The sequence below is a fragment of the Musa acuminata genome, chromosome BXJ3-1, assembly GCF_036884655.1.
Source record: "Musa acuminata AAA Group cultivar baxijiao chromosome BXJ3-1, Cavendish_Baxijiao_AAA, whole genome shotgun sequence".
Classification (NCBI taxonomy): domain Eukaryota; kingdom Viridiplantae; phylum Streptophyta; class Magnoliopsida; order Zingiberales; family Musaceae; genus Musa; species Musa acuminata.
This window is the reverse complement of record NC_088349.1, coordinates 22,217,566-22,289,654: the sequence shown is the minus strand read 5'-3', so window position 1 is coordinate 22,289,654 and position 72,089 is coordinate 22,217,566. Positions and strand designations below refer to the sequence as shown.

General features: G+C 36.8%; 1 protein-coding gene and 1 long non-coding RNA gene across 3 annotated transcripts; both read right to left on the bottom strand.

Annotated features, from left to right (window-relative positions):
• Positions 1–21,189: 21,189 nt before the first annotated feature.
• Positions 21,190–30,159, bottom strand: LOC135628455 (uncharacterized). 2 transcript variants are annotated; one of them, XR_010492867.1, is made up of 3 exons: positions 29,895–30,153; positions 29,467–29,557; positions 21,190–22,340 (listed from the first exon to the last, which is right to left on the bottom strand). It is a non-coding gene; the product is annotated as an uncharacterized LOC135628455 (long non-coding RNA). The 2 variants fall into 2 exon arrangements; XR_010492866.1 differs by lacking the exon at positions 21,190–22,340 and having other exon boundaries at positions 29,282–29,557; positions 29,895–30,159.
• Positions 30,160–58,858: 28,699 nt separating this feature from the next.
• On the bottom strand, positions 58,859–63,124 carry LOC135628303 (sulfate transporter 3.1-like). Its single transcript, XM_065134910.1, has 12 exons — positions 62,675–63,124; positions 62,390–62,597; positions 61,625–61,796; positions 61,318–61,383; positions 60,651–60,764; positions 60,448–60,564; positions 60,227–60,353; positions 59,860–60,146; positions 59,590–59,780; positions 59,427–59,506; positions 59,282–59,358; positions 58,859–59,196 (listed from the first exon to the last, which is right to left on the bottom strand). Exons 1-12 carry the CDS (start codon positions 63,003–63,005, stop codon positions 59,008–59,010), a joined length of 1,959 nt encoding a protein of 652 aa, XP_064990982.1. The 5' UTR covers positions 63,006–63,124; the 3' UTR covers positions 58,859–59,007.
• Positions 63,125–72,089: the final 8,965 nt, after the last annotated feature.

Below are 72,089 nucleotides of genomic sequence, written 5' to 3'. Positions count from 1 at the left end.
AGATTTGGTCACCTTTGGGATTGTACCGTCTTCTCCATCAACCTTGCCGCCTACTCCACTGAGTAGCAAAGGTATAGAACCGTGTACTGCCTACTTCGTTCCTTGGTCGTACACTCTTGCATGACCCGAAGTCCTTCACTTACGGCTATCTTGATGAGAAGCTCGTTGACACCGGTCTTACGAAGTTCCTTGGACTCTGCCCTTCAACCTTGTCTCGATACTTGGAGTTTGCTTCTGCATACTCTACCTCCTCGGCCCCTTTCACAACCAAGCGCTCTCCCTCTATGAGAGCAAGGGATCAATGACTTTCACAGAAGTCCCGCCTCTGCGGTACCATAGCGCTGCCATGCCCATGGCCCTACTATCTGTCATCTCGCATTTGTATCCATTTTATTCACGATCAGTAGATATGTCTCTGTAGCACTCCTTCGAGTCCACCTCCATTCTAATTGATGCTTGATTTTGGGTAGCTAAGTCCCTCTGGACTCCTTATTGCTTCATTGCCCTTTTCGACCCCTTGCTTCAACACCTCTATGTTCTCAAAGTAGCTCCCTTTGGTCGATAGAAAGACAAACTGCAACTCTCATGCATGACCTCTGCCATCACGTTGTAGGATTTGCACCGATTTTGTTTTCCTTAGCTTCTATGGTAGTAACATTCGCTTACTCGACCTTGTCCTCTGACTTGCCGGGCTCCCTTAAGCGAATATGGGCTCTAGAGCAGTCCAACTCTCCAACTGCTTCGATCATACCTTTGCATGATCAAGTCCCTCCCATGGGACTCACTAGTACTTACATTCAAACTTTTTTCTTGGTGGAACATAGCCCCCATATGCTGATGACCAAGGCTTTCATCCGCTGCAAAATTCGATGCACGCACGGAAGACTCGCCTCTACGGTACCATGGCCTTCACTCCTTGAATCTATAGCCCTTCTTGTCGTCGTGTTGTTCATCGAAGTGGAGCTTCCAATAGCTACCGATCATACCTCCGTATGATCTAGTCCCTCACGGGATGATGCCGTGTGTATCACATTGCTACAAATTATTCTACCATGACCCGCTGCACCATGTCGCCTCTTGGTGACATCTTTATTGCATTCTAATCCTTATGGGATGAACTCGAATTGTGATCCCTCTATGTGTGACCTTTGCCAATACATCGCAGGGTCTCTCTTCCACCTTCTATTTTGTTCGCTCCTTTGATAATCGACCTACATCCACCCACTCTTGGGTCACACCTAGATGAAGCACCGCTCTAGGATAGTCCGTCGCCTAGTAGCTCCGAAGTCCACCGACTTCGCTAAAAATGGGGCACCATTGTCTGGATCCTAGGCCTCTGCCCCTACTAGCATAATCTCCGCCACGCACCGCTTCCTACCTAGCAACTTGACTAGCAACACTGTGGCATATTCTTTAAGAGTACCTGCCTCCGCATCCTCTTGCCCCGTGCCAAGACCTTCTGAACCCAACTTCGCCTCCACATATTGAGTCGCCTTAGTTCCTCTATTAAATGCTTCTTTGAGATAAGATGCATGTTCCTAGAAGCTCCCTTCGTTTTTGGCATCATACAAGATGAGGCCGCTCCATCAGAATGAAGGACCCATGGAACAACATGATCCTACTCTTGCCTCTGCAAGAGTTCATGTCCTTGACCTCTGTCCAAGAAAAGCATTGTGCCTCAGCTCCATGTTCCATCTTCTATGCTGGCTCCCTTCATGCGGCTTGGGTACTTCGCAAAGTTACACGCATGTTGCTTCGCTCCTCGTTTTTACATTGAGTTGATGGTGGCCCTCTCGCCCACCATTTCATGGGCCAACCCTCTCTTGAGTCCGATCTCCATATCGACTCCAAGTGTGCCTTCATTTGTGTTACTTTGGGTCTCTCCCCCACTTGATCTCGCAATGCATTCTTTCAAGCGAGATCATGCGATGACTCCTCATCGCTTGCTCGATCCATTGAGCTTCGTCAAGTTATTGTTTGTTGAGATATTCCTTCTCAACATGTGCGGTCCGTCCCACATGATTCTCCCTTTGGAGAGCCAGGACTTATCCCTCCTGGATAACTATCCCATTGGAGCAACATCTCTCTTCGTTTCAGAGACCTCCATCCCCTTGGACTACTTCAATTTGTTGAACAAACTATGTATTGTTCTGCCTCCTATAAATGCACTTACTAGATTGTGACTCCACGTCAATACAGCCCCCGCTGCACCACTCAAGGCATAGCAACATGCTGAACTCGTTACACACTTCAGCCTCATACAAACGTATCCTTCACATGCCAAAGAGAAAGTTTCAATGCTCTACGGCGCCGAGTTTCGGTCGCCTTGGGATGGCCGCGAACATTCCATCGTCCACATACAAGCTCATGCATGAGTACCGAATTCTTCGAGTTAGTAATTCCCCTCACCTCTGTGAGCTTTGCACAACTCTTTTGGTCGCTGAGCAACTCATTCCACCTTGCATGGTCTCATCCTTTAACAAACGCCTCGCTTGCCCTGAGCACCATCAAGTATAGTTGTCAATGTTGAGCCGTAGCTCAAATTCAGCCATCCCAACCTTTGTGCGCTCTGCATTCTTCCAAGCTTGCCTATTCTCGTGGTGCCTCTTGCGTGAAGGATTGGCCATTCCTCTGAATACTAATCTTAGATACCCACTCCTCCGAGCGACTCCTTTTCCCTACATCTCCATGCCCGTTTTCCCCCAAATGGTCGCGCGTGTGCTGACTGCCCTTAATGTAGCCCTGCTAGGTCCCCTAAGTTGGCATGCTAAGTGTTTCTATGAGTGCTTGTCCTGGTCTGATACCATCTATCACAGACTTAGCTGGTTTTGCCTAAGTCGTGCGGCACCCTTACGTTTCCGTCCGCAAAGGTCAGTCTCCCCGAAGCCTCCCATGGTCTCTTAGGACCCACAAAAGATAAAATAGGTTAGAGAAAATGCCTCACTCGGGATCCACAAGCAAACATTTTCGAAAACACTTCATAGACAATGCAAATTACAAACAGACATTACAAGCTCTGAACAATTACACAACAAAGGGTTAAAATGATCTATTATAGACCGAAAATCTCTCACAAGTGTCCATATGACATAACCTTTATTTATAAGCCTAAAGCGACTACCAACCCAACTAAAATAGGACTATTAAGCCTTCGACCATCCCTTTACATGTTGTGCAAAGCATGAACATATCAAAAGACATGGACATACATAAGCATTATATCAAACATCATATTTAGAAGTTTGTCCGTGACAGTCTGGGGGCCAGTGCTAGGTGGTACCATCGCCCAGACTAGTGGTACCATTGCTTGGCACCCTACTAGGGGCGTTACAACTGCCCAGACTAGTGGTACCACTGCCTGACATAGTCTCGAAGACTGTGCCACGACGGTGAGACCTCTTAGGGCATTGTTTGGGCTTCTTATTAGGCCCAACATAGTTCTTACATGGGCTTAGCTGGCCCCTAATTGGGTTGGCCCAAATCCAAGTCCAATTACATGCTAACTACGAAATCCTAAGACATTTGCTAAGCAAAACAAGTCCCTATGTCTATTCTTCTAGTGAGCTTCCGACGAACTTCTGGTGAACTTCTGACGATCTCTCGGCAATGTTCTGACGGACTCCCGGCAAGCTCCTGGACTTCACGATGATCTTCTTGGTGAGTTCCGATGAGCTTCTCTGGCAAGCTCCAAGACTTCTCGGATGGTTCCCGAAGAACTTCCGACAAACGTCCGGACTTCCGACGAACTCTCGAACTACCAACGAAGTCGCGTCCTTGACTTCGGAACTTCATTTTGCTTCATGCCTTTCTATCATAGTTAATCCTGCACATGTAAAACATACTTCGATCTAGATAATTAATACTAAGCATTAATCAAGTTGTCCGACATATTATTGGTCCCTCGATGCTTTATCTGATTCTTCGACGCATCGTCCTCTCTTGCGGCCTATTGCCCAATCGGCTAGTTGACTCTGCAACTCCGATATCCTTGGCACAATATTTGCTCTTCTTTGCCCGATGCCTGAATCCACGGCTCGAAGCCTTTTGTCGATATGTCGATTGATCCTCCTACCCGACGTCTAATCGTTTGACATGTTTTCCTCTAGCACAACATGATTTTTCCTGCTTTAATTGTCTCATCCTGATCGAAGCATCCTGCGTCACTCAAAACACAGATTAAAACATAAACACATATCGATTGGTTTTATCATCAAAATATGAGATTCAACAATCTCCCCCTTTTTTATGATGACAACTAATTGATGATGGAGTTAACTTTAACTCCCGGAGTTTAAACAAACTCCCCCTATCAATATGCCTTATTGATAGAAACTCTTGGATTTAAAAATCCAAGCAAATATGTCATGATCAAATCATGATGACATCAACATACTTCTCCCCCTTTGTCATCAACAAAAAGGAGAAGTTTCACTTTCTAGGTGTTTGACATAATAGTTTCAAATCGTTGCATAATAAATCTTCAAGTTCTACCATTATATAATTTTGCTATCATCATAGATATGCAAGGTAGTAAGATAGCAATTTCTACAACAAACAAGCTAGCAAAGTTTACAATATTTTAAAACATGCGAGCTAGCAGTTTTGAGATGTTCAAGAAAGCAACACTTACTTATTGAAATATGCAAGTTGCAAGCTAGCAATTTTTTGCTTCATTTGCAATGTTTGAGCTAGCAATTTTGCTTCCATTATAAAATGCAGGTTAGTATGTTTTACATCTTGAGATAGGCAAGATAGCACTTTTGGTATGCAAATTTATAGTATGCAAGCTATCAAATTTTGCTCCCCCTATGTCATTGTCAAATAGAAGGGAATAATAATATAATAGTGTAATTCATTTCCCTTTACTATAATCTTCAAATCATGATAAGGGTAAAGTATCAACCTTATGTTAATATGTTTGTGCATCATTATAGTTTCAATTTATAATATGCATAATTTTAAAACTTTATATTTCATTTTTCACGATACCGAAATATAAATCAATTGTCATTATGAGCATATCATACGTGATATTAAAACAATAAAATTTTTAACCATTTATCAATATTTTGATCATAATACCAAACATTCGTCATTTAGAGCATTCATGATACATATTATATCATCATAATAAAAAGCATAAGTATTGCATGCATCATACCAAATCATCATATATATTTTTAAAATATATAAACTCATCATTATATGCATGATTCCAAATCATCATTCATATTATTTCAATCATCACTATAACTCATCATGCACAAAATGTAAAATCATCTAACATGATATAAACATTTATTTTCAAAATAATCATCATTATTTTCATATATGATAATAAAGTATTCATGATACCAAACATTATATCAATATTTTTAATTATTTATCACTTCATGATTGTTGGTACCAAACATTCATCATTAAATCAACATTTTGATCATTTATTTTCTCTTTAGCAATTGGCAAAAGGAAACATACGAGGAAGAATGATATAATATCTTGATTAATGCATAAGAAATCTCTAGTTATAAATCTCAAAAAATCAAGATAAAGCTCATTAAAATTTAAATCATCAAATCAAAATTATTTTCAAGAGATTCATAAAAGGGACATAAATAGATTCATTAATCTTTCCTTAGAAAAATGGCAAGAAGAAACATAGGAGTTCAAAAACAAGATCTTGATTCATAGAGAAATCTCATGTATCAAATATCGAGAAATCAAGATGGTGATTCATATAAAAAATATCATAAGTTATGATTAAGAGAAAAATCAACATTTATCTTCAAATCATTCAACTTATCAAATCACCATAGTCACTTTTAAGAGATTCATAAAAATGATACAAATATATTCATGAATCTACATTTTTGAAAAATCGATAAAGTAGGAAAAAATAAATTCTTCAAGGAGAAACCTTTCCTCTTTTTAGTTATTTCAATTTATTTGATTCAATTCATAGAAGCATGCCTTTTTCATTTATGACAAATGAAAACAAGCATCATTATTTAGAAACAAAACTTTCAATACACTATAAATCATCAAGCATAATTTCGAAATGTTAACTTTCAAATCATTACTTCAAATCCTCATGCATAATATAAAATCATCAAGCATGGTATCAAAACATCATTATGCATCATATTATTAAGCATAATTTCATTTAATCAAAATCGAGAAATAACAATGGAAATCAACATGATACACATTATTACTTCTTCAAAAAATATTCATAAGATCATCATTAGATTTAAATATAACATTTTATTCCATTAACATAAAACATATAATTTTTATTATCATTTTTAAAATTACTAGCATGATCATAATTTTTGTATTTTTATTTTTAAACATGTAATTTTTAAGAAAAATTAATTCTAAACTAAATTTAAAAAATACATCATAAAAAGCATCATGTGATTTCGAAATAAATTAATGGAGTTTCGATTATCTCATCGTCGAAAGTCATTAAAGCGTAGTTTGCCACCTCGTCTTTATTGATTTTCTCCTCATCTTCGGAGGAGCTCGATTCATCCTAATTTTTGTTTTTCTTCTTGCATTCAAAGCAACTAGTTGTATTCTTTTTGTTTTTTAATTTTTGTTTCATTAACTTTTTAAATTTCTTTGTGAGTTCAAGTTCATGTTCACCATCATTTGAGCTTATACTCGAGTGGTCTTCAAATGTTGTCAGTTTGAAATCCTTCTTGTTCTTTGGAAGGTGGTTCTCGAGTTCTTCATGTGCATTTCACGTTATTTCATAGGTCATCAAAGACCCTATTAGTTCTTTGATCAAAAAAGTATTTAAATTTTTTGATTCTTGAATAGCGATTACTTTTGAATCCCAAGTTTTAGAAAGTGAGCGCAAAATCTTGTTAATGAGTTCAAAATTCAAAAAGCTTTTACCAAGTGCTTTTAGACTATTGATGACATCCGTAAAACGGGTGTACATATCTCCAATAGTTTCTCTTGGTTCCATACAAAATATCTCAAAATCGTGCATCAAAAAATTTACTTTAGAATCTTTTACACTACTTATGCCTTCATGTGTGATTTCAAGAATATGCCAAATATCGAAGGCCATTTCACACAAAGAAACCCAATTAAACTTTGTTTTATCTAAGGCGCAAATTAGAGCATTCATAGCTCTAGCATTTAAAGAAAAGTCTTCTTTTCCAAATCATTCTAATGGTTCATTGGAAGAGAAAACCTTTGAAAACCAGATTTGACTATGTGCCATAAATCGAGATTCAATGAAAACAAGAAAACTCTCATTCGAGTTTTCCAATAAGTGTAGTCCGTCCCATTGAAAAAGGGAGGACGAATGAGAGAGTAACCCTCTTGAAAGCCGAAATGAGCCATTTCTCTTGGGTGTTAAACCAAATGAGAAATCACAAGGGTCTGATACCAATTGTTAGGATCAAGAGTTGGCACTAAGAGGGGGGATGAATTAGTGCAGCGATAAAATATCGTTGGTTTAAAAACTTTCATATGATAAAAACTAATTTTGACGTAAACCGATTTCGAAAGCTTAATAATTTAGAAGCGTAGTGACTAAGTAAAGTAGTTTATAGTATGTAAATGGTAAGAATAAAATACAAACAAAAGAACATTGCAGTTTTAGAGTGGGTTCGGTCAATGTGACCTACATCCACTTTCGGCGAACTCCTCCGACGAGATCATCGACGTCCACTAGATGCCTTCCTTTAATAGGCGAAGGCCAATCACCTTATACATCCCTCTTCTCCCTTTCATGGGTTTAGGAGACTGTTAGGATCGGAGCGGCACTAAGAGGGGGGCGGTGAATTAGTGCAGCGGTGAAGTGCGATAAACTTTTCACGATTTAAACACTTTTCGGAAACTTCGTACGATAAAAGCAACGTTTTTGTTTAAAATCGTTTCGATTGCGTTTTAACTTGAAGAGATAAGTAAGACAGAGACAAAGCAGTATAGCATTAAAGTGCAAATGGTTTGCAGTAATATAAATGACAATAAGTAAATGCAAACCAGAGATCACGCCGATTTTACAGTGGTTCGGTCAAATGACCTACATCCACTTGCGAGGCCCCTCTTCGATGAGGCTCCCACCTTCCACTAGCAAATCTCTTAAAAGGGAAGGGTAAATACCCCTCTTACAACTTTTACAAGCGGTTCACTCTCTTACAGATTTTCAGCAAGAAAGAAGGAGGTGAACACTAGCAAATTGAAAACAAGACTAGCAAAGACTCTTCTAAGACTTTTCTCTCAATCACTTGCTACTCAAAAAGTTGTAATCTCAGCTGAGATTTGAGAGGTATTTATAAGCCTCAAGAGGATTCAAATTTGGGCTCCAAATTTGAATTCTCGTTGGGTTCCCGATGCTGGCGGTGCCACCGCCTGTCAGTGACGGTGTCACCGCCTGTCAGTGTCAGACACTGACAGTGGACGAGCGGTGCCACCGCCCAGCCAAGCGGTGCCACTGCCCAGCTCTCGGGCATTGGGCGGTGCCACCGCCTGGCTCTCGGGTGCTGGGCGGTGCCACCGCCAGACCCTTCGGTTCACTGGTTGGGCTTCAAATTTAGCCCAAACCAACTCTAATTTTGGGCCCAGTTGGCCCCTAACCAGGATATAGGATTATCTCTTAATCCTAATCCTAATTACAAGTGAACTACATAACAAAATACATCCTAAGCAAGTTTTCAACCGCGAACGTCGAGTCTTGTTCCAGCGAGCTTTCCGACGAACTTCTTCCGACGGACTCCCAGCAAGCTCCCGAACTTGTGATGACTTTAACAAGTAGCCGAGCCTTCTCGGTGATCTCCATGAACCTCCGACGATCTCTTCGGCGAACTTCTAAAAATTTCGACAGGTTACCGATTTCTTCTCGGTTGGTTCCGGCAGCATCTCCGACGATTCTTCGGACTCTTAAACGTCCATCGAACTTGACTCCAGTATTCTTGCTTTGTGTTTTCTGGTTATCGTAGTTACTCCTGCACACTTAACTCAATAATATGGATTAGATCAATTAACCCATCAATTGATTTTATCATCAAAATCCGAGATTCAACAATCTCCCCCTTTTTGATGATGACAATCAATTGATGATGGAGTTAAACATAACTCCCCCTATCTATATGCCATATTATGAGAAGGTAAAACACTTGAATTCTATCCCATTGAATTCAAGCATAAACCGATAAGTTCTAACCGTAGAACTTATCGTTATTCTCATTAAGCATAAGTAAATGCGAAACTTCGATGAAAATCATTTTCAAGTAGACTGATAAGAGACAATTTTTACTACGACAGGAGATAAAGATTTTCAACATAAATTTCATGATATACATGTTAGACATGCTTTCAATATGATCAATCGATCTTGCGATATTCTCAAAGATTTTGTAAGGCATATAAGACATTCATATCACACAAGCTTTTATAAATCATGCTATTAAAATGATACAAGTCAAGTCATCACTTTTCTCCCCCTTTGTCATCAACAAAAAGGGAATGAGACTTGAAGCACATAATTTGTCATACAAAGATTTTATCGTTCAGCATTGATCATACAAAGATTTTATCATTCAAAATTAAGTATGCTAAAATATTTACGCAGAGTTCATCTTAAAGGAAAATTCAGCATTCATCCATATTATCAAATCTCTTCTTTCTATAAATAACAAAAATTGTAGATGTACAAGGAAGAGATTGGGATAAGAAAAAAAGTTTCAAGTAGTAACTCAATAAGTCAAGATCATAATTCGAATACAAATCCATTCAAATTCAATTCGTCAACTTGAAACTCATAATCAAGCCATCAAAATCAATTTCGAGATTCAAAATATCATAAAAACATTAATCTTGATCAGATGGGAGCGGTGTTTGACTCAAGATAGGATAAGATAATTTAACATGTCATTTAGAATCGAAAGAGAATGATCAGATTCACCGAGGAACGGAGAGAGAATGAAAAACTTTACGAAAAATCCATTCAAACAAGTTTATTTTCAGGGACAATTTAACATGCTTAGTTCCCTTCTAATAAATTCAAATTGGTCTTCATTTAAGGCTTTTGTAAAAATATCTGCCAATTGATGCTTTGTGTCAATGAATTCTAGAACAACATCATTATTAAGGACATGATCGCGTATAAAATGATGCCTAACGTCGATGTGCTTAGTTCTAGAGTGCTGAATTGGATTTTTAGTAAGACATATGGCACTAGTATTATCACATTTCATAGGAATATTTTTAAAGTGAATTCCATAGTCTTCTAATGTATTTTTCATCCAAACAACTTGTGCATAGCATGCACTTGCAGCAATGTACTCGGCTTCTGCCGTAGATAGTGCAACTGAATTTTGTTTCTTGGAAGTCCAAGAAACAAGTGCATGTCCTGAAAATTGGCATGTTCCGGATGTACTTTTTCTATCTATCCTGCATCCGCCAAAATCGGCATCTGCATAAGCTATTAAATCAAAATTTTCAGATTTTGGATATCACAATCCTAAATTTGGAGTTCCTTTAAGATACCTAAATATTCTTTAACACTTTTAAGATGAGATAATTTAGGATTTGATTGAAACATAGCACAAAGTCCTACACTAAACATAATATCCGGTCTAGTCGCGGTGAGGTAGAGTAGACTACCTATCATTCCCCTATATGTTTTTTGATCGAAATTTTTACTATTTTCATCTATATCTAACTTAGTCGAAGTACTCATAGGGGTGTTTATGGCTTTTGAATTATCCATGTTAAATCATTTTAATAATTCTAGTGTATATTTAGATTGGTTAAGAAATATACCATCACTAAGTTGTTTGATTTGTAATCCTAAAAAGAAAGTTAATTCACCCATTAAACTCATTTCAAATTCATGACTCATATATTTGGCAAATGATTCACATAGTGATTCATCCAAAGAGCCAAAAATAATATCGTCAACATAAATTTGCACAATAAGAAAATTATTTTTAAAATATTTGATAAACAATATAGTATCAACCTTGCCTTTGTTAAAATTATTTAAAATAAGAAAAGAACTAAGCCTTTCATACCAAGCTCTAGGAGCTTGTTTCAAGCCATAGAGAGCCTTAGTCAATTTGAATACATGGCTAGGAACAAGACAATTTTCAAATCTGGGAGGTTGTTCGACATATACTTCTTCGGAAATAAAATCATTCAAGAAAGCACTTTTGACATCCATTTGAAATAGTTTAAAATTATTACTACTAGCATAGGCAAGGAGCATCCTTATGGCTTCTAATTGAGCCACGGGTGCGAAGGTTTCTTCGTAATCGATACCTTCTTCTTGTTTGAAACCTTTGGCCACTAATCTAGCCTTGTTTCTAACCACGATACCATTTTCGTCTTGCTTGTTTCTAAAGACCCATTTAGTACCAATGACTAAATGGTCACTAGGTCTAGGAACAAGCTTCCATACCTTATTCCTCTCAAATTGATTCAATTCCTCTTGCATTGCAATAACCCAAAAATCATCTTTTATGGCCTCGTCAATGCATTTAGGTTCAATTTAAGAAAGGAAGGTGGCGTTAGCACAAAAATTCTTGAAAGAGGAACGAGTTTGAACCCCTTTTGATGTATCTCCTATAATTAGCTCCTTTGGATGAGCATCTATATACTTCCATTCCTTGGGTAAGGAAATTTCGGAAGAAGGTGTATCCAAGTTGCTATTTTAAGGAGGGGGTTCATTTAAATTCAAATTATCAAAACCAAGATCATCATCAAAATCATTTTTCTTTAAATTAGAAATTTCATTAAAAACTACATGAATAGACTCTTCTATTACTAAGGTTCTTTTGTTAAAAACCCGAAAAGCCTTAGAAACGGAAGAGTAACCAAGAAAGATGCCTTCATCGGATTTAGCATCAAATTTTCCTAAGGCATCCTTTTCATTCAAAATAAAGCATTTACAACCGAAAACTTTAAAATAGGAAATATTTGGTTTTTTGTTATTCCATAATTCATAGGGAGTTTTTGATAAGGATGGTCTTATTAGGACCCTATTCATGATTGTAGCAAGCCGTATTTACGGCTTCGGCCCAAAAATACTTAGGTAAACTATGTTCATTTAACATAGTTCTTGCCATTTCTTGTAGGTTTCTATTTTTTCTTTCAACTACTCAATTTTGTTGGGGATTTCTTGGAGTGGAGAAGTTGTGATTGTATCCATTAACTTCACAAAGATTTTGGAAATCACGGTTTTGAAATTCGCCACCGTGATCACTCCGAATTGATGAAATCATGAAGCCCTTTTCATTTTAAGTGAGTTTACAAAATTTTAAGAAGCACTTGAAGCAATCACTTTTGTGGACTAAGAAATAGGTCCAAGTGTACCTAGTATAGTCATCCACAATTACAAACGCATATTTGCTTCCTCCTAGACTTGTTGTGTCAATTGGTCCGAATAAGTCCAAATGGATCAATTATAGTTGTCTAGTGGTGCTAATTTGATTTTTTGGTTTGAAACTAGTTTTTATTTGTTTACCTAGTTGACATGCATCACATACTTTGTCCTTAGTAAACTTCATATTTGGAATCCCTCGTACTAATTCTCTAGATGAGATCTTAGATATTAGTTTCATGCTTGCGTAGCCTAATCTCCTATGCCAAAGCCAAGCATCATCATTTAGAGCGGAGAAGCACATTTCATTACTTAGTTCATCAAGGTTGATGGTGTAGACATTATTTTGTTTTAATGCAATCATAGTCAAGTTATTGTTTGGTTTTTCGATAATACATATATTTGATTCGAATCTAACAATATAACCTATATCGCATAGTTGACTAATACTCAAGAGATTATGTTTCAATCCATCAACTAGTAAAACATCATAAATGGAAAAACTAAATTTGTTACCAATAGTTCCCTTGCCAATGATTTTGCCTTTGTTGTTGTCTCCGAAGGTGACGTACCCTTCTTCTTTGCTAGTGAGCATAAAGAAATGAGATAGATCTCCAGTCATATGTCTTGAGCATCCATTATCGAGATACCATCTCTTGCTCCTAGCTTGTGGGTTTGTCTACAAAAGAGGATGACTTTTAGGTACCCATTTGATTTTCGGTGCCTCAAAAATTGATCCACTAACTTTGTTATTTATTATTGAATCCTTTATAGTTCCTTTAGGAACCCATATTAATTTTTGTGAACTAATTTTCCTAAATGGACATTTGTAGACAATATGTCCGGATTTGCAACAGAAGTTGCATTTCATATAAGAGGAAACATGTAATGTAGGTCCTTTTATGAAAGTGGTAGGATTTTGATGTAATCCTTTTACAAATCCAATTCCATTTCTATTTGCGACGTGACCCTTGTGTGCAAGGATCATATCTAATCCTTTGCTACCAACCTTAAACTTGTTTAAGGTTTCTTTAAGAAGCAAATTTTCATTTTTTATTGCTTCTAAATGCTCACACTTAGAGCATGGAGGAGTTTGAAGACTATCAAACTTATCTTGTAGCAAAGCATGCTCTTTCTTTAAGATACTTAACTTCTTGCTAATAGTTCTACATTCATCAAATAATTCATGAAAAACGATAGAGAGTTCTTCAAAAGATAAATCTTCATTAAATAAATCACATACCTCTTCTCCTAAAGCCATTAGCGCGTAATAAGCAACTTGCTCGGTGTTGGACTCCTCTTCTTCAGACACGCTTGAATCATCCCACGTTGCCTTGAGCACCTTCTTCTTTGATGTTCTCTTTTTGGCTTGAGGATAATCGTTCTTGTAGTGTCCCGGTTTTTTACACTCATAGCAAATCACTTGGTCCTTCTTTTGTTCAACTTTATTTTTTGTATTATTTTTAAATTTATTCTTTCTTAAATATTTTTTAAATTTTTGAGTCAAAAGTGCCATGTCATTGTCACTGTCCTCATCACTTGATGTTCCTTTCAAGTGATCTTCTTGTGATGTAAGTGTCATATCCTTCCTGTTCTTTGGAAGGGGGTTCTCGAGCTCGTCATAAGCTTGACATGTCATTTCGTAGGTCATTAGAGACCCAATAAGTTCTTCAAGAGGGAATATTTTGAGGTCCTTGGCCTCTTGAATAGCCGTAACTTTTGGATCCCAACTTTTAGGAAGAGATCTTAAGATTTTGTTTACTAGTTCAAAGTTAGAAAAACCTTTACCAAGAGCTTTAAGTCCATTGATGACATTCGTGAAACGGGTGTACATGTCTCTGATGGACTCACTTGGCTTCATTCGGAAAAGTTCATAAGAGTGCACAAGGATGTTGATTTTGGACTCTTTCACTCGGCTAGTGCCTTCATGAGTGACCTCAAGAGTTCTCCAAATATCAAAAGCCGAATCACAAATTGAAACACGATTAAACTCATTTTTATCTAGTGCACAAAACAAGGCATTCATAGCCTTTGCGTTTAAAGCAAAAACCTTCTCCGATTCATTCCATTCGCTCATCGGAAGAGAAGATTTTTAAAATCCATTTTCGACAATAGTCCAAAGCTCAAAATCCATGGAAATGAGGAAGATCCTCATACGGGTCTTCCAATATGTATAATCCGACCCATTAAACATAGGTGGACGTGTGATAGAGTGTCCCTCATGCATGCCGGAGTAAGCCATCTCTCTTGGGTATTAAACCAAATATAAGAGTGAGCCTTGCTCTGATACCAATTGTTAGGATCGAAGCGGCACTAAGAGGGGGGGGGTGAATTAGTGCAGCGGTGAAGTGCGATAAACTTTTCACGATTTAAATACTTTTCGGAAACTTCGTACGATAAAAGCAACGTTTTTGTTTAAAACCGTTTCGATTGCGTTTTAACTTGAAGAGATAAGTAAGACGGAGACAAAGCAGTATAGCATTAAAGTGCAAATGGTTTGCAGTAATATAAATGACAATACGTAAATGCAAACCAGAGATCACGTCGATTTTACAGTGGTTCGGTCAAATGACCTACATCCACTTGCGAGGCCCCTCTTTGATGAGACTCCCACCTTCCACTAGCAAATCTCTTGAAAGGGAAGGGTAAATACCCCTCTTACAACTTTTACAAGCAGTTCACTCTCTTACAGATTTTCAACAAGAAAGAAGGAGGTGAACACTAGCAAATTGAAAACAAGACTAGCAAAGACTTTTCTCTCAATCACTTGCTGCTCAAAAAGTTGTAATCTCAGCTGAGATTTGAGGGGTATTTATAGGCCTCAAGAGGATTCAAATTTGGGCTCCAAATTTGAATTCTCGTTGGGTTCCCGATGCTGGCGGTGCCATCGCCTGTTAGTGGCGGTGCCACCGCCTGTCAGTGTCAGACACTGACAGTGGACGGGCGGTGCCACCGCCCAGCCAAGTGGTGCCACCGCCCAGCTCTCGGGCGCTGGGCGGTGCAACCGCCTAGTCTGGCGGTGCCACCGCCAGACCCTTCGGTTCATTGGTTGGGCTTCAAATTTAGCCCAAACCAACTCTAATTTTGGGCCCAGTTGGCCCCTAACCAGGATATAGGATTATCTCTTAATCCTAATCCTAATTACAAGTGAACTACATAACAAAACACATCCTAAGCAAGTTTTCAACCGCGAACGTCGAGTCTTGTTCCGGCGAGCTTTCCGACGAACTTCTTCCGACGGACTCCCAGCAAGCTCCCGAACTTGTGATGACTTTAACAAGTAGCCGAGCCTTCTCGGTGATCTCCGTGAACCTCCGACGATCTCTTCGGTGAACTTCCGAAAATTCCGATAGGTTCCCGATTTCTTCTCGGTTGGTTCCGGCAGCATCTCCGATGATTCTTCGGACTCTTAAACGTCCATCGAACTTGACTCCGGTATTCTTGCTTTGTATTTTCTGGTTATCGTAGTTACTCCTGCACACTTAACTCAATAATATGGATTAGATCAATTAACCCATCAATTGATTTTATCATCAAAATCCGAGATTCAACAAACAACCCTTACAAGCACACACACTCCTCTCTAAATAGAATTCTAAAGTTGGAGTGGAGGAGAAAATTTCTAAAGAGATTGTCGCAGTGTTTTCACTATAAAACTCTTTGTGCTTATGTGTTTTAACCAGGGATGAGAGAGGTATTTATAGGCTGCAAGTTTATTCAAACTTGGAGCCTAAAATTTTTCCATCTTGGGTTCCCCGGCATAGGCGATACCATCACCTGCGCTGGGTGGTACCACCGCCTAGTGTCAGTCTGACTGAAACTGCCCTGGGCGGTAACATAGCCTAGACTGGCGGTACCACCGCTTGGCACCCTACTAGGGGTGATACCACCGCCTGACACAGTCTCGAAAACTATGCCACGACGATAATACTTCTTGGGGTATTGTTTGGACTTCTTATTGGGCCCAACATAGTTCTTACATAGGCCTAGTTGGCCCTTAATTGGGCTAGCCCAAATCCAAGTCCAACTACGTGCTAACTATGAAATCCTAAGACATTTGCTAAGCAAAACAAGTCCCTATGTCTATTCTTCCGGCGAGCTTCTGGCAAACTTTCGACGATCTCTTGGTAATGTTCCGGCGGACTCCCGGCAAGCTCCTGGACTTCATGAGGATCTTTTTGGCGAGTTCCGATAAGCTTTTCTGGCAAGCTCTAAGACTTCTCGGATGGTTCCCGCAAAACTTCCGACGAACGTCCGGACTTCCGACGAACTCTCAAACTACCAACGAAGTCACGTCCTTGACTCCGGGACTTCATTTTGCTTCATACCTTGTTATCGTAGTTAATCCTACACATGTAAAATATACTTCGATCTAGATAATTAATACTAAGTATTAATCAAGTTGTCCGGTATGTCATTGGTCCCTCGACGCTTCGTCCGATTCTTCGGCACATCATCATCTCTTGCGGCCTATTACCCAATTGGTTAGTTGACTCCGCAACTCCTATATCCTTGGCGTAATATTCGTTCTTCTTAGCCCAATACCCGAATCCACGGCCCGAAGCCTTCTGTCGATACGTCGACCGATCCTTCGGCCCGACGTCCAATTTTCTAACATGTTTTCCTCCGACACAATATAATTTTTCCTACTTTAATTGTCTCATCCTGATCGAAGCATCCTGCGTCACTCAAAACACAAATTAAAATATAAACATATATTGATTGGTTTCATCATCAAAATATGAGATTCAATACTAATAATATTAATACAAATAACTACAAATATAAATCATAAGATAATAAACACTAGATAAAGTATATGTTATATTATTAAAAAATTTTAAATTTTTAAAAAAATTTCACATACATTCCAGTTTTGTTGATATAAATAAACTTACCCAACATAATTTTCAATAAAAGTACATAATAATTTTTTATATTCAAAACTTTTTTAAGCAATTCATACATAGAATTCCATCAGGTAGAAATATCTCAAGGAAATGTTTTCAGCTTTTTATCATTGGACTTACAAAATCTGACTCATTTTTTTTATTACTTGTGGATGACTCCACACAAATAAAATAGCTTACTTAACAGGAGAAAAAAAGTTTCGAGAGATCTAAGTCCACAAATTCAAAATACGGCAAGCATATCTAACATGAGAAAAGACACCCACGATTGACAAACTATTTTAAATTCTTGAATAGAAGTAATATTTGCCAATGCATTATCAAAATCAATAGAAAAATTAAAAATGAAATAATATTCTTCTAAAAATTATCGTCATCATTCTATAAATATTATTGATGAATGGCTATATGCCATTCATCGAAAACTATAAAATAAATAATATATTTTTGTGTCATCCAATCATTGTCTATCCAATGATAAATGACTCTCGTATAGGAGTATATTTACTAGTGATCATTATAAATATCAGAATGAATAAATAGAAATATGATCACCAAAGCTAGAAAATTTTTTTATAAATATTTTATTTTTATAAAGGTTATGTAAATTGCAAGTAAGAATGAGGAACTTATTGTGTGGTGAGATTTAAGGCTCCTTATCAATAATCAATAAATCTAACTTTTTCATTGAAACTAAAAGATAAATATTCAGTGATGATTAAGCTAGCTAATGCTTTATAATTTTTTAACAAAAAAATGAAAATTGGTAGAAATAGGGTACCCAAAAATTTACATTCGACTCTTCTCCATACCGAATTGTGTTAGATATTTCTTGCTTTTAAAATGTTCTATATCCTCCTTCTATGATCTTGAAAACTTGGTGCAATAATTACATATCATATGAAATGAGCCATTGTCATTTTAAATATTTTTGAAGTATTCCTTGAATATGTTCGACTTGAATTTGATCGTTACATTGATGATGTCCAATTCAACATCGACATTACTATATTGGTTTTCTTGAGTTGCCATGATCGAACTTTCAAAAGGCTCTTTGATGGTGAAGTGATCGCTTCCACTTGCCATTGAATAAAAAAAGAGTAAAAAGAGCTTAAAAGCGTTCATACTTCAAGCATGAGGAAGAATGAGGGATTCGAAGGGCATTTATATAATTTTAGATTTTTTTTTGTTAAAATACTCCCAAAACTATCAATTACGTGAATGTTAAAAGGTACAAATCTATAATTTTTTAAATTTTTTTAAATTATAAAATAATTAAAATACATCGGAATATAACCATTTATATGAATTTTGGGAGGGACAACCAATCCATTAGTCCCTCTGTCGATCAATCGTTAAATTTTTCTTCTTTTCTTTAATCGTCAATTTCGATTCAATTTGAAATTAATGAACCATTTGGCTCGTTCGATTTTGATTCGATTCAATTTCAATTTACTTCCGGTTCAAGTCGTGGTTAGATGTAGATATGAGATCCTATTTTTTGTGGTTGCTAGAGATTTATGATATTTCTTTTTTCGTGCAGGGTTATATTTAATATGACCATAACAATTGACTCATGCTACTATGTTTTTATGACATTGCACGCATTTATTTGGAAAGAGTCCTTTTGAAGTTATAGCTAATGCTGCCAAAAGCATTTATATATATAAATAATTGACCTCTTTCTTACCAAAGAGATGTAAGAAATGCTATGTTCAATTGCTTGGTTATTTACTCAAAGCATTAGGTGCCTTCTTTTTTGTTTTTTTTTTGTGTTTTTCTGAAGCTTTTGGTAGATCAATGGGGATTGTTTCATTTGAAACTTTTTATTGGGAATAGTGTTTAGGATTCAGAGCTTAGGGTTCCTAAAATGCTGATGTCATTGACTTTTTGTTGAGAGAGAGGCATTCTGGCAACTTCTCCAGAACAAACATCAAGTCGATGTCACATGTTTACGACAAAGAAAGACAAAGAGAGCGAATACATCACAGACATAGGGAGAGGGAAGAGCAGAGGCAGAGGATGGACCAAGAAACATGGATTGTGAGGTAAAAAGAAAGGGGGAGGAGGGTGGGAGGAGGGTGGAGCTCAGCTCAGGAAAACTGAAAACTCAATCAAAACCCTAAAAAAACTCAATCAAAACCCTAAAAAACCCTAAGAAAGGGGGATCAAGAAATATGCTTTAAGTTTTATAGCTTTATCAGCCATATTAAGGATGTGATCCTGAATTTCACGAGTGCCATCAAACTGAGTCGTAATCAGTTCTTTCATTAATATGTCAGTCAATGACTTATCAACAGATTTAAATCTATCTTCAATAATATTTAAATATTCTCGTATGTTAATTGTAAACAGTAATGAAGTCTTTATGTTATTTATAATCGTCATTCTTATTAACATTAAACTAAGCATCTTTCCCAAACTTTTATTTCATTAACTTATTACATAATATTTTAATCAGTCAAGTTTACGGACTTTTCAATAAGCAATATTAAGTCAAGATATAATTACAATATTAAGTCAATGACAATCCCGTTATTTATTTTATTTTTTTCAAAAAATATTTTATTACATTAAATAATATAAATACACTGACAATAAATGAATCTAAGATCTATCGCTTGTACAATAAATAAATACACTGACCAACTCAGATGAATACTAAACTACATCAAAGTGTCACTCGTTAAACTCGTATAATTTTATTTCTCCAATGCATTATGTTTTCTGGTGGCTTATATCCTTTATTGGTGAGTCAGTGAGAAACAAATGAGTCATACCAGTGTGATCTCATCAACATGGTTCGCTAGCCTACCAGCATTATCTATCTGGTGAAATACATGAAAACAATTGATTAACTAGGATGATCTACAACAACTTGTGCATTCAATCTCAAAAGTTCTTTCTGAACTAACTTAGTTTCTACAGATACTTAGTGTTGGAAAATTAAATCAAAGTTTGTGATTAGATAAGACTTTAGTATAGGAGCCCCTATCATAATCATAATTGGAGTCAAAACTTTGAGTTTACCCTTTTATTTTATAAATAAAGAGCTCATATAATATCTTCTGTATACAATTTATCGAGGGAGATGAATCAAAGATTCAAAGTATGAGAGATTATCAGTCTTCATATTAAATAAATATTTTTTATTTTTTATTTTTTTTATTCTTCTCTATTCGTCTCTCTTTTATGATTTCTTGATTCTCATATGATATCAGATATTTTTTATCACTAACACTCAGAGATTCATCATAATTTCACATTACAATGAGAGAATGAATGGGAGATGTCTACCAACATCGATCTTCTTATTTGGTTTTATGAACAACATTATTGTCTCATTGATAGCCTCTAATGTGCCTGCATTCTTATTTTCAGCACAGTGAGCTTTTAACCCCTTAACCATTCAAAGATAACTTTCTCAGAAGTAATTTTTTTTCTAAAGCAAAGAAACTATATTAGCTTAACCAAAACTGTAAAAAAAACGGAGGAGTTAGAGTCCGCCGAGGAAGCCCAAAAAAAGCAAAACTTGGTGTGACTATGAGCTACAAGATTTAAGGAGCTATCGAAATAACAAAAATGAATAATATTAAGCAAGGAAACGAACTGTTGTACGTCAAAAAAGTAAGGTTTGGAGTCCCTATTGAGTCGCTTCGGTAGAATCGATACAGTTGGATGAGTTGGAGGGAGTCAGTATATAATTTGAGGCGTTGTGCTTGTCTAGATCCTTCTAATTGGGCACGAGTCTCGACCATGAGTGTTGATGAGGAATGGTAGAAAAAGTCACCCTCCAAAATAACTCGACCATCCATGTCCTTGAGAACGAATCGACCACCAGCAAGATCAATGTCCAAGTCAAACGTGACATCACATTTAAGCCTTAGGAAAGAGAAAACTTTCTTTGATGAATGGAAGCCGATGACCCCCTCGAGCACATCAACAAAACAATAGTCATTTGTGTCAGCGACAACACAAAGAAGCAATTATAAACACAATAACTAGCTGTGGTAACATATTATACATGATAATGGTAAGAAAGCAGCAACTTCACCGGAAGGTAAAAAATTATGACCAAGCAGAAGCTCGGAGACTCCAGATTGCCAATCTAAGGACATACACAGTGAAAATATGACTCCCTTCGAATATATATAATGGATAAAAATTAAGCTCAATGGCCGGACAAAAAAGGTTCCATGTAGGCAACCCTATATAGCTGGGACATCACAGCTTATTGTTGCTCATATAACCTAGAAAAATTACTGATACTGGAGACTTGCAGTTGCAACTTAACAATGAAATGAGATTTGATCGCATAGCAAGAGAGGCAGACATAAAATGTTAATTATTTTACAAATCAGAAAGAAGAAGGGATGTGAGAATATCTGCATGGCTTAATGATATGTACTCATTGCAAAGTTAAGCCCATTGAACTTTGCCAAAAATAAAATTGAAGCCCTATGACATTTCAAAGAAACGAGATGAAGCAAAAATAATATAATAATAATAATAATAATCCATTTAAATAATTGTGGATATGTCTACTAAGACTAATTATTAGCACCATACATCATATATTCTAAAAGGTGGGGATCATCAAAGGAAGGAAAAGATGTTGCAAGTAATCAAGAGACAATTAGTATGACATCTCAGTAAGCCCCTAAACTGCTTTAATCAGATAACAACTACACTCTAACAAGTAGACGCATCGTTAATACAGTTGTAGCAGGTAATAAGTCTACTAATCATCAAAATGGTTAAAACGTTTCGCCTTCATCAACTACAAAATCTTAATACAACAACAACAACAACCTGGCACGGCTAACAATGTCCAAGTCTTTACGAGAATTTTACATTGTAAAAGAGAGAATCTTGAAAAATATTAAACCCTTCTCACTGCTATGTTCTTAAATTCTTCACTTTGGAGTGAATGTATTTGAAGAGAAGCCCATCGGGCACGTTCCCATTCCCAGAGTCTTATGTTTTGCAGGATTTCACCTAATATCATCTTTCATTTCATTTCCACTCGTTTAGCTCGACGAGTACCTCAGCTTGCATATTGTCCACCTCAGCAGCAGGAGGGCAATCTAGCACAGCAATACCACCAAAACATATATAACGAAACTAATTAAATTTTGATTATAATCAATAAAAAAAATTTATTTAAAATAATTTTTTTTAAAAAAAATTAAAGATGAACTCTCATAATAACTTATTATAAACTTTTTGCTCTTATCTATAAATAGATAGGACCTCTAGATATTGGATTATAGTTTCTCTCTTAACCTCCTTTCTGAACCATTCCTCGGTTTCTATTATAGATTGACAACGATTTTGGATCTAAAGACGGTGTCCTTGTCGATCTCATAAAGATTTTTTTAAGATGACATCAAAAGGTGTCCTTGTCGATCTCATAAAGATTTTTTTTAGATAACATCAAAAGGTACGCATCATAAATACAGATATAATATTATTTGATTTTAATCTTAACATAAAAAATAGTTTTCACATGACATATAACATATAATCGTTTTTATGATTACAATTGGTATTAAGGCCTAGGTTATTGAGATCAAATACTTTACATCTATTATTTTCTGATTTACGATAATGATCCATATTTTTATCGATATGTACTTCTCTATTTTATTTTGTTATCTGTTTGCTGCTGTTGTAAATACGATCTCTAATCATCGCGAAATAACAATGGTCGTCGCTGGCCGTAATCTGCTGGCGGCAGCGGCTGCGCTGGGCGCTGGGCAGCGTGCTCGCCGCAACAACCGTGCGCACAGTCGGCAGCCACACAGGCAGCCGCGTGCACACACCAAGCGGCGACCGCTCCCAGGCGGTGGCCGGGCGCTGGCAACAGTCGCGCACAGGCGCGCACGCAGCCGCACGGGCGGCAGCGCGCACACGCGACGGCCGCGCGCGGGAAGGTGCTGCAGGAGGGGCCGCACAGTCGGCGGCCACCCGCAGTAGGGTTTCCTTTTTTTTGGCATATTTACAGTTTTACCTTGTTTTTATCAAATTACAGTTCTACCCTTTACAAATTTATTAATTCTAATTTATGTCTGTCAACATATTTACAATTTTACCCTTATGCAATTGAGAATTCTAATTTATATCCTCAACGATAAAATTGATAAATATGATTTATTATAATTATAATTATATTTTTAATTATTTGATTAGATTTAATTTAAAAAATTATAAATTACGGTTTACTTTTATAGTTTTCTTATATGACTTATTGATTATATTTTTACATATGATAAATAAAATCTAATTATTATTCTTGGATATTCATTTCGTTGTTCATATGTATATATTTAAAATTATAAAATAATATATATCTTCCACATAATTATGAAATAATTATGAAATAAAATCTAATCATATGATTTTTTTTACTGACTAATGTTCAATAATTATTATGATTGTTATTCTATTATTAAACTACTTAGTATAAATTAAATTAAAAAAATTTGATGAATATTATTTGTAACTTATAGCTTATAGCTACCAAAGTGGTTTGGAATGATGGACTTTTAGGATGTGAATTACAATAAAAATTTTATCATTTATATCTCCCTAAGTTTTATCTAACCTATAGCTACCAAAGTGGCCTAGAATGATGGGCTTTTGGGATGTGAATTATAATAAAAATTTTATCATTTATAGAACATTTTAAATTATATTTTATATTATTATATTTATCTTGTAACATCCAAAGTGATCTAGATAAATTACTTGTAAAATAAAAAAAAATTATTCCTAAATAATATTAAGAAAATAATTTCACAATGGCACACATAATTAGGAGATTTAAATAATTCCAAAGGAGAATCTATTTCAAATAATTATGTGATGAGTATGATGATACCATTTTAGATAACCTTGCAGTTTAGGAATGTATACCAAAATGTAATAATATTATTTCACAAGGAGATATTAGTCCTCTATAGATGATGTTGAGTGAACACTAGATATGTTAATATTTCACCCAAAGGTGAAATATAGATGTTATCAATAGTCATCATATTTTAAAAAACTCAAAGCATTAATATCATTTTATATTTTTGCAGTGGTACTTTCATCTAGACATTCTTATGCTTCTAGTGTCCCTATATTCTCTGGATCAAATTATTCAGAATGGTTAGAGCATATGCAATTTACATTGAGCGTATTATATCTTGACTTAGCATTGCTTATTGATAAGCCTGCAAACTTGACTGATTAAAGTATTATGTAACAAGTTAATGAAATAAAGGCTTGGGAAAGATATGATAGGCTTAGTTTAATGTACATAAGAATGACGATTACAAATAATATAAAGACTTCATTACTGCTTGCAATTAGCGTACGAAAATATTTAAAGATTATTGAAGATAAATTTAAATCTGTTGATAAGTACATACTAATGAAAGAACTGACTACGGCTCAGTTTGATAGCACTCGAGGAATTCAGGATCACATCCTCAATATGGCTGATAAAACTGTAAAACTTAAAACATTAGGTATGAATGTTAATGAGTTTATTCTTAACTCTTTCCTTCTCAATTTGGCCCATTCAAGATTCACTATAATACAAATAAGGATAAGTGAGACTTGAATGAGTTAACTAGTGTGTGTCTTCAAGAAGAATTGAGATTAAAGTATGAAAGCTCATATAATGTCATGACTGCTACTCAAAGAGTTCGTAACAAGAAAAGAAAATTGAAACATCATCCATCAAAGAAATTTGTCGTGTTTGGAAATGTTAAACAGATTAATGAAAAGAAAACTTTTACAATAAAATGTTTCTTTTATGGCAAGAAAGGACATGTGAAGAAGGATTGTGTTAAATGCAAAACTTGGTTCGAAAAGAAAGGTATTAACTTGACCTTCAAAACTTGGTTCGAAAAGAAATGTATTAACTTGACCTTTGTATGTTCCGAATCAAATATTACAAAAGTTCCTTCTAATATTTTGTGGATTGATTCTGGTATTATAACTCATTTTACCTATAATATGTAAGGATTTCTTTCAATCCAAAAACCAAAAGAATATGAAAGATTTATCATTAGGGGAAATCGTCTAAAAGCGAAAGTGATATCAGTGGGGACTTATCATCTACACTTAGAGATGGGTCGTATGATGGATTTTGTTGACACATATTATGTTCCTACTATTTCCAGAAATTTAATTTTTTTATCTAGAATTGATAAGTTAAAATATTATCTTTCTTTTAGTAATGGTAATCTCAGTATATTTTATGATTCAATAAATGTTGGCTCTAGAATTCTGTGTGATGGTTTGTACAGAATTAATTTAAATTTTGAGTTTACAAAAATATTATTGACTGATTGTTGGATTGAAACTAGTTTCAATAATGAAAGATATTTTATATTGTGACATAGACGATTGAGGCATATCTCTAAGGAAAAGATTAGTGAAGGATAATATTTTGGAATATTTAGATTTCACTGATTTTGATGTTTGTTTAGATTGCATTAAGGGAAAGCAAACTAAATATATAAAGAAATATGTCATAAGAAGTAAAGAACTCTTTGAAATTATTCATACTGATATCTGCGGACCACTCTATATTCCTTGTTTTAGTGGAGAAATGTATTTCATCACATTTATAAATGACATGTCTAGATATAACTATATTTATCTAATACTTGACAAGTCTTAAGCCGTTGATACTCTTGAAGTGTACATAAATAAGGTTGAGAGACAATTAGATAGAAAAGTTAAAATTATCAAATCTAATAGGGGTGGTGAATTTTATGGCAGATATGATGAATCCAATCAAAATATTGGTCCTTTTGCTATATTCCTAAAATAACGAGATATTTATGGTCAATATGCATTATCAAGTGTGTCATAGTAAAATGGTATTACTGAAAGGTAAAATTATACCCTTATGGATATGGTTAGGAGTATAATGAGTTATTTCTCTATACATGGGTCAATGTGGGGTGAAGCTCTTAGGATAGTTATTTACATCTTGAATAGGGTTCATAATAAATCGGTTCATCAACTCTATTTGAGTTATGGACTAGTAGGAAGTCTAGTATGAGACATTTATATATTTAGGGGTGTCCTACAGAGATAAGAGTATTCAATCCACATGAAAGGAAATTGGATCCAAGAACTATTTTTAGATATTTTATTGGTTATCCAAAAAATCAAAGGAATACAGATTCTAATGCCCTAATCATAGTATGAGGATGGTAGAATTTAGTAATGCAAGATTCCTAGAAAATGGTAAAATCAATGGGAGTAAACAAAATCTCAAAGGATCAATTTTGATATTAAGGAGATTCAGATTAATTCTCCCATATCATCTCCTATTCGAGAAATTGTTGTTCCTCAAATCAGTGAGAGCATTGACGAGGATGAACAATAAAATAACATCGATGAACTCTCACATGACGTTGATCTTGTAGAACAATCACAATTGGTAACTTTGAGAAGATCTTAAAAAAAAATATCATTTTTGATTATTATGTGCTATATCTACAAGAATCAGATTATGATATATGAATAAAAAGAGACATATTATCTCATTTTCACAAGCCATAGAAAGTAATGATTCTGAAAAATAGTATGATGTAATGAAAGAAGAGTTAAAATCAATGGTCTAAAATGGTATTTGGGAACTCGTTGAATTGCCCAATAATTATAAAAGAGTCGATTGTAAATGGGTCTTTAAGACAAAACGAAACTCAGTGGGTAATATCGAATGATATAAAGCCAAACTTGTGGCCAAAGATTTTTCTCAGAAAGAAGGCATCAACTACAACGAGACCTTTTTTTCATTTTCTAGAAAGGACTCGTTGAGAATCGTCATGGCCTTAGTAGCTCATTATGATCTTGAGTTATATTATATGAATGTGAAAATAATATTTCTGAATAGGGATCTATACGAGAAAATCTATATGGAACAACTTGAAGGATTTATAGAAAAAAGAAAAGAAAGTTGGGCTTATAAACTTAAGAAATTCATTTATAATATTAAACAAACTTCTAGACAATGATATATAAAGTTCATAATACCATTACTTCCTTCATATTTAACGAAAACATTATTGATCAATGCATATATCTAAAGGTAAGTAGGAGCAAGTTTATTATATTAGTCTTATATGTTGATGATATTTTACTTACGATCTTGGTTTATTGCACGAAACTAAAATATTTCTCAACAAGAACTTTAAGATGGTTGATATGAATGAGATAGCCTATGTTATTGTCATTAAGATATTCGGGGATAGATATCAAGAATCATTAGGTCTATCTCAGAAAGGATATATTAATTATATCTTGGAGAGATTTAATATGCAACTTTGCTCAACCAATGATATACCTATTACTAAAGATGAAAAATTTAACCAAAACCAATTTTTTAAAAATGACTTAAAAAAGAATCAAATAAAAAATATTTATTATGGGTGCGTAATTGGAAGTCTCTTATAGGCTCAAACCTATACAAGACCAAATATCAGTTTTGTAGTTGTAATGTTGGGTAGACATCAAAACAACCCAAGAATGGAATACTAGAATGGAATACTAGAAAGCTACAAAGAAAGTAATGAGATATCTATAGGGGACGAAAGACTATATGCTCACATACAAGAGATCGGATCAGCTTGAAATGACGGGATATTCAGATATTGATTTTGCAAATTGTCTCGACAATAGGAAGTCCACTTCAAGATTTGTATTCATGTTAGTTGATGGGGCAATTTTTTGGAAAAGTACAAAGCAATCACTTATTGCATCATCAACAATGAAGGCTGAATTTATGGCATGCTTTGAGGCCACAAATCAAGCTTTATAGTTGTGAAATTTTATCTCAGGACTTAGTATGGTTAACTCAATTGCTAGGGTCATTGAAGATATTTTGTGATAACACTACAATAGTTTTTTTTCTTTGAGAATGGCAAGTACTTTAGTGGTTCCAAGCATATCGAGATAAAGTAATTAGTGGTTAGAGAAAGAGTCCAGAAACAACAAGTGTCAATTGAGAACTTAAGCTCCACTATAATGGTTGCTAATCTATTTACCAAAACTTTACAGTGTAAAATATTTAAAGAACATATTCTTAGAATGGGGTTTGTGAGTAAGCCATAAAAAATATGGTGGTGCATACTTAGGTAGATGCTATTATTGACTTTTTGCTTAATTAAAATTATTTATTTCTACTATCCTCTTTATATTTATGTTTATGCATATTATAGTTTGTCCTGATAAGATAAATTACAATGGTCATTATGGACTATATTAGAAAAAACTAACAATGTTGTGGTACATAGAAGGACTCAATGTAGTATTATTGTATTTATTGGACTTATTTGCTTGTTTTTAAAATTCATGGCCATGTATAAAATGTTTTTCAAAATTCTTTGGAATCCAATTAGATAAAATTATTTTTAAATAAATTTTGTTTTATTTATTTGATTTTGAATATATTTTATATCTTATCAATTAATGAGTCAAATGGAAGAAGGTTAGATTTTACGATCCTTTATAATTGGATAAGAAATATAATGGAACTAATTAGATTATGATGACAGATATTATCCAATAGAAAAGAAGTCTATTTAAAGTAGGATTCCTTAGGGGATGCCCTTGATGGGAAGAACTCTCATAATAACTTATCCTAGACTCTCTACTCACGCTAAGGAGTAGATGATCGATGTTACGCATCTCGTAGAGGACTCGTAGAGGACGCAGTTGAGTGATTACAATTTCTCTCTCAACCCTCGTTGAACCATCAATCTCTCTTGTGAAAGGTTAGAAAGAGAGGAAAAGGAACGTATAGTTCTTCTTACAGATTGGCAACTATTTTGGATCTAAAAACGATGCCTTTATAGATCTCATAGAGATCCTTTTCAGATGACATCAAAAGGTACGCATCATAAAAATAAATCTAATATTATTTGATTTCAATCTTAACATAAAAGATTATTTTTGTATTTCATATATATAACTATTTTTATACTAACACTATGCCCATTAATCAAAAAATCAAAACTTTCTGAACTACGAAGATCTTCTAAACTTTTCAAGACAACAGAACATATATTGAAGGAGCAAGAAGCATCACATCAAACAAAAAATGAAGATACTGTAGACCATAGTTCCTAGAGAGATTTGCTGAATCCCACAATAACCTAAAAGATTCTATATGTTCCATGAAACTTATATCATGGTACTCACCAAGAATCATCCAATCAAAAGACTACGCTGCATCACTAAATCTTGTCCATCCTTCAGAAAGAAAAGAATCCAACAAGAAACCTCCTAATCTCTGCATCAAAGCAAGAAGCGGAAAGGCAACGAATGAAGACGATAAGAAAAGAAAATCAACCATAATACCACTGCACCATGCAAATCGAACTGCCCTTTGAAACCAATTTGATGCCCAACTCGATTTCCTCACAAGAAAAAAATGGTGAATGAATTGGAGATCACTAAATCAGGGTCTCACTCAAGCTCTCGATATCACCAAAATCGCACAAGAGGAGGGCAAGATGAACGCGGGTAGAGCTCACAACTTTCCCCTTCAGCCCACCGGAAAGAAGAAAAAAAAAAAAAAAGAAGAGAAAGAAACCCAAGAAACTCAAGGAAGATGAGAAAGGTTCTACCTTGTAGGGATCGAACTTTGTGTCGGTCCCAATCGTGGTCGGGTTCTTCTCCATCGGTATCGATCGATGGAGATGAGAAGCTCATGGGCACAATAGCGGCGTGGGAAATTGCAACCCGAGGGGTGGGTACGAACGACACAGAAGACCACGAGGCATACTTGATGGACGGTTGTGATTTTGCGGGCCGGCTCGTTTGGCTGTCGTGTGCAGAAACGTGAAGCATCGATGGTGAGGTGGGCTGGTTGTATTCTTACGTGCAGAACGGGGGAACATAAATTGAGTTCTAAGCTTGAGGGTTACGAAAGACAAGCTTTGTTATAGTTGTATGCATAAAATCTGTAATATGTTATAAGAAATATAAAAATATTTTTTTATATTATAATTAAAATTAAATAATATTAGATCTGATTTTACGATGTACATCTTTTGATGTCATCTGAAAAGGATCTCTATATGATTTGCAAGGGCACCATCTTTAGATCCAAAACTGTTGTCAATCTACAAGGAGAACTAGATCATTCTTTTCTCTTCCTATCCTTTCACAGGATTACTTAGATTAATGGTTTAGGGAGGGTTGAGATAGAAATTGTAATCCCTCAACTACATCCTCTATAAGATACAAGATACGTAACATCGATCATCCAGTCCTTATAAGTTCTGTCTATTTATAGGCGAGAGCAAAGGGTCTAGGATAAGTTATTAGGAGAGTTTCTCCCATCATTAACGTATAGGATACTTTAAATATGAACTTCTTTTCTATTGGCCAATATCTATCATTAAAATCTAATTAGTTTAATTATATATCTTATCCAATTATAAAGGGTCACAAAATCTAACATTCTCCCACTTGGCTCATTAATTGATAAGATATAAAAGATATTTAAAATCAAAATAAATAAAATAAAAATTTGTTTGAAAATAATTTTACCTAATTAGATTCTAAAAGAATTTTGAAAAGAATTTTATACTTGACCATAAATTTAAAAAATAAGTCAATAAGTCCAATAAACATAATAATACTATATTAAATCCAACTATCAATGTGAGTCATAGCAGTTATATATCATCAGTGTCATACTCCCTTCTATGTATCACAATATTGTTAGTTTTTCCTAATATAATCCAAAATGACCACGGTAATTTATCTTGTTAAGACAATCATATTATTACATTCAACTATAATATGCATAAACATAAATGTAAACAAGATAGAAAAAATAAATAACTTTAATTAAGTAAAAAAATATCAATAATAGCATCCATCTAAATATGCATCACCATATCTTTTATGGCTTACTCACAAGTCCCATTCTAATAACATGTTCTTTAAATATTTTATACTGTAAAGTTTTAGTAAATTGATCAGCAATCATCAAAGTGGTGCTTAGGTTCTCAATTGACACATGTTGTTCCTAGACTCTTTCTCTAACCACAAAGTACTTTATCTCGATGTGCTTGGAACCACTAGAGTACTTGTCATTCTTAGAGAAGAAAATTGATGCGGTATTATCATAAAATATCTTCAGCAGCCTAATAATTGAGTTAACCACATCAAGTCCTGAGATAAAATTTTATAGCCATAAAGCTTGATTTGTGGCCTCATGCCACAAATTCAACCTTCATTGTTGATGATACGATAAGCAATTGTTTTGTACTTTTTCAAAAAATAGCCCCACTAGCTAACATGAATATAAATCCTGAAGTGGACTTCCTACTATCGAGGCAATTTGTAAAATCGGTATATGAATATCCCATCCCTTCAAGCTAATATGATCTCGTATATGTGAGCATATAATCTTCCGTCCCCTACAAATATCTCATTACTTTCTTTGTAGCTTTCAAATATTCCATTCCTAGGTTGCTTTGCTATCTTCCCATCATTACAACTACAAAACTGATATTTGGTCTTGTACAGGTTTGAGCATAGAAGAGACTTTTAACTGTGCATCCATAAGGAATATTCTTCATTTGATTCTTTTCTAAGTCATTTTTTAGGTATTGGTTTTGGCTAAATTTTTTATTTTTAGTAATAGGTATATCATTGGCTGAGAAAAGTTACATATTAAATCTCTCCAAAATACGATTAATATATTCTTTCTGAGACAATTCTAATAATCCTTGAGATCTGTCCTTGAATATCTCAATACTAATAATATAGGCTATCTCATTCATATTATCCATCTTAAAGTTCTTGTTGAGAAATATTTTGGTTTTATACAATAAACCAAGATCACTATTGGCAAGTAAAATATCATCCATATATAAGACTAATATAATAAACTTGTTCTCACTTATCTTCAAATATATGTACTGATCAACTATGTTTTTCTTAAATCCGAAGAAAGTAATGGTATGATGAAACTTTATATATCATTGTCTAGAAGCTTGTTTAAGGTCATAAATAGATTTCTTAAGTTTACAAGTCTAACTTTATTTTTCCTTTTCTATGAATCCTTCAAGTTGTGCCGTATAGATTTCCTCATCTGGATCCCTATTCAAAAATGTTGTTTTCACATCTATCTGACGTAACTTAAGATCATAATGAGTTACTAATGTCATGACGATTCTCAACGAGCCCTTTCTAGAAATGGGAGAAAAAGTCTCGTTGTAGTCGATGTCTTCTTTCTAAGAAAAATTTTTCGCCACAAGTCTAGCTTTATATCATTCGATATTATCCGATAAGTCACGTTTTGTCTTAAAGACCCATTTACAATCGACTCTTTTATAATCATTTGGTAATTAAACGAGTTCCAAAATATCATTCTAGACCATTGATTGTAACTCTTTTTTCATTGCATCATACTATTTTTTAGAATCGTTACTTTCTATGACTTAGGAAAACAATAAAGGGTCTCTTTTTATTCCTATATCATAATATGATTCTTATAGATATACTACATAATCATCATAGATGGTATGTTTCTTTCTCCTATGAGATCTTTTCAAAGCTATCAATTGTGATTGTTCTACAAGATCATCAACGGCGACATCAACGTCATGTGAGAGTTCATCGATTTTATTTTATTGTTCACCCTCATCAACTCTCTTATTAATTTGATGAACAATAATTTATAGAATATGAGATGATATGAGAGAATTAACCCGAATCTCCTCAATATCAAAATTAATCCTTCGAGATTTTTCATTTTCACTGATTTCGTCATTTTCTAGAAATCTTGTATTACCAGATTCTACTATACTCGTACTATAATTAGGGTAATAAAATCTGTATCCCTTGGATTTTCTGGATAACCAATAAAATATCCAGAAATAGTTCTTGGATCCAATTTCCTTTCATATGAATTGAATACTCTTATCTCTGTAGAACACCCCCAAATATGTAAATGTCTCAGACTAGGCTTCCTACTAGTCCATAACTCAAATGGAGTTTATGGAACTGATTTATTAGGAACCCTGTTCAAGATGTATATAGCTGTCCTAAGAACTTCACCTCATATTGATTTAAGTATAGTGGAATAACTCATCATGCTCCTAACCATATCCATAAGACTACAATTTCGCCTTTCAGCAATACTATTCTGTTGTGACACACTTGGTAATGCATATTGACCATAAATATCCCATTATTCTACGAATATAGCAAAATGACCAATATTCTGATCGGATTCATCATATCTGCTATAAAATTCACCACCCTACCAGATCTAACAATTTTAACTTTTCTATCTAATTATCTCTCGACCTCATTTATGTACACTTCAAGAGTATCAACGACTTGAGACTTTTCATATATTAGATAAATATAGTCATATCTGGACAGGTCATCTATAAATGTGATGAAATATCTTTCTCCACTAAAATAAGGAATATAGAGTGGTCTGCAGATATCAGTTTGAATAATCTCAAGGAGTTCTTTACTTCTTGTGCCATTTTTCTTTACATGTTTAGTTTGCTTTCCCTTAATGCAATCTATACAAATATCAAAATCAGTGAAGTTTAAATGTTCCAAAATATTATCCTTCATTAATCTTTTAATTTTTTTCTTAGCGATATGCCACAATCGTCTATACCATAGTATATAATATCTTTTATTATTGAAACTATGTTTCAATCCAAGATTACAAGGCCAATAATGTCTTTGCAAATTTAAGATTCAAATTAATTCTATACAAACCATCACATATAATTCCAAAACTAATTTTTATTAAATCATAAAATATATTGAGTTTGTCACTACTAAAAGAAATACAATATCCTAACTCATCAATTCTAGATAAAGAAACTAAATTTCTAGAAATAGTAGAAACATAACATGTGTCAACAAGATCCATCAGATGACCCGTCTCTAGGCATAAACGATAAGTTCCCATTGATATGACTTTCGCTTTAAGACAATTTTTCATAATGATGAATCTTTTATGTTCTTTTAGTTTTCAGATTTAAAGAAATTCAAGCATATTCTTGGTAACATGAGTTGAAGCACCAGAATCAATCCACCAAGTATTAGATGGAACTTATGTAATGTTTGATTCGAAACATACAAAAATCGAGTTTATACCTTTCTTTTCGAACCAAGTCTTGCGTTTAATATAGTCTTTCTTCACATGTTCTTTTTTGCCACAAAAAAATACTTTATTATAGAAGCTTTCTTTTCATTAGTATGTTTAACATTTCCAAACTCGGTAAATTTATTTGATGGATGATGTTTTAATTTTCTTTTCTTGTTACCATCTCCTTGAGTAGTAGTCATGACATTATATGAATTTTCCTGCTTTATTATCAATTCTTCCTTAACGCACATACTAATTAACTCATTCAAGTCTCACTTATCCCTATTTGTATCATAGTGAATCTTGAATTAGTCAAATTAAGAAGGAAGAGAGTTAAGAATGAACTACATGAGGAAAGACTCATTGACATTCATGTCTAATACTTTAAGTTTTGCAGCTTTACCAGCCATATTGAGGATGTGATCCTGAATTCCTCGAGTGTCATCATACTGAGCCATATTCAGTTCTTTCATTAGTGTGTCAGCCAATGACTTATAAGTAGATTTAAATCTGTCTTCAATAATATTTAAATATTCCTATGCGCTAGTTGCAATTGATAATGAAGTCTTTATATTATTTATAATCGTCATTCTTATGAGTATTAAACTAAGCCTATCGGATCTTTCCCAAGCCTTTATTTCATTAACTTGTTCCACAATACTTTCATCAGTCAAGTCTGTGGGTCTTTCAACAAGCAATACTAAGTCAAGATCTAATACGCCCAGTGTGAATTGCACATTGTTCTAACCATTCTGAATAATTTGATCCAAAGAGTATAGGGACACTAGAAGCATAAGAATGTATGGATGGAAGTATCACTGCAAAATATAAAATAATATTAATTCTTTGAGTTTCCAAAATTTGATGAACTATTGATATCATCTATATTTCATCTTTGGATGAAATATTGACATATCTAGTATTCAATCAAAATTATTTATGGAGGACTGATATCATCCTTATAGAATAACGTTGTTACCTTTATGTATACAACCCTAAACTACATGGATATCCAAAATAGTATCATCCTACCCCATCACATAATTTTTTGAAGTAGATTCTCCTTTGAAATTATCTAAATCTCCTAATTATGTGTCATTGTGAATATTATTTCCTTGATGTCATTTAGAACTAATTCCTTAATATAATTTTATAAGTTATTGGTCTAGATCACTTTGATGGCTACAAGTCCAATATAATAATATAAAATATAGTTTAAAATCTCCTATAAATGACAAGAGTTTTATTATAATTCACATCCCAAAAATCTATCATCTCAGGCCACTTTAGCAACTACTAATCAGATAAAACTTAGGAAGATAAATTATAAATAACATTCATTAAATTTCTTCAATTTAATTTATACTAAGTAGTTCAATAATAGAATAATAACCATAATAATTATTGAACATTAATCAGCAAAAAAAAACTCATATGATAATCATGATAACATATAAATCATATCTTTATGTGAAAGATAAATATTATTTCATAATTTCAAATATATATGTGAATAACCAAATAAATATTCATGAACAATAATTGGATTTTATTTATCATATATAAAAATATAATCAATAAGTCATATGAGAAAACTATAAAAGTAATTCATAATTTATATTTTTTAAATTAAATCCAATCAAATAATAAAAATATAATCATGATCAAATTTAATCATAATTTTAATAAATCATATATATTAATTTTATAATTAAGGATATAAATTAGAATTCTCAATTTCATAAGGATAAAACTGTAAATATGTTGATAGGACATAAATTGGAATTACCACATTTGTAAATTGCAAAACTATAATTTGACAAAACCTAGCCTCAAGGGCAAAATTGTAAGTATATCAAAAACCCTAATCGTCATCGCCTGCGCGGTTGTCGTCGGTGCAATCGTCACCTATGCATGACTACTGCCACCATGGTGCTGCTTGTGCCCGTGTGCGGCTGTCGTTGCCTACACACGGTTGGCCGCTGTTCCTGCCCATGCATGGCCACCGCTTAGGCACGGCCTACCCGCGTGCGACCGTCGCCTGTGTGCGGTTGTTGCTTAGATGTGGCTCCTGCTCGTGCACAGCCACCGCCTGGGTGTGGCCTGTGCCCACATGCGGTCGCTACATGGGTGTAGCCTGTGCCCTCGCGCGATCACCACATAGGCGACTGTCTGCCCTCGTGCGGTCGTTGCATGGTCCTACCTACGTGCAGCCATCGGATGGGCGCGAGTTTTACCCACGTGCGGCCACCGTATGGATGTGGTGCTGCCCTTGTGCATTGATACTACTACGGCACACACGTTGCCTTATAGCTACTGCCGCTAGCAGATCTGCTGGCTGTACGCAGCAAGGCCGACGGTGGTGCTACCATGGCTACTTCACGAAAATTGAACATCGTGTTATAAGAAATCTAAAATCGCCCGCAAGCAGGCGGCAAGACATAATAGATATGAATACAAATCGATAAAATATATATCATTCAAATATCATAAACAAAAATAATAGATCTAATATATTTGATCTCAAGAACCTACGCTCTGACGCCAACTATAAGCATAAAATTTTTAATATGCTATATGAACTGTGGAAATAATCTTTTATACCAAGATTGAAATCAAATAATGTTAGATCTGGTTTTACGATGCGTACCTTTTGATGCCATTTGAAAAGGATCTCGATGTGATCTGTAAGGGCACTGTCTTTAGATCCAAAACCATTGTCAATCTACAAGGAGAACTAGATCATTCTCCTCTCTTCCTATCCTATAATATCCTCCATTTCTAAAATTTATGTAAGGACCTATTTGTAAATCGAAGGACCTATATGTAAATATAAAAATTTTAAGGACTAAACTATTAAGTTGCAAAAAAGAGAAAAAAAAAGGAAAGGGTGGCAGTTTTATCCCACCGCCTCCCACGCCCAGTAAGAGAGAAGCTATGGGGCATTGGGGGGAAGAAGAGAAGTAGAGAAGAAGGGAAGAAGAGGAGAAGATGAGAAGAAGAAGAGGGAGAAGAAAGGGAAGAAGAAGAAAAGAGGAGAGTGGCTACGGCAAGGGCTACAGCGAGGAGGTGCTAGTCATAAGTGCCCAGCAAGCCAATCACGTGAGTGATGGCACGTGTGACTTGATACAGAATCTTTTTGCTTATTATATTTTGGCGTATATCACTTTATAACTATTGCATAAATGCATATGTATTGTGATGTCCTTGGATTTGTGCAATGGGAATCGGATCGTGATGAGATCACGATAATGAGATCGATTCACCTTTAAACACATATCCTAAATAATCCCGGTCATAGGTTACTCGAGAGGGACATCGTGATAACCGGATAGACTGGTGTGCTGTATACCCGTCCATATGATGGATGCAGCTGGTCTCATAGCTGCTCGTGTAGGGACACTAGGGATACAGTACAGGTGCTCATTGGAGAATGAGTTCACTGATTGATCCGCTTACGGAATGCTGGATGGTTGATGATGCCTTATTGTCAGACAACGATTCCGTAGTCCTAGTGGTGTATCTGGTTCTTAGACTTGAGACACCAAGGATGTCCTGTATGAGTGCTCCACTCTTTGATACCAGACTTATAGGTTTGGCTGTTCCCAGATCTAGTACAGCTGGTCATTGGGAGTGGTAGTCGACCTTACGAGGGCTATTGAGTGTCGATAGAGGATCATCCACTCTCGGTATCATGAGAGGAATATCCCATGTGTTCTTGCTCAGACAAATCCCTGGCCAGGGTCATTCGGGTTGAGAGAGAAAGAGTTCTCCGGGAGAATCCGATTAGAGCGAGACTCGAGTAGAAACCGTATGGGTCTGACAGCACCATGCTCGATATACGGTCTCTGGGATATTAGATGGATGAGGGACTATAGGTACATGGTAACTGAGGACAGACAGGTCCAATGGATTGGATTCCCCTGTATCGTCTGGGGACTACGGCGTAGTGGCCTAGTACTTCCGTAGTCGATGAGTCGAGTGAATTATTACAGAGATAATAATTCACTGAGTTAGAAGGAGTTCTGACAGGTATGACTCACGGCCAGCTCGATATTGGGCCTAGAGGGTCACACACATATGGTAGGCATTGCGATGAGTAGAGGTTCGGATATGAGATATCCGACGGAGCCCTTGTCTTATTGGATGCAGATCCAATACCCACTAGGGAAAGGACCCATTAGGGTTTTGACACGGGATCTCTATAAATAGGAGGGATTCACAGCCTCATAGGCTAGAGTCTTTGCTTGCCCTTCCTATTCTCCTCTCCCTCTCCACCTCAGAGTAGGCCTGGAGTTTTGAGGAGCGTCGTCGCAACCCTGCTGTGTGGATCACCGCTAGAGAGGAGGACGCTTGACCTCCTTCACCCTCTCCTAAGGATCTGCAAGGAAACAGGGATATACGATCTCCCTAGGTAACACAATCTCTATACGCAGTTTTGTGTTTTTGCGGATTTTGCGCACCAATCTTCGCACGACGATGAACATCTTTTTGGGAATCGGGGATTTTTGTTTTCTTGTTCTTCCGTTGCGCATATGATGTCGCCCCCCTATGATTTCCCAACAGTGGTATCAGAGCCAGGTTGTTCGTGCGAATGATTGGTTTTTGAACTGCGTGTGTTGTGTTTAGGAAGAATATTGACGTCAAAATCGTTGACGCAAAAGCAAGGAAGGGCAGCAACAGTTGCTGCCCTCGATCTGCATGCCTGCAGCCAGCCGCAGCCGCAGCCAGGCAGCACAGCGCCGGCGCATGCGCAAGCGCTGTGCCTGCAGCAGCCGGCCGGCGGTCTGCTTGCAGCAGGCTTGCGGCCGGCGGGGCTGGCAGCCCGCTCGGTAGAAGCGCCTGCGGCCACTGAGCCCGCGGGCAGAGGCGCCGCGGGGCAGCAGCGCGGGCTGAGGCACCGCAGGGCAGCGGCGCCTGTGGCCGCTGCTCCCACGGGCAAAAACCCCGCAGGGGCGGCCGCCAGCGAGGCAGCACCACCTGCGGGCGCTGACTCGCGGGCAGAACCGCCCGCGGAGGCGGCGGCGCCCGAAGAGGGCGCCCACCCGCAGCGGCATCGCCGCCAGCGGGCGTGCCGCCTGCAGGCGAGGGCAGTGCCCTCGCCCCGCCGCACAGGCCGCCGCCGGCAGGGTGGCGGCGGCGGCAGCAGCGAAAAGGGGAAAGGGTATTAGGGTTTTCTACGCAAAAGACAGTTTTGCCCCTCGGAATTTGAGAAATTCCAGTTTCTGTCTTTTGTCCAAATTACGAAAATACCCTTAGGAATTGAGAAATTCCCTATATATCCCTGATTTCAGAAAATATTAATTAATTAAAAGGTTTAGTTGATTATTATTTTTATTATTATCTAGTAGTCCTACATGATGATGATTATTTATACATGTGATGTATGATGAGTGGACGGATGATCATGGACCGTGTGATGTGTGTACTTGTGATTATTATTATTGAGGTCTGCGAACCTCCATTATATTTCTCGTTTATTGTCGGGCCTGCGTGCCTATGATTAAGTTGTAATCACATGAGGAGGCGCAGCGGGAGCGTGGAAGCCATAGCGGGACCCACGAGACGGACGATCGTGATGCATGGAGATGCATCAAGATGTCGACGGAACCAACGAGGACGAGATGGACGATCACAAGGCATGGAGATGCACCGTTGCACACATAGATCTTGATGTGAGTGATTAGGCCTACTGGCTCGGGCCTAATCATATTAGGTTGTGGTCCATGATCATCTGGTGTGATTGCTTATACACATACTAGATATGTATATATATTTGCATGCGATGTAGATATATATTAAATATGTATATGTGTGACATGTCATATTAGGAGACCAAATCATAGAAACATCTCTTGATAATATTAAGTCGGTAAACGTGAGGCAATTAGATTGACCCACGTGGCCTTCCATCGTTATGAGTAGGAACCGAATCCCGGTGTAGGTTGAGTTGGTCGAGTCCCTCGAGACTCACCTATATCGCGATTCGCTATCTTGCTTACGACATAGAGATGTCACCGGTGACCTGAGGGCATGATATGCTTGGTCGAGTCCCTCGAGGGTATATCATCAAATCAGACTCATCTTGTAACGAAGGTGTTGACTTAACTGAGCATCATGGTTGGTCGAGTCCCTCGAGGCCATGGTGATTCGGAGGCCGAACAGGACGGGAATCACAAGGAGTTGTGATCGGCAAGAGTTGTCTACCTTTTAGGCTTAGTGTGATTGGTCGAGTCCCTCGAGGTTACACTAAGACGCTGATTGGATCCTGATCCCCACTAGAAGTCTGCCGGAGACTTCCGTTTCACGTGCTGAGGGTGTCGCGTGACTCGTTAGTAAAATAGTGGGAGCATATTAAGATAGAAGTCCATATCTTGATAGTTTATTTCTTGCAAAATCTGCATGTTATTCATTTTTGCTACATCTTTATTTTCAGAAAATGTCGCTTTCAAATCCCTTACGTGGCATACTTGATGTCAACCGCCTCACTGGTCCAAATTATACGGATTGGCTCCGTAACTTGAGAATTGTTCTCACAGCGGAGAAAATCGTGTACGTCCTTGATACAGTGATGCCTACGCCCGAAGAAGGGGCAAGCGAGGATGAGATCGCTCGCTACGTGAAGTACATTGATGACTCCACTCTTGCTCAGTGCTATATGTTGGGCTCTATGACTCCAGAGTTACAGAGACAACATGAAAAGATGGATGCCAGATCCATTCTCCTACATGTCCGTAAATTGTTTGAGGAACAGGGAAGGACTCAACGATATGAGATATCCAAGAGCCTTTTCCGCGCTAGGATGACTGAGGGGACACCGGTTCAGAACCATGTCCTAAAGATGATTGAGTGGATAGAGAAACTCACAGGTCTAGGAATGGTCCTAGAGGATAACTTGTGTGTGGACATTGTGCTTCAGTCCCTACTAGATTCCTTTTCACAGTTCATAATGAACTTTAATATGAACAAGCTTGAGGTGACTCTCCCAGAGCTCCTCAATATGTTGAGGGAGGCAGAGAGTACTATTAAGAAAGAGAAGCCAGTTCTCTACACTGGTGAGACCAGAAAGAAAAGGAAAGCAGAAAGGTCCCTTAAGAAGGGAAAGGGCAAGGGCAAACAAGGTAAAGCAAAGGTTGCTAAGAAAGACCCAACAAAGGACAAAGGCCAGTGCTTCCACTGTGGTAAAGATGGGCACTGGAAGAGAAACTGCAAAGAGTACCTTGTAGAAAGGGCGAAACAAAAGCTTGATGAAGCTTCAGGTACATTCATGATCAGTCTCCATTTGTCAGACTCTTATGATAACACATGGGTATTAGATACCGGTAGTGCTTATCATATATGCAATTCGTTGCAGGTTCTGGCAAGGCCTAGGAGACTAGAGAGAGGCGAGATGGACCTCAAGATGGGTAATGGAGCAAAAGTTGCTGTATTAGCTGTTGGCGAGGTCGCCCTACATCTGCCTAGTGGAGCTTTTATTGCATTAGATGCATGTTATTTTGTTCCTTCTATTATCAAAAACATTATCTCCATTTCATGTTTAACAGTTAGTGGATATAAATTTGTTTTTGAGAACAATGGTTGTTCGATATTATTAGATGATAAGATCATCACGAAAGGAACATTGCATAATGGTTTATTTATGTTAGACACCACTCCACATATCATGAATATAAATGTGTCCAAAAGGAAACGAGATGAGTTGAACAGTGCATACTTGTGGCATTGTAGGCTAGGTCACATCCATGAAAGAAGGATTCAAAAGTTGCTAAATGATGGATATCTAGATCCATTCGACTATGTGTCATATGCAACTTGTGAGCCTTGCATTCGTGGAAAACTGACCAACTCTCCATTTAGTGGAACTGGAGAGAGAGCCACTGAGTTGTTGGAACTCATACATAGTGATGTATGTGGACCCATGTCAACTCATGCCATTGGAGGTTACTCCTACTTCATTACATTTACTGATGATTTCTCAAGGTATGGATATGTGTACTTAATGAAGTACAAGTCCGAGGCCTTTGAGAAATTCAGAGAGTATAAGAATGAGGTGGAGAACCAGACTGGAAAGAGTATCAAAACTCTTCGATCAGATCGAGGAGGTGAGTACTTAAGTACAGAGTTTATTCACTTCCTCAAGGACCATGGGATATTATCCCAATGGACACCTCCTTATACACCTCAGCTCAATGGTGTCTCTGAAAGGAGAAATCGTACATTATTAGATATGGTACGGTCCATGATGAGTTTCGCTGACCTACCCATCTCATTCTGGGGATATGCCCTAGAAACCACAGCTTACCTTCTGAACAGAGTTCCAACTAAGTCGGTGGTGTCTACACCATATGAGATATGGAAAGGGAAGAAGCCTGATCTTAAAGTAGTTAAGATTTGGGGCTGCTCTGCCCATGTTAAAAGACACAACCCCGATAAGTTAGAATCAAGGACAGGGCGATGTAAATTTGTGGGATACCCCAAGGAAACTTGTGGGTATTACTTCTATCATCTCGAGGACCAAAAGGTCTTTGTAGCTAAGAGAGCAGTGTTCCTTAAGAAGGAACACATTCTTGGCGGAGACAGTGGGAGAATGATAGAGTTGAGCGAAGTTAGGGAACCAAGCTCAAGCACCACTCTACAGCCCGAGTCTGTTCAGGTATCTAATACACAAGTTTCAACTTTACGCAGGTCTGATAGAGTATCCCATCCTCCTGAGAGATATGTGGGACATATTAGAGCAGAGGATGTAGAGGATATTGATCCTCAGACCTACGAGGAGGCTATTATGAGTATAGACTCCGGGAAGTGGAAAGAAGCCATGAATTCTGAGATGGATTCTATGTACTCCAATAAGGTTTGGAACCTAGTTGATGCACCCGAAGGTATTGTACCCATCGGTTGCAAGTGGATCTTTAAGAAAAAGATCGGAGTAGATGGAAAGGTAGAGACCTATAAAGCAAGGCTAGTGGCTAAGGGGTATCGTCAAAGGCAAGGTGTTGACTACGACGAAACTTTCTCACCCGTAGCAATGCTAAAATCCATCAGAATTCTATTGGCTATTGCAGCACACTATGATTATGAGATCTGGCAGATGGATGTGAAAACCGCATTCCTCAACGGGAACCTGGAGGAGGAGGTGTATATGATGCAACCTGAGGGATTCGTGTCCAAGAACTGCCCAGATAAGGTGTGTAGGTTGCTTAGATCCATTTATGGACTAAAGCAAGCTTCCCGAAGTTGGAACATAAGATTTGATGAGGCAATCAGATCTTATGACTTCGTTAAGAACGAAGATGAGCCTTGTGTATACAGAAAGGTAAGTGGGAGCGCTATTAGCTTTTTGGTGTTATATGTGGATGACATCCTCATCATTGGGAATGACATAGGAATGCTATCCACAATAAAGGCTTGGTTATCTAGACACTTCTCCATGAAAGACTTAGGAGAAGCATCTTATATCTTGGGGATTAGAATCTATAGAGATAGATCCAAAAGGATGCTTGGCTTGTCCCAGTCCAGGTACATAGAAACTATTGTCAAAAGGTTTGGCATGGAAAATTCCAAAAGAGGTCTCATACCGATGAGACATGGGATATCGCTTTCTACGAGTATGTCCCCAAAAGACTCCAGAAGAAAGGGCGAACATGGATATGATACCTTATGCCTCAGCAATAGGGTCTATCATGTATGCCATGCTATGTACTAGGCCTGATATAGCGCATGCTCTGAGTGTCACGAGCAGGTATCAGGCGGATCCAGGCTTGGAGCACTGGAAAGCAGTAAAGTGTATCCTTAAGTACTTGAGAAGGACTAAGGATCTTTTACTAGTATATGGAGGTAATAGCCTTAAGGTTGAAGGCTACACTGACTCAAGTTTTCAGTCTGATGTCGATGATAGCAAGTCGAATTCAGGGTATGTGTACACCTTGAATGGAGGAGCAGTGTGCTGGAAGAGTTCCAAGCAAGATACCACTGCTGACTCGACCACAGAGGCGGAGTACATTGCTGCATCAGATGCAGCAAAGGAGGGAGTCTGGTTGAAGAAGTTCATCACAGATTTGGGAGTCGTGCCGGATAGTGAGGAGCCGATTTCCCTATATTGCGACAACAACGGGGCAATTGCTCAAGCAAAGGAACCTAGGTCTCATCAGAAATCTAAGCATATTCTGAGGAGGTTCCACCTTATCAGAGAGATCGTGACCCGAGGAGATGTAGCAGTGGAAAGAGTTCCATCCGAAGATAACATTGCAGATCCACTAACAAAGCCATTGTCTCAGATTGTCTTTGAGCGTCACAGGGGTCTGATGGGGATCAGACACATAGGTGATTGGCTTTAGGTCAAATGGGAGATTGCTAGTCATAAGTGCCCAGCAAGCCAATCACGTGAGTGATGGCACGTGTGACTTGATACAGAATCTTTTTGCTTATTATATTTTGGCGTATATCACTTTATAACTATTGCATAAATGCATATGTATTGTGATGTCCTTGGATTTGTGCAATGGGAATCGGATCGTGATGAGATCACGATAATGAGATCGATTCACCTTTAAACACATATCCTAAATAATCCCGGTCATAGGTTACTCGAGAGGGACATCGTGATAACCGGATAGACTGGTGTGCTGTATACCCGTCCATATGATGGATGCAGCTGGTCTCATAGCTGCTCGTGTAGGGACACTAGGGATACAGTACAGGTGCTCATTGGAGAATGAGTTCACTGATTGATCCGCTTACGGAATGCTGGATGGTTGATGATGCCTTATTGTCAGACAACGATTCCGTAGTCCTAGTGGTGTATCTGGTTCTTAGACTTGAGACACCAAGGATGTCCTGTATGAGTGCTCCACTCTTTGATACCAGACTTATAGGTTTGGCTGTTCCCAGATCTAGTACAGCTGGTCATTGGGAGTGGTAGTCGACCTTACGAGGGCTATTGAGTGTCGATAGAGGATCATCCACTCTCGGTATCATGAGAGGAATATCCCATGTGTTCTTGCTCAGACAAATCCCTGGCCAAGGTCATTCGGGTTGAGAGAGAAAGAGTTCTCCGGGAGAATCCGATTAGAGCGAGACTCGAGTAGAAACCGTATGGGTCTGACAGCACCATGCTCGATATACGGTCTCTGGGATATTAGATGGATGAGGGACTATAGGTACATGGTAACTGAGGACAGACAGGTCCAATGGATTGGATTCCCCTGTATCGTCTGGGGACTACGACGTAGTGGCCTAGTACTTCCGTAGTCGATGAGTCGAGTGAATTATTACAGAGATAATAATTCACTGAGTTAGAAGGAGTTCTGACAGGTATGACTCACGGCCAGCTCGATATTGGGCCTAGAGGGTCACACACATATGGTAGGCATTGCGATGAGTAGAGGTTCGGATATGAGATATCCGATGGAGCCCTTGTCTTATTGGATGCAGATCCAATACCCACTAGGGAAAGGACCCATTAGGGTTTTGACACGGGATCTCTATAAATAGGAGGGATTCACAGCCTCATAGGCTAGAGTCTTTGCTTGCCCTTCCTATTCTCCTCTCCCTCTCCACCTCAGAGTAGGCCTGGAGTTTTGAGGAGCGTCGTCGCAACCCTGCTGTGTAGATCACCGCTAGAGAGGAGGACGCTTGACCTCCTTCACCCTCTCCTAAGGATCTGCAAGGAAACAGGGATATACGATCTCCCTAGGTAACACAATCTCTATACGCAGTTTTGTGTTTTTGCGGATTTTGCGCACCAATCTTCGCACGACGATGAACATCTTTTTGGGAATCGGGGATTTTTGTTTTCTTGTTCTTCCGCTGCACATATGATGTCGCCCCCCTATGATTTCCCAACAGGAGGTGTGGGGCATCGAGAAAGAGAAGGGAAGAAGAAAAGAAGAAGAGGAGAAGAAGAAAAGAAAAGAAAGAAGATAGGTGCAGAAAACAAAATAAGGAGAGGAGACGGAGGAAAAGTAGAAGGATTTGGGCTTACACCTTCTTCGGATCTTTGGATCAAAACCTTCGAAAGGCAAGTGTTTCGATCCTTTCCATTGTAAGTTTTCTAATCTTTCATATTGTAAGTGTCCTAATCCTTCCTTATTGTAATTTTATCTCTGCATTTGCTTTGAATATGAGGAACTTGAATTGTTCTAGCCTTGCATTTGATACATCTCCTGTTTAGACATAACGATTTGAATCTGTGAAACTTATGAGATTTTGACCTTTCTACCTTGTTATGGTTATAATTTATTGCACCGACCTCTAATTTGGGAAAAGCAAAATCATCCGAAACTAGACTTGACCTTTCCTTGATAGCTTATCTGAAGAATTTGAAGTAAATTCGCCTACCTAAACTTTTGTTTCAAATGAGCTTATGGATTCTACAAAATAGGGATCGTAATTTCTAACCTTTTGATACTAAACTGCCTATAAGTCCTTGTCGGAAACTCTGATTTATGCAAAACTTACTTTATTGGAAACTAGACTTGTAGATCTTTCTTTTGATATATGGATTGAAAATTTTAGAATCCAAATGCTTGCCCAGTTATCTATTGAAACCGACCATATGAATTCTGCAAAACAGTGATTTTGTTTTCTGACCTTTGGTTACTAAATCAATTGTAACTCTTTGTTGGAAACTTCAATTCATGCGAAACTTATTTTATTTGAAAATAGATTGAAATATCTTTTCACAATAGCTTTCTTGAGTATATTGGAGCATAATTGATAGTTTGAAGTATTTGTTCATTGTGCCTCTCGAATTCTGCCAAAAATTGAGCTTTGATTGATTTCATATATTTTGGTTTTATTCATTTGAAAATTGATTTCATTTAGCTTTCTTCATTCAATTGAGCTTTATATTATTGATTTAAATTCTCGTATACTCTTGTCCTTAAATTATTTATATTTTTGAAACCTATTGTGTAAAGTTTATGTTGTATCGTATTGACTCGTATAGGCACATGTATATCTCATTGTTCCGCACTTGCTTTCGATACGTGCCTATTCTAGTTTCATTCCTTTGGACATTGAATTCATCTAACATTCTTATTTCAATTGAGCTATATGTGATTGCTTGGAATCCTTGTATGCTCTTGCTTTCATTTCCTTTCAAACTTGAATACATTTGTGAAAGATTATGTTTGCATCGTATTGTCTCATAAATGCACATGTACGTTTTGTTGTTCCCCATGTGCTTCTGATATGTGCAAATTTTATTGTTCATACTGTCATTTTATACTATGGTGTTTGTGGGATATTGTGAACCTTTGACAGAAATGGTAAAGGGAGTTATGCATAGAGCTCCTGATGCTCTACCGGCCCCCTATGACTTCACTCAGACGTGGGTGGATGGAGCTTTCAGATGTAGGAGACTTATGTTTGGTGGTCACTCAGAAATGAATGTATCATATTATGTTATGGTCCTGCTTCACCTTCTGTGTTTGTTATGATATCCAGAACTTTAGTTATGTGTTTCTATATGTGCTTTAGAAAAGAATGATATGAATGCAACGTCAAATTCGATGTTTGAGCTTCTGTTTCGTATTTGTTATTTAATATGCTCCGAAATATTCCATATGTCATTGATATACTCCAGAATATTTCATATACTATCGATATACTCCAATTACTCTTTATTCCATTTGTTATGAACCAAATATATTTTGAATGAAATGACTTGTATGAATTTGTATCTAATGAGATGGTATTCTTGAATCTTTTAGATTCTGCCTTGTATTGTGATACTTTGTTTGTTTGAAATTGTCCCTTTTCGTTCTAGATATGCTTTGTCACTTGCTGAGCTATTTTTAGCTCACTCCATTGTTATATAAATCTTTCAGGTTAGCTTGTCACTCTTTGAGATGTTTGAATTGAACTGAGATAGTGGAGAGCTATTCAGAATTGTGGGCAAATCTTGTTGGTTGTTATGTTATTGTTATATAAGCATATTTTGTATATAATGAAATGTTGTTGATGAAACGAAATGGATATATCGTGTAAAAGTGTTAGAAGATCTCTCTTATTTGGAATTTTGGAATGTTAAGTTTAGTTTACGATGATATGAACTTGTGGTAAATGGTTGGAGTTCTGATTATATAAATTATTTAGCTTATGGATTTATAAATGATGTTCATGTTTGTTAAGTTGGCTTGGGTTGCCATAAATATGAATTATCGAGTGATGTGATATATGATTATAAACTGTACGGGTTTTATGGATGTGAATTTGATTGAATGTTTCTCAGTGTCCTTAAATGTTAGTATGGATCGTAGATTGATTTGTTTGTTGAATTATAATATTATTGATTTTGAGGGGGCGTGACATATCCTTTCACCACTTAGATTGATGGTTTTGGGAGGGTTGAGAGAGAAATTGTAATCCCTCAACTGCATCACAATCATCCAGTTCTTAGATGTCATGTCTATTTATAGGCGAAAGTAAAGGGTCTAAGATAAGTTATTAGGAGAATTCCTCTCATTAAGGGCATCCCCTAAGGAATCATATTTTAAATATGGATTTCTTTTCTATTAACCAATATCTATCATCAAAATTTAATTAATTTAATTATATATTTTATCCAATTATAAAGGGCCACAAAATCTAGCAATAGCATCTTACGATAATTTTGGCGTTGCATCCGCGAGTAGGCACTTATATGCATTTAAGAGGTTAAAAGTTTATATTTATAAAGATTTAACACACATATTATATAATATTTAAATGAAGAATTTAAAATTAACTACGACTATTAATATGATAAACATACATCTAATAACTATCGTAGATATTTTTCTACCGGAGAAAATTAAATTATACTCGAAAGGGAACTATGATATACTATGCATATGTGAGCAAACCAAAAAATCCAACTTAGATGAAGGATTCCCAACCCAAATCGATTATATATATTTTTATTTTTTTTTGCTAGCCAAGCTAATTAATTTGTAGCAAACAAATGTGAGAAACATAAAAAGTCAAAACAATATTTCTAATAAATTTAAGGAGCACTAAACAGTCAATCAACTAAAGCTAATGAATACATATAATTTTTTAGTCACTCGACACTAGGCATAAGTAATTAATTCCCTTCCATGATTGCTGTAGCCTCACATAATACAATATCTCAGTTCTTCGAGTAGCTGAATACAAAAGGGCCATCATAATAACATATCTCTAATAATAAATCTTATTCTCGCATTGGTATTGTGATCCTAAGATCCGTCATAATTTAATTGATCATCTATAATTCGAGCGGTCCCTATCTAATACCCATAGTACGTATCCCAAGACTTGCTTTAGACATAAGCTTCACAACAAAACTATAGAAGGAAGCTATTGTTATACGTATAAGTATGTTAAGCCCCGGTCGGTTGTTAAGAAAATAAACTTCATTATGAGCCTTCCAAAGGACCCAAGGCTTAATAGAAATTAGGCTCCAACACATGAAGGTACTATCATCATAAACCCCTTTAGACAACCGTGCCCCTTTATTTCAGAAAGAAAAGTAGAATAGAAACCTGTTCCTTTAGGGACATCCAAATAATTAATGACAAAGTTACATTAGGAGAATGTATGTTCAACACCATAAAAATCACAACTTTGAGAACCATAAATACCCAACAACTCGAGTCTTTCCATTGTTGGAAGGCAACAATATAGTAACTTCAAACAAAACATCTTTTATCCGTGGTGTAACTGGAAGCTATCTGTCAAAGATAATGTCACTCATTCTAAGCATAAAGAGAATCAAGCAATCGAGATCGTAAAAAATGGAATGCAGATTAACACTTTTTATTTTCTTTCGAACCTCCACATCTAAATGTCATCATATAATATATTATTAATTAAATTCACCTGATGCCTCAAATTAACATTCACAAACGTAAACATAAAATCCAAAATATCATTAAAAATCTAATTATCCAAGAAAAAAAGAGTTGAAGAGCCATTTTCGATATGTTTAAATAAACCAAATTTTAAATTATGAAAGTACTTAAAAGAAAACCTCCAACTCCAACTCGGTTTGCTAAGCATAACATTTTGTCGAGGATTCACCAAACCATACTCGACACCAACAATATTAACCAAAATAATATCCTTTCTCTTAAGATATTATATAATTCTGCTAGACTAATGGGAAAACTTTTACAAATGTAAATCATTGATGCCAAGAGAAATAACAATGTCCCACAAAATTAAATAGGTACCCCGAGTTTAGTTTCTTTTTCTTCAAAAAACTCTTTAATAATATAATTAATCTTATTAAGAATCATGTCAGGCACCTACGAAACACTAAGAGCATAAAGAAAAATAATATTAATAATAGAATTAATGAGCACCACATGACAAACTTAACTAAGTAAAGAGCTTTTCTAGGAAACAAGTTTAGATTTAACATTTTGAACAATAGATTTATGAATCATGGAAGAAGCTATAAGAAAAGATATAGCATTCAAGATACTTAAATAAAAATCTACCCTTCTTGATGTAAAATCAATTATCGATTTTTCTTTTAGTATCCCAAATTAGTAGATCTTGAAAAATAGCATATTTGTGGGTATTGATTTTTAAATTAGTCATAAAATTGAAAGATTTTTGAAATGGTTATCAAGATTTAGATTTGCTTAAAAACATAAAAGTATATCATCGATGTACATAAAGTGGGTAAGTTTAAATGATCTTTTGAAGGAGAAGGGTGTAACAATATTAGAAAAAAATAAAAATTTAATAAATCAAGATAAATAAACACGGGGATAGGGGATCTCTTTATTGGATCCCCTTTGGTGTGGAGATACAAGTATAGATTTAATTAATATTTTTTTCTAAAAAGATTAACAAGTCTAAGCACAAGAATAATAACATTTCAGAAAATCTTATGATGTATCTTTTCAATATCAATCTTAATAAGAACTTAGTGATCTCTTGGAATTATAAAGAGAGTGAGTGATTTCTTATACAATACAAATTTTATCATGGATACTTTTATTAGGTAGAAAAGTTGATTGCTCCTTATGGATAAGGGTAGGGAGCAGAGGTTTAATGTGAGATTGGTAAAAAAAACAAAAGGAAAGGGAAGGTCAAACACAATACTCTCAATGTTGCTAATGCCTAATAGGAAGGAAGAGATCAAGCATCATGATACATAGCCTCCACTCCCCTTATTCCAAAGGTTGGAGTAAAAACTCATAAACTCTCCTATAATGACTTTATTATCAAGAATTAATATACTAGCAACTTTAATATGCCTAATTTAATTCAACTAAAATGGACAGATATAATATTATCACAATATCTCATGTTAAGCTCATCAAAATTAATCCAATGGGCCTTAGCCTCTGTTCACCACTTAATATTAAGCTATTTAGTTAAGGTAAATATGTTTGTTTAGGTTTCAAGAAAACAAAGAGTAATGTGTTCATATTTAATGAGATCAAGGCTAATATATTTGTTTTTAAAGATAGACATATCCATTTGGATGTCAAAGAAAAGATCTTTTAGTTTATCAAGCTAGTATCTATTCTAGGAAGAAAGCATATCCCTTAATCTAGATATTCTATCAAACACAACTAATATATGAGAGGACGATTGATTCACTACCATCCAACCAAAACTATGAAATAAGATACCTACACTTCTTATATTCAATCAAAAATTTTGAAACTTGAAATCATGTCCATGATTGTGACCAACCATATTAACTAGAATAGGGCATAAAAGGCTCTAGGATAATAAATCATATTAAAGGATTCAAAAAGATTTAACTAAGCGATATTTAAAAAACTCTATCAAGATGAACTCACGATCGCCACCCCACCCTCTTAAGATTGTTGCACTATATAAAAAGAATATCGACAAAACTAAGATTTATCATATTTGCAATTGAAATAAGGTTACAATATGGACACAAGAGGTAAGAAAGAATTTTTCACCCCCTTCCTTATCCTCAATTGAAGAAACATAATTGAAATCATATGTAAGATATCACGAAAAAGAAACATTTCAATACTAGAAAGAGAATCCCAAACCAAATATAATCTAAGAGTGAATTAATTGTATAAATCATCGAAATCACCCAAGACATTATTACCAAATTGAACATCAGCATGTAAAGCTTGACTTTGACATAAGAGAACTTGAATATGTCTTCCTCCTACTTGGCCACATGACCATCGGATTCCAATCTTTCCAGGTAAGCCACCAGCGAAGACTCGGCCATACCTATATCCTCACCTCTAGAAGGATGAAATTAAAAAGATCGTAAAGGAGATGCTTAAATTAGGGATAATTCGACCAAGTTGCAGCCCCTATTCCTCACCGGTGCTACTTGTATGCAAGAAGGATGGAACTTGGCAGATGTGCATCGACTACCGAGCTTTAAGTGATATCACCATCAAGGACAAGTACCCAATACCAGTGGTGAATGAACTTCTTGATGAGTTAAAAGGAACTTGAGTCTTCATGAAGTTGGACCTCCGATTCGGTTACCACCAAATTCGGGTATGTGAAGACAATATTCCAAAAACTATATTCTACACATATAATGACTATTATGAATTCTTAGTAATGCCTTTTGGACTCACTAGTGCTCTTTCATCCTTCCAAAGTTTCATGAACGATATTTTTCAGAGCTTTCTTCGCAAATTTGTGCTGCCAAAGTGCAGTTTTCTCCGACAAAAAGTAGAGTACATTGGGCACATAATATTAGAAGCAGTGGCGGTAGACCCAACAAAAATTGAAGCAATGCAAGACTGGCCGAAACCTACAAACGTGAAATTACTACGCGGGTTCCTTGGACTAACGGGCTACTACCAAAAATTTGTTAAGGACTATAGGAAGATCAGCGCACCCCTCACTTCTCTACTGAAAAAAAATACCTTCCAATGGTCGGGCAAAGCCTCCGCTGCCTTTGACAAACTTAAGGCAACCATGACGACGGCGTTGATGCTAGCGCTACCAGATTTCAGTTGACCCTTCATAATTAAGGCTAACGCATCTGGAGTCAGAATTGGAGCCGTTCTCATGCAAGATGGTCGACCACTCGTATACACCAACAAGGCATTATCTCCCTCCAATTAAAATATGTCAATATATGATAAGGAGATGCTCCCCATTGTACACACAGTAACGAGATAGAGACCCTACTTGATCGATCAGCGATTTCAAATTAAAATCGATCATAGAAACCTCAAGTACTTTTTAGAATAAAAGATATCATCCCCTGAGTAGCAAAAATGGGTAACCAAACTTCTTAGATTTGATTATGAAATTATTTACAAAAAGAGAAAAGAAAATGTTATTGTAGATGCACTCTCACGGCTACCTGAGCAACCTAAGCTTTCAGTCATCTCCCTTCTTACCACCAACTTCCTCGAGGACATTAGAGAAGAATGGAAGAAGGATCCAGAGATCAGCAATATCATAAAAAAAATTGGAGAAAGATCCAAGTGCAATAACCCACTACACTTGGGATTCGAGGGATCTACGCTACAAATGTCACATTGTGCTTATACTTGACTCTCCTTACATCAAAATCATCCAGAATGAAATACACTCCACACCTTCTCAGTAGAGCACTCCGGATTCCTGAGAACTTACAAAAGAGTGAAGTAAATTTTTTATTGGAGAGGGATGAAAAAAATTATTGCTGAATATGTGGTATAATATGATGTATGTCAATAGTACAAGGGTGAAACAATGGCAAGTCTAGGGAAGCTACAACCACTACTCATACCGAACTCAGTGTGGACTGACATCTCCATGGACTTCATCGAAAGGCTACCACCTTCCAAAAAGTTATTCCAGATGCAGGGCACTAATTGAAAAGAAGTATGATGTATCTCCCATAAACCGACGACTAGACGGAAGTAGTGAACAAGTGCTTAGAGACAATCCAAAGCCATCCACCAAATATGACTACCCAAGGAGAACTCCAAACCCAATCGAGTGCCATTATTGATCGACGGATCATGACTCAACAAAGATGACCCACTATTAAAGTGTTAATACAGTGGGTGAACTTACTAGCATAAGGTGTCACTTGGGAGAACTATGACGACTTGAAGATCAACTTTCAAGAATTCATGAATCGTCAGTCTAAAAGACAAGGCTAATTTGAAGAGAGCGGGTCTGTTAGGACTCTAGCTAGGGGAGTCCTAATTGAGATGGGTATTCATATTAACCTACCTAGCTGACCCCTATTAAAGAGGTGAAGAAGCCGGCTAGAGTTAGGAGGTTATTTCTTAGAGAAGCATTAGGAGTTGTAAAGGAATAGGAGTCTTGAGTAGGAGTCCTATTAGGAATTATTCTTAGAGAAGCATTAGGAATTATAAAGGAATAGGAGTCTTAAGTATGAGTCCTATTAGGAATTAGGATTTAGAAACCTTATAAATAGTCATGTGTTCATTCTTTTTTAATAAGTAATAGATGAATTTTTTATGTAACCTTTGAGTAGCAATTTGGAGGAAGGAACCCCTATAAAGTTCCAAGAAAGTCGATCCCCTAAAGAGATCAACCCGAAGCTTAGAATCTATAAGAGTTATAACACGTGGCTTTAGCAAAGTAGACTCCACACCTTCCTCTTATCCTACTTGTCAAAAAAAATTTACTTTTTTTTTTTCTGCTTGAATCAATTTTCCATCTCCAATTTGGTCTGCGGTCGGTGATTTGCTGTTTTGCACTTGAAAGTTGGCATCTTGAGGTCTTTCTTTGCTAAATTCTGGTAATTGCATCTGTTATTTGTTTGGTTTGCATTGTTTTGATGTAGAAATTTAGTTCTGGATTGACTGGTGTTGGTCTTTTGCAGGCTGTTCTTATAAAGCATCTATTTTAGGAGACCGATGGTAAGGAAGGGGTTTTAGGGTTTCTTCTATATCAATATCGATTCTAATGGGGGATACTATTAAGATTTTATAGCCTAGTAGAAGTGTACCTAATTAGCTTTCCTTGAGCTTCTTGGAGTTGGTTTGATGTGGCATCATGGGCACAGAAGGAGAGGAAAATAGTTTAGTTTGAGCTTCTTCTAAAGCGGCGGAGGGTTGTCACTTTCTAAACTATAGGCGTCTAGGAGCTTTGGTGGCAACGGTATATTACTTATAAAATTGATCTGAGGAGCCTAGATATGCAGTTGGAAAAGAAACTGTAACACCCTGATTAGTGCCACATCGAAAATGGATAGGATTAAGATTGACTTATAAGGGTCTGATGAGTGTACTACTATCAACTTCAGCTTAAACATTTTGGTCTGTGGTTTAGACCAAACGAAGTTGATAGGCTAGTTAGCCCATCAGGCTCGGGTCGTGATATTTGGTATTAGAGCCGATCTAGCATTTGAGCATGGTGAGGGGGCTTGAGTAGGAAAGGGCTACCCTCCCACTAGGCACCATCGACCAGCCCCTGGCTCTCTCACTTTGACAATGTCATTCTCACTGCTTCCGGCGTGGGCCCTGCCAATGCCTCCACCACCGTTGTCCTCGCCTCCGGCAACATCGTCCTCACTACTTCCGGTGGCATCCTATGGTAGCGTTTTGATCTTCCTATGGACACGCTCCTACTGGGTCACGTCTTGGTCCTAGAGAGGACCTTGTCTTGGTGTAGGCCTACCATCTCTTTCTGTTGTTACCGAACAATCTTTGCAGTTCTCTCCCGCTGCCTCTGATCGGTGATCGGGGCAGTCACTTCGTCCTGCTCCACCTTCGCCTCAAAGATTCAGACATTTTTAAAGTAATTGGCTGATGGATTCTCCCTCAAAGATTTAGGACCTCTAAGCTACTTTTTGAGAATGGAAGCAATATTTACATCCTCATGTCTCCTCTTATCACAAAGAAAATATATTCAAGGCTTATTATCAAAGACAAATATGTAGGATGCAAAAGATGTTGTAACTCCTCTCTCTACTAGTGCATCACTCAAAATATATGATGACAGCACTCCTACATACTTAACTCAATACCACCAAGTACTTGGCTCCTTATAGTACTTGGCTCTTACCCGTCTAGATATCTCATTTGCAGTCAATAAACTATCTCAATACATGCACCAGCCTTCTGTTATGCATTAGTATGTGGTTAAATGAATTTTACGGTATCTTAAAGGGCCCCTCAATAATGGTCTCCTTCTTCGCAAACACACTCCACTTCATATCCATGCCTTTGTTGATGCTAGTTGGGCGGGAAACTTTGATAATCGCACCTCCACCTCAGGGTATGTCATCTTTCTTGGGTCTAATACAATCAGTTAGAGTTCTAAGAAAAAAGCAAAAGATAGTCGCCCAGTCTACAACTGAAGCTGAATATCGTGTCATCGCTACCGCTACTGCTGCTAAACTCAATTAGGTTACAAATCTCCTTAAGGAACTCAAAGTAGGCTCTACCTTTACTCCTACAATATATTATGACAATGTTGGAGCTACCTAACTATGCATCAATCCAGTGTTCCACTCACGCATGAAACACATTGCCATCGACTTTCATTTCATGCGAGATCAAGTTGTCAAACGTCAACTTCGTGTCTCTCATGTTCATACGGCTGATCAACTAGCAAACTCACTCACGAAGTCTCTAGCCTGCAAACTATATTTGTTACATCGGTCCAAGATCGGTATCCTTGACAGGAGCTCGATCTTGCAGGGGCATGATAACAAAGAGATTTTCTCAACAGCATAGTAGATGAGAGATTTCCTCAACGAAAATCTCACTACTCAGTTAAGAAAAATCTTCTCTTTTACTATGTATAAATAGACATTATATGTCACTAATTAATATGTGCTTTCTTTTTACCTTTGTAATTTCACTATTTATTCTATCACTTTATCAATACTCTGCAGTATCACTGTCTAATTTATTCTAATTTAGAAAACCCTGCAGTTTTTTTTTCTATTTACTTCCTACTTGATTTATATTGGCTAAAAATATTTATTTAATACGGACAACTAGCAACACCTTCCCATAATAATTTTTTTACGGAAGAGAATGAAGCTTTATTGTGGATATTTCATTGCGTTTATTTCACACCGATTCTAACAAAAACTATCATGGTATGGCAATATTTTGCAAATCCATTTTACATATGGCAATTAGGACCATTGGCAACTTCTTTTTCATACTTATCCTGGTTGATCTCATCAAAAGTCTTGATTGTTGACACAAGGAGTAGTCATACCATTACTTTTGTTCTACATAGTTTAATCCTTTTTGTTGAAGTAACAATAATTGCCAAATCTATGCAGCATTAGTGGTTTTAATCTCCATGATTGGCCATGACTGAGATGAACTGAGATGTCAGTATCCCCATGCTTTGATGGAGTACATGCTGCTCCTAAGAAAGCCATATTAGCACATCATATTTAAATGGATTGAAGTTTTTATTTAAAACCTCCTGTCATCCATAATCGACCAGAAATTCTAATGCATCCGAGTTCCTAAATGGTCTATTAAATCTTGTCTGACATGTCAATGCGAGCTTAACTTGTACATAAAGACACAATGGCCACAGGTTCTTCATACATGTCAAATAGAAGATTTTTCCTTATCTACCAGCTCCAAGAAGGGAATACCACCTCTATTATCTCCATAAAATTATTCCTCATTTGTGATTTTTTTAATAAAATTAGCACAAGTATCTTAGATCAATTACAGACAAAGAAGGTTTTCGTTGAGTGGAAATCTTGTCTAGGTGGGGCCGCACAGTCTCCAGATGCATCTCTCAGTCATACAATGTTGATAATATCACCTTTAAGGGGGGAGTATCACCTTTATGTTTGTTGTTTGCATGAGACTATTCTTTATTTGTGATTGTTTTCAATAAAGTTAGCAGAAGTATCTTAGATCAATTACAGAGTGAGAAGCTTTTTGTTGAGTGGAATTCTTTTATAGATGGGGCCGAGCAGTCTCCAGATGCATCTCTCAGTCATGCAATGTTGATAATTCTGAGGTCTTTGTTACATAATGATTAGCTTTTTATCTTATATTGGAGTTGCTGGACTTGGGACAAGATGGGTTTGCCATTGATGCTGAAACCATTGCTCTGAGAGCATAATTTCAGCAAGAGGTTGCTGTTTGGCATAAGCTTGGTGACAAGTGCAGAGACATTAACATGTTAGTGTTGCATCACTTTTATGTGGTCCTTCAGTGTCTTGAAATCTTGATTCTGGTTATAGAATGAGTTGCCAGCTTCTGTTTCCCGTGGTCTTCTACTGCTTGGCTTCACTTCTTATTGGGGAAGAATAGGTGGTGTTTTCATGACGGAATACTTGGAAATATCAGGTACATTATGAACTGATCCCACTTGCTCTTTTTCTTCTGTTTCTTTGTCCTTCTTCTGTCAATGCCAATTCTGCAATTGCATAACTTAATTGCTCTTGTTGAAGTCAGCAGGGATTTGTGTGAAGAGGCATGCATGTTGTTATATTATATATATACTCCAATGATCACGCAAAAGAGTCGATGCCAGATTTGCCATCGCTCCTATGGAACAGGACACTACAATGGTTCTTCCTTGGGGAGATCGGGAAAAAAATATATTAATAGTAGCATGATGACATTCTCACATTCTCGCATGCCAATCTTTATCCTGCACACTATCTCTATCTTGCTACGATCTGCAGCTGTTCTTACTGCTTAAACCACGGCTTCGCAAGCTCCATTGTCATTGGCTGTGGCCCCTGGCTTGCACGTATGCAGCATGAAGTTGCATGCAGCAACGGCGTCGGCTACGGTGAGGAACACCCACTCATGGCCTATGGTTTCAAGGATCTTCGACGAGTTCATCTTCTTCATCACCTCACTCCCGGGGTTCGCCAACACAAGCTGGTCACCATGAAAACCATCAGATTAGCAGAAGCTTCCTACCTCGATGATGCAGCAACAGTGAGGATCCGCAGAAGCTTCCTACCTTGATGCTTCTCCTGGTGATGATCTTCTTGACCTCGTCCAGCATGCTGATTCCGCTGGTGTCGATGCTGCCAACAGCTGCAAGAAGACGCAGTCATATCGAGATTGTTGACAGCAGAAGAATAAGAAACAGGATTGAAGCTTACCACCCATGTCCAGTATCAGATACTGTAAGCTGGTCTCTCCCTTAGAGCTGTCATTCTCCTCTTCGATCCACCTCGATATCCTGACAAGCAAACATCAGCACTTCAGCATCTTCTTCTTTACCTTCAGCAGAACAACGTAGCGAGGCTTGTTTGGTGTACTGACCTCTCTCTCAAGTAGCTGGCGTTGGTGAAGTAGATGGGAGAGTCGATGCGGAGGATGAGGACGCCGGGAACAGTCTGTGCCACCGGATACTGGTCAACCCGCCGGTAGGCCGAGGAGTTTGGAACCTTGCCGAGCACGGTCGTCCTCGGCCTTGAGACGAACAGTAGGACTCTCAGTATGGAGATGGACACCTGCAACCAAGTAAACAATGGTTGGAGCTACTTGCTATCGATCGCATGCAAGTTGGCGTCATGAAGATGTATATCGTACTGCGATGACGAGTCCGATCTCGACGCTGCCGAAGACGACGCCGAGGAAAGCCGCGAGGCAGACGCAGAAGTCGACCTTGTCGACGTGCCACAGATGGATCGCCGCCTCGTAGTCGACCAGGCCGAGCATGGCGGCCATGATGATGGCAGAGAGGACGACCAGGGGGGTGTAGTGGAACAGCGGCGTCAGGAACAGCAGCGTGATCATCACCGCCGCCGCCATCACCACGTTCGACATCGCCGTCTTGCACCCGGCGTTGTAGTTCACCGCTGACCTCGAGAACGGCCCTGCCAGATGCACCAGAATCAGCTTCAGCTAGCTGAGACGAGCTCGATAACCACATCGACCTCGAGGGAACAAAACGTACCAGTTGTGAGATAGCATGATGTCAAGGATCCAACAATGTTCATCGTTCCGAAAGCTATCATCTCCTTGTTGCCATCGATGTGGTAGTTCTTGAACATGGCGAAGCTCCTCCCTACCGCAATGCCTTCCTGTGATCCCAAGCAATGACCAGCACAGATCAAGTGTCTGAACTCGACAGGCAGTTATGTCTAATTATCTATCTGCGAGAAGAAGAAGGCTTACGGCGAGGGCGACGATGCCGGTGACGACGCCGGTCTTCAGCGCCACGGTGAGATACGGCGCCGTGAAGATTAAGCTAGTCGCGGACGGCGGATTTAGGCCCTTCTTCAGGTATCCGATCTGCAGATTAAGTGCCATCGTACGATTGAAGAAAGTGCTACAGTATAGACCAGATGGATGGCTGAGATTGGAGAAAGAGGGCTCACCACTTGGACTCCATGGTTTTCTGCATGAGTGAGGAACACCAGCAGGGTTCCCAGTATCACAGAAGTCAAAGGTGCAGCTGCAGAGACCCAGAAGAACCTGGGCCGCCTTTTACTCTGCTCAATGATCAAATAGAGATTTTGATTCAGATTACATGCTGATTACCTCGACTCAATGGAATCTTGTAAAACTTGGCCCAGATTAACTCCATTTGGTACACCGACCAATGAAACTGGGCACAGAGTCAAAGGACAAGAAACGCATCGGACAAAGCCATGCATTCTCAGCAAAAGAAAGTTTAGATTATTAACTTGCTCAAGCAACAAAAAGGGAAGGATCGGAAGGAGCCAAGTCAAACTGCAGTCCGAATCCTCCAGTTGCGTGCAAGTTTAGCTAAGAACTGGTGTAGACCGGGAAGGCAGTGGACAAGAACAAAGAGACAAGGTTCTTCTCTGGATTTCCTGATGATGACAGCTGGTGCAATAATTTGCAAAGCCATCAATGGAAATGGATGTCATCCGTGAGTTGTCCTCCGGGAATTTGCAGCCACTTAGACAAGAAAGGTTTCGATGATTACTAGATCTATTTGCTTGACAAAGATGCATGTTGGTGGATATATAAGTTCCTATTTCACATGCTTAACAGAGTCATGTAGGAGTGTTTACTTACAAAGAAGCGAGTCAGGAGAAGGAAGAAGAGGAAGCAACATCCGAGAACAGCACTTTCCCATCTCCACTGCAGGAACAAGAAGAAGCCACGACCACCAACAATTATTAGAGAGAGTCCAAAGGTGGAACCCATCAGGAACACTGAGGTTCCATCAGAATCAACAAGAATTATCACAAGATGATGACAGCTTCTTTGTGTTTTAACGACCGGAATGAATGCAGAGGCATTCAGTAACCCAATCTTGTGCTCTTTGGAATCATGTAAGAGGAAGTAAACTGAACTATCACGGTCTGGGAAGGGAGTGAACCTGGGGAACTTGTGTGAAAACTGACTTGAGGACAGAGACCAGGTCAGTGGCAGTGGTGAAGTGTTCCAGGCCCAGCATCCCTTTTAGCTGCTGCAGGCACACCACTGTGGCAGCTCCTGCCATGAATCCCACTATGGTTGCATGTGACAAGAAGTCCACTATGAAGCCAAGCCTGCACATTTAGAAGATCTATAGATTAACCTAATACTCGTCTTCCACAAAGAAGAAAAAAAAAAAAATATATATATATATATATATATATATATATATGTATATATACATGTATATATATATATACATGTATATATATATGTATATATATATATATATACATATACATATATATATATACATATAAATATATATATACATATACATATATATATATATATACATATATACATATATACATATATACATATATATATATATACATATATATATATATAAACACAGAATGTGCCGAAGAATGCTAAAGCATTCGTCTTCTAGAAAAATATATTTCTAGAAGCTAGCATGCTTATCTAAAGCCTACTCCAGTGACAGGCCAACCCAAGATAACAAGTCACTCTGTAGGCAATAAGAAGAACGTGGGGCCACGTGCCTTACTGTCCTTGTCTGCTCACTCCGGCAGCCAAACCTACTTCCTTACGTCCCACAGAAGTAACCCGCTTCCTCCTCCGAAAGCTTCAACCTGCTTCACCAAATCTCTTCTTTGCTACCACCTTCCAAGTCTCAGTAAGCATTGGACATCAGTAAACCTACCTCAACAGCCCCAAGGCCGCTTGAAAGAGCCCAGCGAAGAAGGTCGCTGTGAAGGCCAAGTGCAGATACAATGCTGGCTCCTGCGTCGGCGAGACTTCGTCCGCCAACATCGACCCGATCAAAAGCGACGCCACGGCCACCGTCCCCACCGCGAGATCCCGCGAGCTCCCCATCATGGCGTACACCAACGGCGGCACGAAGCTTGAATCTGCAGGAACATGTACTCACTTCGTTCACCGAGCCATAGGCGGCGCGTATCTTGCGGGAACAAGCGATGGCACTCACATAGCCCAATAATCGGCGGTAGATTGGCGAGTTTGGCGTAGCTGATGCCCTGCGGGATGGCGAGGCTGGCAATGGTGGCCCCTGCGATGAGATCGGACTTGAAGAGGCTGAGGCTGTAGCTGGGGGCCCAGTCGAGGATGGGCAGGAAGTATTTCAACCCCAGGATCACTCGTCGCGGGCCGCTTTCGTTCCTGAACTGCCGGAGGGGGTCGTCGGGGAAGAAAGTCTCCTTCAGGTTGGCCCTGAAGGTGTCGAGGAATGGCCGTGACGGCGGCACCGGCACGCGGTGGCCGAACTCCGTCCCGGGAAGCACACAGTCCGCATTCCCCATGAGTACCAAAATACTAGTAGCTTAAACCTAGTAGAACAGGACGAAAGAGAGAGGAGGAGAAGGGTAGAAGAAGGCTGCGGCAGGGGAAGAGAGAGCTCAGCGCAGGGGAGGGTATACGGTGAGGGTGCGTTTATATAGGCACGAGGCGGTGGCGTTCCCGGCCACCGCGTTGGTGTGCAGTACCCTGCGGGTCCCACGGGACATCCAGGGGAAACCTGGCAAAGCACTACAGTGCAGAGCAGTGTCGGCAGGGTCCAGGTGGCACTAGTAGCTGAGCCCCACGTGCGAGTCGAGTGAATGAGGAAGGTCGGATCAACACCGTCGGTTCCCACATCGATGTCAGAAAAGCGTAGCTGCAATTCCCTCCATATCGTGCCACGTGGCATATGGAAAACACAATGAAACTTCCGGATGCAATCTACTTACATTCATGGCGTTAATGCTCTTACTGTTACGTAACGCGGAAAGCTTTGTTACAGTCATATATGTATATTAAAAACCTAAAACTTTATTATTATCATTATTATTATTTAATGTTCTCAGGCTTTTATCTTGTATGAAAAAAAAAATGAGAGGACGAGGTGAGCTAGAAAATGGTTGGCTATTTATTAATAAGGACAAATGAGGAGAAGAGCTGCTGTCAATATCCATGTCAACATAGCTTGCTCTCAACAGGTGTGGGACTCCCTACATGAAGTGCCAATACTTGTGTAAAATTTTGATAAGAAGTGATAGCTAAAATTCCTATTTTCTATTATATTTATCACGCAAGTAAAGGAGGATTTATCATCACCAATTTGCTTTTGTTGTCTTTATTGATGCTCTTAATCTCGAATATAATCTTTTTTTTAAGTGTCCTTTAATTGAGATAGTATGAGGTGAATTAGAGTTATTGGGATGGGAAGGTGTTTCCTAATTTTCCACTTCTTCTTCTTTCTTATATTCTATAATCATCCATGTGTGGTGTAATGAAACTCAATTCAAACAACCAAATCATTCAAAAGATTTGACTCTCAAAATTCTTGATATCAAATCTAAAGAACTTTTGAGTCAAACACACGTAGTGGCGACAGGTTAATTACTTCCAAGGACAAGTGACAGATCTTACCCCCACACCATGCGTTGTAGAATTAAAACACAACAGTGTTAGAAGAAGACAGAAAGTCTTCCATGTTCATTATGAACATTAATTAGGAAGTGAAATATCCTACACTGAGACAAGTTATATTAGCATTGATTTAGTTCATAGTTAAATGATGGAAAAAATTCATAGCCAACTATAAATAATTGAATTTTTATGATAATCTGGGGATTTGTATGTGGGAAAGAGAACAAAAATGGCAACTCACAAACTGTACTGATTTGTTGGACAACAACAACATCAATTTCTTAGCTGACTCATGTATCGGAATTGGGAGAAGACAAGCAAAGTCGATGGTCCAACTTGTCCAAACCCTAATGCCCGGGTGCCACCACCTTCTCATCTCGCTCTATCTCCTTCGGTCAAAGAAGTGTTTTGACCACTAATCATGAAGCCCAACAATTCCTGGATGCAACATATCTGATCGAAGCAGGCAGTCAAAGACAACTTCTTAGTTCTCACTTCTATCAGCTTTTTCTTCTTGTCTCTCCTAGCAGACTCCTTAAAGTATTATTTAAGATTAGGATTAAAAATTCAAACTCGAAAAGAGTTTTGATTATTTCTTAGGGTTTTTTTCTTGTGAATCCTCGTAAACGATGAATAAGGGTTTTAGATTTAAGTTTGAATTAGTTCAAGTAAAACATTACTTATATTTATGTTTCTCGTATAGTCAAAATTTTATTTTCTTCATGACCTTATGTAGTAAATTATGTAAATTTTCTATCACCTTTCTTGCTTGTTATTTGTTTATTGGTGTATGAGATTTTTGTCTCTCTATACAAATAAATAAGTTATATTAATATCTCTTGTTATCAAAGGAAACATAATAAAAAGAATATATGTAAAGCATGGAACAGTTGTTTGGCTAAGAATGCCGAGATGGGTACGTGTAGAAGGAATCCAAGGTTGGAAAGATGGGAACTCCACGTTGACACGTAATCTTCTCATGATTGTACCACAGAAGCCATATCAGACACTACATGATGATGGATGATGGATGATGGATGATGGATGATGGATGATTCTCCCACGTGCTATCCACCAACACTTCGTATCCTCTCCTCCTGTGTTTTATATTGGCCAGTCGATATATACGTCCATCATTAAATCGTGTATACATAAATGATATATTATGTAGCCAACGAGACATCATCCTCTTGATGTGTTTGGCTGCTTCACGCGGATGCAACTGTTGATGGCCAATAGAAAGAGAGAGAGAGAGAGAGAGAGAGATTGCTTTGGAGGTCGGCTTTCGTCACCCTCTCTAAATCATGGCCGTCCACAACCGATACACGGCTCCTTGTTTGGACCATTCTTGAGAGTAGACGCATATCGTACACAACATATTTGTGGTTGTGATTTGTTTGCTTAAGCCCACCATGTGATCAAATCAACGAGATGATTACGAGACCAGCTGTAATTTGTCGAGGCTTAGACTAGATTAACAACGCCACATGGCTCCATTTTATTCGCTCAAATAAGATATGCCACAAAGTTATAATATAATTTTAATTATTATTAAAGATGTTAGTTAGTTTAGTTGATAATTTTTTTTTGACAATACGGATTCAAATTTCATCTTCGTCACTTACTCTCTATATAAAAAAAACTGTAATCATTATTAATAATATAAATTATGGAGATAATATGATTCGATCCTCATTTTGTACATAAGCTCAAAACAATAATGGTCTATTAGCATAAATAAATATCAAGAAGAGAGAAAAGATCACTAGTCAATCGGATTCCTAAGATTATTATTTAATGTGTGAATGTGCTTTCGACACGATCTCACCAATGCTTAAATCGATCGAAATAGATCCTAGAGATAAGATTAAAAAAAAAAAAGAAATATACAAGCATCATTGTCTAAAGGATTCTTGTTTATATTTCCTAATCATTTGTGAATATTTTTAGATATAAAGAATATTTTCTAATTTCTATTGTAATGTGTGATAAAGTGGTGTTTTAATGTTTCTAGCCGGTTGTTATCCGCATATGAAGTTTTGATAGGGCAACGAATATTACCTCTATCATAATATAAATAGATTAACTCTAACATGATTCCACAACCATCACATGATCAATGAGTTATTAAACCAGCAATTTGTCAAAGATTGGATCCGATTCGATTTCGATTTTGATTGAATTTATGTGATATGATAGTCCAAATTCTATTATAAATATGTCCCAAGTATCATTGATTCTATCAAAGGAGCGTCATATCGATCTTCCAAGCTCATATTAAACCATCAATTGGCCATCATTCAATGAAATCATTAGGTCAACTTGAAACTTATGGTAGGTCAATGTATGAGCTCATTCTCAATCATTAGATCAATTATTCATGTCACACACTACAAAGCATAATCATCTTTTCATGGATTTTGTTGCGTGCACGACATCCACGGAAATATTTTTTGGTTTTAGAACTCGAAAATGACACAATTCTCAATAATGCATGTTTAAATAGTCCAAGAAATTAATGACGAATTAAAATTAAAGTCCAATTTATGCACTCTTTTGTGTCAAAATTTTCATGACGTTAATGAATATTGGATAATGTTTTGGAGGACCGAAGAATGACACGATAAATGGCACAATTCAAGAAACATATTATTCGATTTGTGCATGTTCTTTTTCCCCATCCAATGGTTGTCGATTAAATGAAAGTTCATGAGATGGTACGAGAGATGACATCAAGACACATCTAAATCTTAGCAGTAAGCATGATGTTTTGAATGAAGAGGATGGAAGAAAACAAGGGATTTTAGGACATGAAGTTGACAAGAAAAGAAGACACAAATTCTTAATTGGAGTGTGGGGTCGATTTCATCTTGTTAGTAGAAGGAATGGATGATTGATCTTGTTGTTTCTAGTTGGGGGCAGATATGATCTTGAAAGCTACGATTGTGGCTGAATAATTTTACAACATAGATATTGAAAATAAAATATTACAATGATTATGGATTTATAATGATGATTAGCTCAAGTTAGGAATAGGATTTGGACATGCAAACCAAGGTCTAGCTGGACTTATATCTATATGTGTTTTAGGGTTTGGCTTCAGGTGAGCAAACATAGTGTTAGAAGTATGATCATTTTAAGATGTAGATCTCCAAAATGAAATATGGTAATAATTTAAATTTTAATAATAAATAGTATCGTCTATACATTTTAGATCTAATCTGACTTTATATGTGTATGTTTTAGGTCTTCACTTTAGATGCGTAAAAATATCATCAAATATATGGTAATTTAAAAACCTAAGTACTGAAAAATGAAATATGATTATAATTTTGGATTTTTTTTATGATGATTAAGTTGAAGGAAATAAGATTTGGTCGTGCATGCTTTGTTAAAAAGGATAAAGAGAGTGATAGAGCCATAATACAATGGAAGAATAAGGATAAAATAAGGAATTCTTGTTTCACTCAAAGTATCTTTATTTATGTGTGTGTGTTTTAGGTCTTCGCTTTAGATGAGCAAAAATATTATCAAATATACGGTAATTTTAAAACCTAGGTACTGAAAAATGAAATATGATTATAATTTTGGATTTTTTTATGATGATTAAGTTGAAGGAAATAAGATTTGGTCATGCATGCTTTGTTAAAAAGGATAAAGAGAGTGATAGAGCCATAATACAATAAGGATAATAAAGGTATTATTGTTTAGCTTAGAGGATCTTCGTTATGGCTCAAACTCTCTATCTCTCAATGGCACATCACATGTGTTTTATATAGTCTCCATTGACATATCACATATTTATCATGAATTTCTTTTCTCTAAGAGATTTTTTTTATATTTTTCGAGTACCAATATTTAATTTGGTTCCATCTCATATAGGACCTTCAATATATTTCATCTTTCAATATAATGAACATCTTCATGATGATTTGGAAGAAAGAACAAATTAAATTCTAACATTCCTTAGGTTAGCTAAGCTTATATTGGTGCATGTTTAGGTTTTGTCTTCAGACAAGCAAAACTAGTGTTAAATATATGATAACTTTAAAACTTAGGTATCGAAAATGAAACATAATGACAATTTTAGATGTTTCATAATGGTTGAGGAGGGAAATTAGATTTGGTCTTTTCTTCTTAGATTTAAACCAAGCATTTTAGGGTTTGGTTTCAAATGGGTCGAACTGGTGTTTGTTATGGATTCCTTAATAACTTCCAATAATCTACCAGAATAAAAAAAAATTTATGTCAGTGAAGAAAACTAAATTTAAAATATCATCTTGATTTATATTAGTTCTAAGAACTTAAAATAAATATAGTAATCCTTGTTGACTTATATAATCGATGTTTTTTACAACATGTTTTGATTATCTAATAGTGTAGGAAGCGTCGAACTCTTATTATTGAATTTTAAATTTTAATGATAAAATCAATTAATAAGTTTATTAGACTAATATACTTTTAAGATAAGTAGCATAGTAAAAACTTTGATCATGGACTTGGACTATCAAAAGACCAACTATTGAGTAGGAGAGTCGGACATTGTGTTAAGAAATTATGATGTTAAAAATTGGATGTTGAGCCGAAGGTTTAGTCAATATGCAGGAGATCGAACTTCGGGCTATAGGTTTGGCCATCATGTTGGAAAGATCATATATTGTATTGGAAGATTGGATATCATGAAAAAGTCGATATGTTGATGGAATGAGTGATATGCTGGAGGAAAAGGTACTTCATATGAACCTTTGGTATATTACCATTTCCTTTGGCATATCGCTCATTCCACCGGTATATTGATTTTCCCATGATATCTATGTTGAATCTTGGATTTTGATGATGAAATCAATTATAAATTATTTAATCTAATCTATATGTTGAGAAAAGTGTTCAGGATTAATTACGATAGTAGTAAGACATAAAGCAAGTGTTGTGCCGAAGTTAAGATCAGGATTTCGTCGGGAGTTTGAGAGTTCATCGGAAGTCCGAAGGTTCGTCGGAAGTTCTGTCAGAACTGACCGAGAAGTCCAGGAGCTTGCCAAAGAAGCTCATTGGAACTTGCCAAGAAGTTCGTGTAAAGTTCAGGAGCTTGTCGGGAGTCCACCGGAACATTGTTGGGAGATCATCGGAAGTTCGCCAGAAGATCGCCGGAAGAGCAATTGATGTACTGAAACAAGAATGCTTTATCAAATATCTTAATTATTGTAGTTAGTCTATAAATTAAGTTAACTATCACGCCCCCCCTGAATTTAATTTTCATTCAGGAGGTATAAACCTAACTCAAAATTGATAATATTATAATTCAACAAACAATCTAGGATCCAATCACACATTTGAGGTCACTAAGAAAAACATTCAAGTCATTCACCTCTACAATCCACAATTCACAAAACCTATGCAGTTTATAATCATATATCATTTCACTAGATGATTCTTAAAATCAAATACAACTTAACTAAACCATAACCACATCATAAATCCATAGCTGTGAGAATCTATACAATTACAAAACTAACATGTATCACATGTTTATATCATTCATTACATAATTTTAACTTAACATTCCCAAAATCATAACATGAGAGGTACCTTTCAAATATTTACAGGATACATCAATATAGATTTGTCATTGATACACACAAAAGGAACTTATACAACATCAACATTTCAAGTACGAAAGATTTGCCCCAAAATCTTCTAGCTTCCCATTGCTTCAACCCAAACTATATATTTTAACGAGTGACAAGTTATCCTGAAAAATTTATATATCAACGGGGTGAGCATATAAAGCTCAGCAAGCGACTAACATATCCATAGCAAAGAGAACAGTTTTTTCAAACAAATAAGGTATCAAAAATACAAAGCAAAGATACAAGATAAAATAGAAGCATGTGTTATTTGAATGCAGAATTATGATGTCATTTCGTTCGAAGCATGTTTTGTTCATATAATCGAGTAAGGATAATTGGAGCATATCATTGACATAAGGAGCATATCCATGGCATATGGTAATTTTAAGGTATAACAAAGACTTATAACATTTCGGAAACATATCAAAGAACAAAACATAAATAGAAGCTCAAATGTCACATGACAATGCATTCATTTCATTCTTATCAAAGCATGCATAGAAACATAACCAAAACTTTGGATAAAATATCAAACACATAGAAGGTGAAGTAGAATCATAACATAATATGGTTCATTCATTACTGAATGACCACCAAACATAAGTCTCCCACGTTTGGGAGCTCAATCCACCCACGTCTGAGTGAAGTCATAGGGGGCCGATAGAGCATCGCGGGCTCCAAACAGAACTCCCTTTATCATTTCTAGCAAAGGTTCACATTTATCCCACAAACACCAGAGTACAAAGGGATAGTATGAATAATGAAATGAGCATATATTGGAAGCACATGCGGAACAACGAAAGATACATATGTCTTTCGAGTCAATACGATACAAACATAATCTTTCACAAATGTATTCAGATTTGAAAGGAAACAAAAACAATAGCATACAAGGATTTCAAGAAATCACATATAGCTCAATTGAAATAAGAAAGTTAGATGAATTCAATGTCCAAATAAATGAAACTGGAAGAGGCACATATCGAAAGCAAATGCGAAACAATGGGATGCATGTGCCGAATCATTACGATACAAACATGATCTTTAGATAATAGCTGCAGATATACAAATAAATAAAGGACAAAAGTATATAGAAATTTAAGGTAATAATGTAAAGCTTAACTGAAGTAAGAGTTTTTGCCGAAATCGATTTCCAAAGAGAAGAAACAAGGAAAGCCGAAATCGACCAAAGCTTGATTCTGGCATAATTTGATAGAAATATTGTATAAACTATTTGGATAACCAATTATACTCCAATTTATGCAAAATAGGTGTCATTATGAATCTTTGTCAATCTAGTTTTAGGTAAATCAAGTTTTATAAGAATTGGAATTTACAACAGGGAGTTACAGATAATTTCGTAGCAAAAGGTCTGAAAATATTAGCTCTATTTTACTGAATCCATAGGGTTGATGAAAGCAGATGTTTCAGTTAGCAATTATACTCCAAAAATTTCAAATCAGGTATATACAGAAAGAATTTTGAGTCTAACTTCGAATAAATCATACTTTGTAGGAATATGAGTTCATAGTAGAAAGTTATAAGTAGTTAAGTAATAAGAGGTCAGAAATTTCAGTCCCCATTTTGCAGAATCTATAGGGTTAATTTAAACAGAAGTCTTAGTAGGCATTTAAACTCTAAATCATTCGATCTTAGTATCAAAATAAAGATTTTTTTTTCTACTTTCAAATGAAATAGGTCTTGTCTAAATCAGAGTTTATTACAAAATGTTATGACCGAAATATTGTATAGAAGTCAAATTACCGAAAAATTACAGATTCATGGCTTTGTATCAAAACAAAAGAAGGTCTAGTTCTCAGTTGAAATCTCTCAAATTTTGCAAAATAAAAATAGAAACAGAGATTAAGGTTACTATGGGATGGGGTTAGAATACTTGCTATTAAATTATTTGAATCCCAAATGTCGAAAAATTGATGAAAAACCTCAAGCTCTTCTTCTTCTTCTTCTTCCCTTCTCTTCTCAAACTCACGTTGGCTACAACTCTTCAGGTTTGTTTTCTTTAGCCTTTCATCTAATTCTTTTTTTTTTTCTTTGGGTTTTGGCTAATGCAAAAGTTGCAATGTGTCAAGCATGCATGAAAGGGGCTTGGTGTCATCTTTAGAGTAAACATAAGTGGCACCATTAGGTTAGCTAGTGACACATGTCCATTATTTTTTTTTTTAACTTAAATCTGAATCTTTCATAAATTATATCAAAATTCTAATATTTACTCTTAGGTCCCTAGCCATAAACTTTTAATATAATATTATTTAATATAAAATAATTATTAAATAATCCTTATTTTTACAAACAAACCTTTTACTAAATTTTTAAAAATGGGGGATGTTA

Coding starts and splice junctions, on each gene's coding strand:
- LOC135628303 (XM_065134910.1), bottom strand. CDS start 63,005: ATGGGGAATGCGGACTGTGTGCTTCCCGGGACGGAGTTCGGCCACCGC. Junction 62,598..62,674: donor ACCGCCGATTATTGGGCTAT/GTGAGTGCCATC, acceptor ATGTTCCTGCAG/ATTCAAGCTTCGTGCCGCCG. Junction 61,797..62,389: donor GCGGCCTTGGGGCTGTTGAG/GTAGGTTTACTG, acceptor CTAAATGTGCAG/GCTTGGCTTCATAGTGGACT.